Source organism: Python bivittatus, unplaced genomic scaffold, assembly GCF_059951505.1.
Source record: "Python bivittatus isolate LINGU-HERP-01145 unplaced genomic scaffold, Pbiv_v1 ctg000360_np1212, whole genome shotgun sequence".
NCBI lineage: Eukaryota > Metazoa > Chordata > Lepidosauria > Squamata > Pythonidae > Python > Python bivittatus.
Window position 1 is genome coordinate 216,274 of NW_028277069.1, and position 71,508 is coordinate 287,781.

At 37.7% G+C, this 71,508-nt stretch overlaps 6 protein-coding genes across 6 annotated transcripts in view; 2 read left to right on the forward strand and 4 right to left on the reverse strand.

Moving 5' to 3' along the window:
• Nucleotides 1-353: 353 nt before the first annotated feature.
• On the reverse strand, nt 354-7,552 carry LOC148215368 (vomeronasal type-2 receptor 26-like). Its single transcript, XM_088143631.1, has 6 exons — nt 7,356-7,552; nt 6,467-6,758; nt 4,771-5,622; nt 3,759-3,986; nt 2,731-2,857; nt 354-1,252 (listed from the first exon to the last, which is right to left on the reverse strand). Exons 1-6 carry the CDS (start codon nt 7,550-7,552, stop codon nt 354-356), a joined length of 2,595 nt encoding a protein of 864 aa, XP_087999757.1.
• Nucleotides 7,553-12,190: 4,638 nt separating this feature from the next.
• Nucleotides 12,191-18,810, forward strand: LOC103050250 (vomeronasal type-2 receptor 26-like). The gene is made up of 5 exons (XM_088143632.1): nt 12,191-12,390; nt 12,801-13,092; nt 13,504-14,367; nt 15,984-16,110; nt 17,912-18,810. Exons 1-5 carry the CDS (start codon nt 12,191-12,193, stop codon nt 18,808-18,810), a joined length of 2,382 nt encoding a protein of 793 aa, XP_087999758.1.
• An 8,632-nt stretch (nt 18,811-27,442) lies between these two features.
• Nucleotides 27,443-32,495, forward strand: LOC148215369 (vomeronasal type-2 receptor 26-like). The gene is made up of 5 exons (XM_088143633.1): nt 27,443-27,604; nt 27,953-28,816; nt 29,699-29,929; nt 30,409-30,535; nt 31,597-32,495. The coding sequence occupies exons 1-5, from the start codon at nt 27,443-27,445 to the stop codon at nt 32,493-32,495; spliced, it is 2,283 nt and encodes a 760-aa protein (XP_087999759.1).
• A 7,585-nt stretch (nt 32,496-40,080) lies between these two features.
• LOC148215370 (vomeronasal type-2 receptor 26-like) lies at nt 40,081-46,943 on the reverse strand. Its single transcript, XM_088143634.1, has 6 exons — nt 46,744-46,943; nt 45,846-46,137; nt 44,154-44,990; nt 43,299-43,526; nt 42,679-42,816; nt 40,081-40,968 (listed from the first exon to the last, which is right to left on the reverse strand). The coding sequence occupies exons 1-6, from the start codon at nt 46,941-46,943 to the stop codon at nt 40,081-40,083; spliced, it is 2,583 nt and encodes an 860-aa protein (XP_087999760.1).
• Nucleotides 46,944-58,889: 11,946 nt separating this feature from the next.
• Nucleotides 58,890-64,613, reverse strand: LOC148215371 (vomeronasal type-2 receptor 26-like). The gene is made up of 5 exons (XM_088143635.1): nt 64,329-64,613; nt 63,254-64,114; nt 62,315-62,542; nt 60,082-60,208; nt 58,890-59,791 (listed from the first exon to the last, which is right to left on the reverse strand). Exons 1-5 carry the CDS (start codon nt 64,491-64,493, stop codon nt 58,890-58,892), a joined length of 2,283 nt encoding a protein of 760 aa, XP_087999761.1. The 5' UTR covers nt 64,494-64,613.
• A 5,890-nt stretch (nt 64,614-70,503) lies between these two features.
• LOC148215372 (vomeronasal type-2 receptor 26-like) overlaps nt 70,504-71,508 on the reverse strand; it is a 4,408-nt gene continuing 3,403 nt past the window's right edge. Inside the window, exon 4 of the mRNA XM_088143636.1 lies at nt 70,504-71,385. Coding sequence (XP_087999762.1) covers nt 70,504-71,385 — 882 coding nt within the window. The remainder of the gene's footprint in view (nt 71,386-71,508) is intronic.

Sequence of the window (71,508 nt, forward strand, 5' to 3'; positions counted from 1 at the left end):
TCAAAATTATTAAAATCTGATAAGAAGTTACAGTGGAAATAGAATGATGGATAGAGATGAACCACCATGAAACCTTCTTTTAAATAGTTATATATACTGGTTTCAAAAAGTCTATACATTTTACATTTCAAAGAACCTAACCAATCCAAAACTGATACTCTATGATACTGTATGAAATACATGTTCATAAAATGTTAATTAAATATTAGAAAACTTAATAACATAATCATAATCCTCCATAAATCCTTCTTTGAGAAACATAACAACTTCTGTATGTTTCCTGTAGACAGCAAACAGTGTTTCTATTCTTTATTTTCAGCAATTTTGGATAGCATGAAAGATCAAATGATGTACTAATTCCTCTTTATGAGTTGCTCCCTGTGGTTGAGCTCAGGCCTGAAAACAATGATGAAGCATTTTGGCAAAAAGATGCACCCCACTAATGCAGCGCTGGAGGACAGGATGGAGAAGACCTCCACAGCTACCATGGCTTTTCCTCTCGTACTCAGATAGGCTGGAAAAAAGGAGACCCACACACTGCAGAAGGCCAACATGCTGAAGGTGATGAACTTGGCTTCATTAAAGCTGTCAGGCAATTTACGGGCAAGAAAAGCCACAATAAAGCTGGTGATGGCCAAGATCCCCATGTAGCCCAACACACAGTAGAAGAAGGAGGCTGACCCCTCACTGCACTGCAAAATAATTTCTCTCTCTTCTGAGTGCATGTCCAACTGAGGGAATGGGGGAGCTGTTGACAACCAAAGAGCACAAATACAGACTTGGACAAGAGAGCAGGAAAGGACAGTAGAAAAGGCCAATCTTTTCCCCACCCATTTCCTCATCAGAGATCCTGGTTTCATGGCCATGAAAGCAACCACCACAGTGATGGTTTTGGCCAGGACACTAGAAATGGCCACTGAGAAGGTGATGCCAAAAGTGGATTGTCGGAGAAGGCAGGTGACTTGGCCAGGTTGGCTGAGGAAGAAGAAAGAGGAGAGGAAACAGAGCAGAAGGGAGACAAGGAGGGTGTAGGTGAGGGCCCGGTTATTGGCTTTAACAATGGGAGTATCCCTGTGCTTAATAAATGTTCCAAGTACCCAAGATGTCACGAAGAAGAAAGAAAGAGCAGTGGAGGCCAAACCAATTCCTAATGTTTCTTCCAGAGTGAGAAAGACTACAGATCTTAGGATACATCCTTTCTTTTCTTTATTTGGATAATGATCTTTGGAACATTCAAAACAGTCATCCATATCTGGAAGAAAAGTAAAGGACTTTGTCATCTATGCATTCCATATGTTTGACAATTACTATCTGAGTTTGTGCCAGCTGCTATTCATTTTGAGTTCTTTCTACTGGTTACTAGTTTGATAATTTTAATATGAAAATGCAGTTTTTCCTCAATTGTATCATTTAGGATTGGCATAAGGAAGTACCATATGAAAGGCAATTATTTGTTGAAATTCAGCCATTTCTAAAATATTCATATGTGTTACAATGTAGACAATTTGGACTTTTCCCATTTTTCCAAAACTTTGTGAAGAAAACTGTGATGATGTATAGAAGACATTGGTAAGAGAAGCAGAAGTACTGATTCTGTGGTGCAATCCAATACAGTCCCTTTAAACTGTTTTAAGTTTCCTCCTTCCTAAAGAGTGAGTTAGCTAAGGAAAGTTCAGTCTTTTTATTTTGGGGGGGAAAAAAAGGTGGGGTCCAACAAGCAAAAATAATCACCTAATTTTACTGTCACAAATCTTCCTTTATCTGCTGAAACTTCTTTGCTTTTACTTACTTTCAGGTTGTCATGGAAGATAAGGCCGGGAATATGGCAGATCAAGTGGAAAAAATGTCTGCATTCATTCACAGCTAAACTGACCTGAACCAATCAAAAGGCTGTTTGTGGAGCATAACGCTATCATTTGTAGAAACTGTAGTTGCTAATTTAAAATTTAAATAGAAGTTTAACATTAACTCAATTCTCCTTAGTTCTTTGCCACCTGTAAAAGAGGAGATTACTGATCCTGAAATCATACTTTAATTTGGGCCCAAAAGAAAGAAAGAAAGAAAGAAAAAAAAAAACGGTAAAGAATTTTAAGTCAATGCCCAAAGATTCAGATGATAAGTTCATGTGGTTTTTTGGGTAAGAAAAAAGTACTTTGCCCTTGTCTTTTTCCAGCACGAATTTTCTTTAATTCCAAATCTACCCTAGACATTGTGATTACGTTTGTCATCTCCCATTCAAATTGATCTAATCAATATTTGTTTAGCTGGACTTATAGTGAGTATGTTGTCATCATAATTTATGAAGATGAGGTCTTAAGGTAGGAAAAAAAGAATTTACATTTTTTTAAAAAAATAGTGAATATATCCTGAGTTTAAAAGAATTCATGATTTTTTTAAATTTATTTTTTTACTGAGTGAACTATCTTAGGGAAAAGAACATCAAATGGAAATGAGGTTGAAAATGTGGCAAATAAATCAATAAATATAGATCATGTGATCTTATAAGATCTATGGCTCAATGCACATATATTTGGTGCCTGTATAGGAAATCCTACCTGCGGGAATCTTCTGGAAAACACTGAATCCTGAACAACAAATTTGATCCACAGATCGAGAAATGAATGTTCAGCCTGAAGAACTACTACAACTACTAATTATATGCACCTAAATTAGAGTATTACAGGTTGCTTAAGTATGAAGTATGAAAAAATGGTGGAATGTCTAACCTACCATTTTGATTTGAAATCTTCCCTTCTGGGCAGGGAACACAGTCATAGCAGCAGAACGGTCTCCCTTCGGACCTTCTCTTCCAGTACCCAAGGGAACAATGGTCATTACAAAGAGAAAGTGGAAGAACCTGGAGACATAGACATAGATATAGCTTTGAAAGAATCTGGTTTAGACAATGAAAATTATATAATCTGGATGCAGTAAGTGGCCATCAACACCATTAATATTTCTTTTGTTGTACAAACACCTGAAATCATAGGGACAATAACACCAAGGAAAAGAGTTTGCAAGTGTGAACAATAACAACTTCCACTAATATAAATTAAGGGTCATGTGGTGAAATAAAATCTCTCTCTCTCTCTCTCTCTCCCTCTCACTCCGTCTGTCTCCTATACTGGGCCTAATGGCTGCAGAATTCTTATAAATAATTTACTTTATGGACAACAGATTTTGATCAATGTGAATAGGCTAGGAATATTCTCTTTCAACAATTGGGAAACTAACAACGCTACATATAGTAATCCAGGAATTGCATTTCCTTAAGCCTATATAATGAAAGAAAAAGTGAAATTACCAATCTTCTTTGAAATCTTTGTAGGCATGGAACATAATGATAGCAGCAGAATTGTTTCCCTTGATCCCTTCTCTTCCAGCCTCCTGGGAAGCAGTGCTCAATATAGAGATAAACAGGAAGAACCATTCTGTCTCTCTTTGTCTGTCTGTCTGTCTGTCTGTCTGTCTGTCTGTCTGTCTATCTATCTATCTATCTATCTATCTATCTATCTATCTATCTATCTATCTAATCTGGATTAAATTTATCCAGTATTTAAATAAGGCATTGATAATATAATTATGGGCAGAATTCTTTCAGAATATGGATTTTCCCTCCACCATAACAGAAATACAGACTTGAATTAGGAATGAAAAAGATGATACAGGGACACATTTTGTTTCAGAATGTAATAAAATGTCATGAGGTCATTTTAGAGAGGGACTCTGGTCCTTGGTACACAAGCATGATTTCATACCTGGTTAAAACCAGGGTGCCAAAGGATTCCTTTCTCCTCAATGATGAGTTCTTTTCCTTTTGGAGCATTGGGGTCTAACTTTCCAACTTTTACTCTCTGAAAGGATCTGTTTGGAAAAGTGATCATATTGAGAATGTCAAAGCCACCAGGACCTTCTCTGTTGTCTTTGAAGAAGACTCTTTCTCCAGCTGAGTTGTTAAAAGAAATCCCTTGAAGAAACTTGTGGAGCTACTTGAAGAAGGTTAAGAAGGAAGGAATTAAAAAGAAAACAATGCATCCGGGGTCAAAGGATAAGTTTCCCTTCCTTGTGCTCCTACTTCCTGGGAAACCAAAGAGCATTTCCTGGCTTGATGTATGGAACAGGAAAATGTCAACCCACAAAGAACTATCAGTAATTGAGATACGCAACTCACTTTTATTTTATTAATTAATCATGACATGGACTTTAAAGCACCAAAGTCAGTAATTCTCCTGACCATGGTTCAGGTTGTTTACCATATGTACACAAACCAACATTACTTCATGAAAAAAAATATATACCTATACTATCCAAGAATAACTGACATTAATCTTAAATCCCCAATCTAACAAACCTGTCTTCACAAAATTGTGAAAAGCTAATAAGAAAGATGAAATGTCCACATTTCAGAAAAGTGTGTTGGGCACAAAGCAAAGAAAGATTGCCTTTAGACACATCACCATTGAATTCTTCTTGGAACCAGGCTTGGTGAAATTATAATATAGGCCAATTCTATGTGGAGATAAAATGGTTATTTAAGGAACCAAGGGTGATACAAAAACTCCAATGACTAGACTGAAATTTGCAAAGGTATAGTTCATTTTCATCCTCTTTTATTTTATAACATACATACATGACTTTCGATACTAATTTTGTTGCCTCAGTATTCATACTGAAATATGGCCATAGGCCAGGGCAAACAAACCCTATAAAGATGTGGATGAGAATGTCTATTCACTGAAACATAAGATAGGTACAGCATGGAGAGATTACCTGCCAAGGTTGCAGATCTGGAAATTCAAACACTGGAATTTCTCTCCGTTTGGATCTTGATTTCACTTTCTCCTGCAAAGAATGTGCCACTGCATAAACAGCATTGTAAATACTGTAGCTTTGGCCAGTCATCTGCAACTCAAAGAGAGGCCCAGGCAGATTCTCCAAATTCTCTTCTCCACTGCAAGTATCACTGCTCATTGAGGGTGATTCCGCATTTGGAAATGAACAGTCAAACAGTTGTTCCCAAACTTCTTGAAGAAATCCATGTTTGTGGGTTGAAGGTTTGATGACTTGAAGAAATTCTTTGAACCCATGAATGTCTCTTGAATGAACAGTAAAGGAAAGAGCCCCATGGAATAACTGGAGATCCCAACCCCTTTGAACACCTGTCAGTATGAAATCAATTGGGTTCATCAGGATCCAAACCTTTCTGAATGATGTACTCTCTTTATTTTCAGGATCATGTAGAAACACGACACTTCTGAGCCACACAATTGTGAATGATTCTCCATAGACAAGAAAAGCATTAGCTTTCTGATCTATCAACTTAATAGAAATAATTGAGAGTACATCAAAGAATTCTGACAAGTCTTCCAAGTGGGCTAGTTGTGGAATTTTTTGTGTGAAGGCTAAACAAATGCCATTCTGGAAAAGCAATGGCTGCAGTTTATGCAAGAAGCGTTCTCCCTTATTATTATCAAAAGCAAAGACTCCAATCCACGTCCATCCAAAACGGAGAAGAAGTTGTATTACTCCAATGTACTGATGGTCCTCATTTGGGACCATGCAGTAAAGCAAAGATAACTTAGTAGTCTGAAACTCTTCTTGGGAAAAAGAGCTATAGGTCAACTAAACAAACAAACAAACAAACAAGGTCATTATTCATGAGAATCAAGGGAAAAATATGGAAAAATTACTACTCAGTGGAAAATGAATGAAGGTGGGCTTACACTGAAAATTTCTGAAATTCCATGTAGATCATTAAGTTAAATTATTTTCTCACCTGTAGAATACAACAGGATTCCAAACCAAAATCACCTTCTTAATATGGAGTTCCAGAATGCTTATCACCATGAACACCTGGAAACCTGCTAACTCTCTGAGCATCTTAACTCTTCCCAGCCTAAAGAAAGAATTCTTGAGAGCTAGACGTATTGGATTACCTTCTGCTCTTCTCTATGGCAGATATAATAAAATACCTATCCATGAAAGTCTATCTCTAAGAGATTCTGGAGAAATAGCATTAGTCAAACTTGTCCTCCTTTACTGAAATTATTATAGAGATCTCCAAAGGGGCCATATAGCACCAATTCTCCAACAATTCCCTGGCAAAACTGTTGAGTTTTATATGAAACTATTATGATCAGACACCAACCAAGGTATAGCAAGACTTGCCACCTATTGCCAGTTGGCAATCAAAACACAGTGTCACCTGACTCCCACAAAAAATGTTTAATTTTGTTTTGTAATTTATGTTTTAAAGTTTAATTTTCTGATATATAATCATTAGAAAAGATTTTGATTTTTTGGCTTGGATTACCTTGAGCTAACTTAATGAGTTGTGGCAAAAATTGCAGAACGGAGAACAAAGTGAACTTAATGATGTCTTGCAGAGAGGCATGGCAAAAAACTAATCTCTACTATTAATAACAAAAGAAGTCAAAGTGTCTCTCTCATGCTCAAGCCCAACTACCTGTGGAATCTTGTAGCCATTTATGCTTTCTGCCATATAGGATGAAGTATCAGAGACAAGTGCTCCAATGATGGCCATGAGATTTTTCTGGCTGTCACATTTGTAGTTTGGGACAAATTCCTTGGATTTGAAAAGCAGGTCCAGAGTGGTGCGATAGGTCATCCTTGGATTGTGGTAACTGTCATAGATGTGGAACCCAAGAGTGATGTTAGGTAGGATCTGGGAGTCCTCATTGATCTCCTTCACAGCAAAGGCCAAGGCAAGGACGTGCTGATGGAATTTGGTTATTACCCTGCCAATTGGTTAAATACACCCATTGAAAAAGTAATTTTACAGTTCTTCTAATGTGACATCATTTCAATATGAATAAGAAACATTTCTGTCTATGATGGAAGTACAAAGATGATAGATTTTCTAAAATGCAAAATAATTTGTACAGATTTCAAATAGACTTTTTACACAGTATTTGTATGATTTGCTAAAAACATGTACTACTCCAAGTAAAATTAGTAACTTTTTTCAAGCTACTGCACTTATTTTCTATCAATTCAGGACCAAATAGAATACAAACAGATTCAGCAAGTATCACTCATTTATTGTGTGTTTGTTGTATGAGTGATAATGCAGAACTTTTTAAAAATTACCTGTAGCTCACTAAATGTTCTTCAAAAGATTTATTGCACCAAAGTTTCACACATTTCATGAGACAGACTTCAACACAGTGAAAAGAAAATTATTTCTTTTCCCACAACCAGATGAAACACAAAGAAGGCTCAGATTATGTACAAAAACCTGCATTTATGCTCAGAAAGCTTTATTCATATTACCAATTTTGGGGGATCTGGCTGGGATTAGGAAATGCATGGGAAGAAGAAAAAAAAATCCTTACAGTGGTAAGTGATAAGGTTTCACAGAAGGATGTTCCTGAAATTGAATTTCATAAAATTGGTAAATAATATGAGACACCATCCCACCAATGACGAGGTCACCAGGCTGGTACCACTGATGTGGAACGGGGAAGGTTTCACCTTCAGGACACTTCACTGTAACTACTTTGTGTACCGGGAACATCAGAAAAAACAACATTGTGACTCTATTGTTATGGTGAAAATATCTGTGTCTTCTATCCCAACTGTCGCGAACTTTGTATTAATCCAAAGGTTGATCCAATGATTAATCCAAGGTTTGTATCTGAGAATTCACCTAATGAGAAAATCCACCATTGTCTATTTTAAGATCCATGTGAGTGCAAATTCATATCTTGAATCTCACCAGGATCTGAAGAGATATTCTGGCAGATGAGACAGGAGGGAGGGAACCTGTAGGAAAGAATCTGACAGAGCCATGATTACCCCTTGTGCCAATCTCCCTCTGGTTCAAGGGTTGCTTTATAACCAAACTGATATTTGTCTCTTGGTTGTTGTTGAATCTGAATAGCCTTCTACACAGCCTTTGATCTTTTGGCCTAACTAAGAATATAGGGTGATTCCTGTAGGAGATAATTATTTTGTTTTTGATGATGAGATAGTAAGTGGTTGATGGTTAAACTCTTGTTTAAATGAGCAAATGGCAATTAAAGTAGTACAAGGGAGGTTGGCATTGCAAAATAGCCTTGACTGTTGAAATTCATGTTCACTTCTTGCAATGGAGCAGGGCTCCCATTTTCCATGTAAAATTAAAAGAGTAGTTTAATAGAGAAGCAGAAACAGAGCCACCCAGAGTCACCCATTGGGGGAGATGAGCAGCATACAAATTTAATAATAAACAAACAAACAAACAAACAAACAAATGTTTTTATATATTGAGGAATGACAAAGAAGCCAATAATCCCTTGGAGGAAGTCATCCATATTTTCAGCAGAGAGTGCTCATATGAATCAATAAGAATAATGATAGTTATATTTAGAAGTCTGCATTAGCCATGCCCTGGGGCCCAGTGATCTACCCCTCCAAATCTTTCACTCTCATATGTGTGAAGGCAGGAATATCATGATGGTGATTTCAGGAGCTTCCAGCTATTTTAGCCTGATATCCTGTGACACATTGTCCCCATCTGATATTTGGCCCATTTTTGAACCTGAAATTTCTTTTGTTGCCTACCCTCTCTCCAAATTTCATCATGATCTTTCATTTTTCAAAAGTATTATGCTCAGCAACAACGGCCCTCCCGCTTTATAAAATTTCCACACAAATCCTCCTGGGTTGGAAAGAAAAAAAATATCCATACTTTTTGCTTTGTGCTTTATGAATGCTTCTCTTTTTCTATTCCAGAAAATGCAGAATAGATCCCGCCCCCCTGCTTTCATATATACAGTCCACCTTCTTTTCCATAAGCATTCAGATGTATAGATGCTATATAATGTTATGCCCTCATTTTAACAGGTTTACAGGACTTCCACCCACACCACCTTAGAAAGGAGGGGATTTCTGTATTATTTACACAATATATACGCTGTGTGGTGTTTTTACTTAAACTGAAAATGAGAAGGCAGTACATGTCTTTATTCTATTTGGAATTGGTCTGGGGTATGATGCCAGAGGTCTTATTATGGTCTAGAATTCAACCTTTTGGGGTTCAATTCCAGGAGAGGGCTTAACTCCACAGCAAAATCTGTGACCCAAGTTCCAAAAACAACAAAACCATTCCCATCTCTCACTATCTCCCATCCCTCCCTCACTTGCTGTATGAGATCTATTCTTGCTTCTGGTTTCAATTACTTATTCACGTATAGTTGCCATGGTAGATCATAGTTTATTCAAGGTCAAGAGATAACAAAAGAACGCAGACCAGAACAGAACCTGGCAGTTCTACTCTGGCAGTAGATTTCAGCATTCTCTGAATGTAAATGTATATTGTAAAGCTACATTAACAGAATCTTGAAGTCTGAAAGTACAAATCTCCCGCCCTCCCTATTTACCACCTGCAATATTCAATATTGCCTTGGTATCTACTTTGGACCATATTAACCTTCTATTTTGACTCACCTCTGAGTTAATAGTAACCCACCTATCAGCCATGTTATACGATCTTAAATCTGAATGAGGTTAGGGTTAGAGTTAAGGTTAGGTTATGGTTACTTGTTGCACCTATTCATGTTTTTGTTGTCAACAGAAGGCTGAAGGCCCTTTCATTGAAGGTCATGCACCATGATGCGCCACAGAGTCAAAGAGTAGTTTCTGTGGGAAGAAAATGAGGGCAGGATTATTATACAGTATATGTGTGATTTATCATCTGTAATGCATGAGATAGCAACCTGGCAATTCCCATTAGAAATGCGGTTATGGTTAAATACAGTTGTTGTTTTTTTAAACAGATTAACATGTTGCACCCAGCCTTAGAATTGATAAAGAAGATACTAAAGTGGGGGGTAGATTTTGCCTTTGAGGGTCAACTATTGGTAGTGAAGGAACCAGCACTCAAGAAATGTGAGGCAGGCGATCATTTGGTAGGGTAGCAATAAAGTTTCAGAGAAGATATTCAATTGCCCTCATGTGACAATATACATGAAGACAAGGATCCACCAGAGGAACAGACACCAGATTGAAAGAGAGCCATGGATATTCTGATAGTCGCACTTAGTAACGTCACTATTTTGTTTCTTTGTGAATCTGTTCAATATTTCCTTTTCTGGTTTGTGACTTTGGGGTTCCCTACTCAGGAAACCTCTTCCAAATTCAGGGAGACTTTTGTTTTGGTTTCCGGTAATCCAAGAAATGTTTAGCCTATGATGATGATGATGATGATTTTAAACATGTAATTATACAGAGGTTTGTATTTAAAGCTGTTGATGCCCTGAATTGAGGTTGACAAGAAATAGTAATAAACTCTAAAGAAGTCTTCTAAGAATGGATATCTTGCAGTATTGACAGGTTTCTGTCATAGTCATTCTGTCCAATAGCTATAACTCTGAATTTAAATATATGTGTATCTGAATACTTATGAAAAGGAAGGTGGACTTCATATACCATTCTAAAGATGGGTGGTATCTGTTCTGTATTTTCGTTAATAAAAATCAGCCTTCTCTGATTTGAGGCTATTCAATATTGTCTTGGTATCTAATATGGTGTCTTGGACCATATTAACCTTTTATTTTGACTCACCTCTGAGTTAATAGTAACCCACCTATCAGCCACGGTTTATGATCGATGGGCTGAATGAAAGGTACTGTATGTGGATAGACATAATTATTATCCTTACCTCCCAAAATTTGAAGATTACATTTAAAGATCAGTGATACCAAGGCCAAAGCAGCAGTGTTACTTTTGTTATCTCTTGAGAATCACCATGGGTGATTGTCAAAAAATTCATTTGGAAGTCCACTGTATCGAGCAAAATCATGAAGAGATTGGCCTAGTTGGGCATGAAAATCGCCAAATAATATGATTATGGGCTGAGTATGCAAAGTAATTATTTCTTCCCATATTATTTCTAAACCCATCCAGTAATCAGAGTTATAAGAAGAAGATGTGTTTGGGGGAATATAAACGTTTACCAGAATGAGCTCAAAATCTTTATATCTGGATATCACGGCCAGTGTATAAGGGAGTTTATTCCCATTATATAATTTCTTGCCCTGCCCTTGCAATCCATCCTTAATAAGAATGCTTAAGCCCCCAGAGGCTCACCCTTTATTTTTTAATTTAAATTTAAAATCTGGAACTTCCTTCAATGCTGCCCATGGAACCCTAAAATTAAAGATAGATAGGCAGACACACAGAGAGACAGCCAGACATAGAGATACTGAGCTTTTTGGTGTCTTCTTCTTCTTCTTCTTCTTCTTCTTCTTCTTCTTCTTCTTCTTCTTCTTCTTCTTCTTCTTCTTCTTCTTCTTCTTCTTCAAAAAAACAACTTATAGGTCCTGCAGCAGCACAGATAGGAGACTCTGGGGGATTCCCCCCCCTTCTCTTATAAAAACCACATACAAGATAAATATAAAAGTTTTTTTAAAAACTTTTTCAAATATCCCTTCCTCCTCTTGTGCCCTTAGCAAGGGTTTTTCTCTTTTTCCCTTTGGGGTCAATGATTTTCTATTTCAGCTTTCTTGTTTAGCTGGTTTATGAAGGATTCCCAAGCCAAAACCTGCTAATCTGTATCAGAGAGTGGACATTTGATCATTTCTGCAGACCAGTGTTTTTCAAGGTTAGCAACTTTAAGATGTGTGGACTTCAACTCCTGCTGGCTGGGGATTTCTGGGAGTTGAAGTCTACATGTCTTAAAGCTGCTGAGGCTGAGAAAGTCTGTTCCAGATATTTTACAGGGAAATAGAGATATCTGATCCATTGATGAAATTAAACATTGGAACTGATTTCTATATTTAGGGCAATTTTGTCATCTCAACATTCCCAGTTCTATTTTTCCAGGTATTTTCAAAGCTGGTTAAGCATCAGGCACTTATTCTGTCACCCAAAGTAGAGAAAGATGTTGACTACTTACAAAAATGAACAAAAATTGCCAGATTGCCAATGGTTCAATGATAATTAGGTCCCTGATGAATGACTGAAATCACTCTATAATTCTAGTAGGTCAAACCTTCAAAAGTTCTGTGCAGAAGGGAATAGGATATCAAAAGCAATCAATATAAATATTTCTAGAGGCACAGAGAAGCAGGAAGGGGAAATGCTGACTCTGTGAGGTGCATTTCCACAAATTCTCTCTCTCCTGTCTTATCTGCCAGAACTTCTCTTTGAATGATAGACCCAGACCTTTCTCCATCAGCAGAGAGTCATGAAGTTGCTCCTCCTGGTGTTCCTGGTGAACAAAAGAGCTACTCTGAGCTGTCCTGCAAGTGATGCCTTCCCTGTCCCACACGAGTGGTACCAGCCTGGTGATTTTGTCATCGGTGGGATGGTTTCTCATACGCTTTACTATTTTTATGAAATTCCATTCAAACAACATCCTTTCCTAAATCTTTATGATTCACCAATGTAAGAATTTTCCCTTGAATCATCTGACCTTACATACATCCCTGAACGGAAAATTTTCAGAAGAATGTGTGGGGCTAGAGAGAATCTCACCCTAAAGTTGTAATTCTTTCAAATTCAGTAAAGTTCCTAGAAAGATAAATCAACAGAGAAAAGAACAAACAGAACACTTCCTGCCATCCCAGTCTAGTTTAGCTGAATACTGCAGTTAAAACTTTAGAAATTACCATAATATGTCCTGTGATGAGGAACCCATGATTTAATACTTTATCCAGTATTTAAAGTATTTAATCCATGATTTAATACTTTAATCAAAGATAAAAATTTCTGTTAGTTAGTTGCAAACAATGACCACACAGGAAGAATTTGCAAAATTATTTTTTTTTAAAAGTGTGTGCTTAATCTATTTGCAGTGTGATAACCAAGTTCTACCAGCATATCCTTGCCTTGGCCTTTGCTGTGAAGGAGATCAATGAGGACTCCCAGATCTTACCTAACATCACTCTTGGATTCCACATCTATGACAGTTACTACAATCCAAGGATGACCTACCGCACCACTCTGGATCTGCTCTCCAAATCCAAGAAATTTGTCCCTAATTACAAATGTGATATTCACAAAAATCTCATGGTCATCATTGGAGGATTAGGTTCTGATACATCATCATATATAGCTGAAATTCTAGGTTTCTACAAGATTCCACAAGTAAGTAGTCAAAGGTGTTGGAGAAAAAATTCTGTACTTACTGTTTTCTCATAATTAATGAGTATCTGATGTTAGGCATAGTTTTGTGTTAAGAACTTCTGCAGAGCATAAGGTAGAACTTCACACTCTTTTCTAAAACTACAATGCCAACCATAGAAGTGAATGTCCCAGAGTATCCATGGACATTTCATACCTGATGGAAGATTAGAATGTAGTATTCCCTGCTCCTATTAAAACAGTTTAACCATTATATGTTTGAAATAATTCCTAGAAATTCCATTCAATAGTAATATTTGGAAAGAATTCCAGAAAAAAAAACCCCTTTCTCGGATATATTTACATGAAAATTAGATCAGAAAAGATCAGATTTGATCTAACAACTCAACAGAATACTATTCCACTTTCTTTCAGCTGACATATGGCTCGTTAGACGAAGAGGCATTTCGGAAGAGGAAGCTATCTTCACTTTATTTCATGGCCCCAAAAGAGGACCATCAGTACATTGGGATTATCCAACTGCTTCGTCATTTCAGGTGGACATGGATTGGGATTTTTGCTGTTGATAACAATAACGGAGAATATTTCTTACAGAAAATGCAGCCATTACTTTCATGGAATGGAATCTGCTCATCATTCACACAAAGGCTTCCACAAATAGTCCACGTGGAAGATGTTTCAGAACTTTATGACACAGTCTCAAGTATTTCTACTAATTTGATGAATGCCAAAGCAAATGCATTTCTTGTCTATGGAGAATCGTTGACAATCATGGGGCTCAGAACTGTCACATTTGTAGCAGATCCTGAAAACAAGCAAACTGCATTACTTAGAAAGGTGTGGATCATGACTAGCCAAATTGATTTCACACTATCCGGCTTTCAAATTATGTGGGATCTCCAGATGTTCAATGGGGCTATTTCATTTACTGTTCATTCAAGAGTCGTTCTAGGGTTCAAGGAATTTCTTCAGAGCATAAACCCTTATTCAGGCTCCAGAGATGGGTTTCTGAAGGAAGTTTGGGAACAATTATTTGATTGTTCATTTCCAAAACCAGAGTTACAAGAAATGTCCAGTAGGCAGTGCACTGGGGAGAGAAAGCTGGCGGATCTTCCTGGGCCTTTGTTTGAAATGGAAATGACTGGCCAAAGCTACAGTGTCTACAATGCTGTTTATGCTGTGGCTCACGCTTTGCATGCTCTACTCATGTTTGGGTTCAATAAGAAAAAAAGGATGATGGGTAAAAAAACTGACTTTCCAGATCTGCAGGCTTGGCAGGTATTCCCTCTACATTGGACACTTCCTTTCTTTCAATGAGCAGTTTGTTTTAGGATTACCATTACCACCTATTGTAGAAATCCGTACTCTTTCCTGCTTATGGAATCAAGTTTAGTATGAACATCAAGAAGCTAATATATAAATTATAGTTTACGTGTCAGTATGTTTTATTTAGGAAATCATCATAGCTTTTAAAGTAAAAGTTGGTTAAAATGAAGGCGCACTTTACATGATCACTTACGTTACTTTCCATTGTCTTCTCCATCAATAACCAATGCCCCAAGATACTTCTGCTTGGCTCATGAATATTTCAGGGTTGAGAAGCTGAGTTTTCTGTCCCTATTGGAGTTCAAGAGGAATGGACTGAATTGTGGTCCTTTCAGCTGTGGCCTCCACACTTTAGAACAACCATATTTTTGAGAAAATATCTATCACCTCTCTCTCTATTCATCCATCTATCCATCTATCGAAGAATGCTTGAGTCTCAGATTCTAAAATCTGGCTAAGGGAAGTTTTTCAGGTCTCAGGCTCTCAAATAGCTTTGTACAAATGAAGGAGGAACAGTAGAGGATAAGATTATGTATGGTCTACATTGAAATAGTTGTTTAAATAGTGATCCTAAATCATAATTTCAGGTAGTTAAATAATTTCAATAGCCTGTTTTCATTTTGCTTTTGTCCACTGACAAATTGAACATTGTTTCTTATCTTCCCTGGAAATCATATCAAATTTGAAATAGAATTGACTGGTACATTTCCATCCAATATAGATGATCAATTTTCTAGGTGTCCTTCTTTGCTATTTGTTATAGGAATGGGAAGCATGAATGAACAAACCTTATACATACTGGTCCCTTCCTCCATTATTTTCCTGTCAACTTCCTCTCTCTTTCATTCTCTTTCAAGTAGCTCCATCCATTTCTTCAAGGCATTTCTTTTAACAATTCAGCTGGAGAGAGAGTCTTCCTGAATGAGAAGCGGGAAGCAACTGGTGGATTTGACATCACCAGCTTGATTACATTTCCAAACAGATCCTTTCAGAGGGTTAGAGTTGGACAGTTGGATCCCAGTGCTCCAAAAGGGAAAGAATTATTCATTGATGAAGGTTTGATTGTCTGGCACCCAGCTTTTAACCAGGTATGGACTCATTGAAGAAACTATATCTTGATATATTATTATCCAACGAAAAGTTGTTTATCTGTTAAACCATCTTGAAAATAGTCTCTTTGGAAATTTAATTTTGGTTTTGAAAGAAAAAAATGGCATATTCTGTACAAAGGTTGTCCATGATCAAGCATGTACCAAAGTGGGAAAATGACATTACAATTTAAAGTGAGATTTTCATATTTCGGTCGCAACTCCATTTGAAATCATGATAGTCACATTGTTTCCATAATATTGTCGTGCTTCACATTTATTTACTCACCCTGCCCTTCTTCAAGCAGGCCCTTCTGCACATCCTTGCAATTTCTACATCTTTTTAAGGTATAGTATAAATCCAACTAGATAAAATTCCTTACAATTTTGAAGTCAAGAATTCTTTCCCCCCAGAAAGGAGAAGAATTAAAAACTCTTTTAAAAATCTCCCTTTGCAAATCCTTTCATGTCCATCACCAGGTTCTTCCAATTTCTCAGTGTAATGACCATTGTCCCCCTGGATCCTGGAAGAAAGGGGTTGAAGGAAAACAATTCTGTTGCTATGACTGTGTTCCATGCCCAGAAGGGAAGTTTTCAAATCAAAATGGTGGGTTAGACATTCAACCAATTTTTCATTCTATAGATTTAAGCAAACTGTAAAACAGTACTTTAGGGTGAATATATTTAGTAGTTGTACTAATTCTTCAGGGTGAATGTTTATTTCTCTAACTGTGGATCACAATCCCTTGTTTTATTATTTATTTTATTTATTATTAAATTTGAATGTTGCCCATCTCCCCCAGGAGTCTTGTTCAGGAGTCAAAGTTTGCCCACAAGTTTCCTGCAGGTAGTGTTTCCTATAGAGGACCAAAATGTATATGCATTGAGCAATAGGTCTTCTACGATCACATGATCTATGTTTATTTATTTATTTTTCACATCTTCAACCTCTTTTGCATTTGGTGTTGTTTTCCCTGAGATTGCTCATTCAGTAAACAAAATATCATGGATTTTTGCAAACTCAGGACATATTCAGCATTTTTTTTCCTTAAAAAATGTATATTGGTGTTCCCTACCTTATGATGTCATCTTCATAACTTATGATGACAAGATAGTTACTAGCAATCCTGCTAAACAATGTGTGACCTAATGAATAATTGAATGGAAGATGATTATTTTAGAATAGACTGGGAATTAAAGAAAATTTGTGCAGGAAAAAGACAAGGGCAAAATACTTTCTTCTTGTCCAAACAAACACATGAACATATCATTTGAGTCTATGGGCATTCTCTTAATTCAAAAACATTTTTATCTTTTCTTCTTTTTCCTTTTGGCCCTGGTTAAACTATGAGTTGAGGGCCTCTAATCTTCTGTTTAAAGATGACATAGAAATAAGGAGAATCAAGTGACAGTTAAACTACTTTTTAAAGTTTAAATAAACATACAACATAGGGTGGGTGTTTGTAGAACTGACTAATGTTCTCCACATAGAACACAGAATCATAATAAAGCTGTAACGAGCTGCCACCTGTTGATCCCAAATCCAGTAACTTTCCTTGCAACCAATATTGATTCAAAAGAAAGTTCATTTATTGAGAATAAGCATTGCTAAGACTAAGCAAAAGCGCACCAAAAACTGTTTTTCTTACTTTCCACCACCCCTTCACCCCCCTTAGTTCTTGGTCTTCTGATTCCCTCGCTGGTATGACCTTGTACCTTCCATTGCCTGTGATAAGGAGCCATCTGCTTTTAACGGTTTCTCATTCCTGCTCCCCCCCCCCTTTTTCAATGGCAGAACCGCAGCATGTAAAAAGCAATTCCAAAGCTAGCCATATAACAATCTATTATAAAATCTTGTGAGGATTCTGACCTAAGCGCAGCATAAAATACAGGGATCAAACTAATGGACCTTTTTTATCTTGACAGGAAATTAGGTGATAATTTTTGCTTGTTGGATCCCAGCTGATTTTTCTAAATAAAAAGGCTGACCTTTCCTTAGTTTACTCACTCACTCTTTAGGAAGGAGGAAATCCAAAATTGTTTAGAGGGACTATATTGGTTTACACCTCAGAGTCAGTATTCCTGCTTCTCTTCCTAAAGTCTTCTATCCATCATCACAGTTTCTCTCTTCATGTTTGAAAGATGGGAAAAGTCCGAATTGTCTATATTGTAATACATCTGAACATTTTAGAAAGGGCTGCATTTCAAAGAATAATTGGCCTTCACATATTTCTTTTATGCCAATCCCAAATGATACCATTGAGGAAAAACTGCATTTTCATATAAAAATTATCAACCTGGTAACCAGTGGAAAGAACTCAAAATGAATAGCAGCTGGCAGAAACTCAGAAACTAATTTTCAAACATATGGAATGCATAGATGACAAATTCCTTGACTTTTCTTCCAGATATGGATGACTGTTTTGAATGTTCTGAAGACAAATATCCAAATAAAGAAAAGAAAGAATGTATCATGAAACTGGTGGTCTTTCTAACTTTGGAAGAAACACTAGGAATTAGTTTAGCCTCCACTGCTCTTTGTTTCTTCTTCTTGACATCTTGGGTTCTTGGAACTTTTATTAAGCACAGGAACACTCCCATTGTTAAAGCCAACAACCACGCCCTCACCTACACCCTCCTTGTCTCTCTTCTGCTCTGTTTTCTCTCCTCTTTCTTCTTTCTCAGCCAACCTGGACAAGTCACCTGCCTTCTCCGACAATCCATTTTTGGCATCACCTTCTCAGTGGCCATTTCTAGCGTCCTGGCCAAAACCATCACTGTGGTGGTTGCTTTTATGGCCACGAAACCAGGTTCTCCGATGAGGAAATGGGTGGGGAAAAGATTGGCCTTTTCTATTGTCCTTTCCTGCTCTCTCTTCCAAGGCTGTATTTGTGCTCTTTGGTTGTTAACATCTCCCCCATTCCCTGAATTGGACATGCACTCAGAAGCCAAAGAAATGATTTTACAATGCAATGAGGGGTCAGCCTCCTTCTTCTACTGTGTCTTGGGCTACATGGGGATCTTGGCCCTCGCCAGCTTTCTTGTGGCTTTTCTTGCCCGTAAATTACCAGACAGCTTTAATGAAGCCAAGTTCATCACCTTCAGCATGTTGGCCTTCTGCAGTGTGTGGGTCTCCTTTTTTCCAGCCTATCTGAGTACGAGAGGAAAAGCCATGGTAACTGTGGAGATCTTCTCCATCCTGTCCTCCAGCGCTGCATTAGTGGGATGCATCTTTTTGCCAAAATGCTTCATCATTGTTTTCAGGCCTGAGCTCAACCACAGGGAGCAACTCATAAAGAGGAATTAGTACATCATTTGATCTTTCATCCTATCCAAAATTGCTGAAAATAAAGAATAGAAAGACTGTTTGCTGTCTACAGGAAACATACAGAAGGTGTTGTGTTTCTCAAAGAAGGAATTGTGGAGGATTATGATTATGTTATTAAATTTTCTAATATTTAACATTTTATGAACATGTATTTTGTACAGTATGATAGGTTATCAGTTTTGGATTGGTTAGGTTCTTTGAAACGTAAAATTTACAGAGTTTTTGAAACCAGTACGTATAACTGTATCTGAAAGAGGGTTTCATGCTGGTTCATCTCTATCCACCATTCTAATTCCACTGTAACCTATTCTCAGATTTTAATAATTTTGAAATTTTAGTGAAATGAAATGAAAATGTGTGGGAAAATCTCTATGTAATGCTCAGTATTTTTTTTTTTTGGCCAAGAAACAAAGGATCAGGGAAGCTTTGTTTATATTAATGGTCGCTTCCAGGGTGTTTCTTTAATTGGAGAGGTCCTTGGGGTTTATTATTATTATCATTAGCCCCCAAAAATCAAGTGAAAGATGAAGGTCCTTTCATTGAATGTTATGCACCATAATGTTCCACCGTATGGTACATTATGGTCTAGTGTAAGAAATTGATAGATTTGATGTATTTTTGCTTGTTTCTTTGTTTCTTTGTTTCTTTGTTTCTTTGTTTCTTTGTTTCTTTGTTTCTTTGTTTCTTTGTTTCTTTGTTTCTTTGTTTCTTTGTTTCTTTGTTTCTTTGTTTCTTTGTTTCCTTGTTTCTTTGTTTCTTTGTTTCTTTGTTTTTGTTTTTGACGTCATCTTTCTTGACTTTTACCTTTGGAAGGTCACTAACTCATAGAGTCAAAGAGTAGTTTCTGCTGGAAGATAATGATGGCAGGATTATCATGTATGTGTGGTTTATCATCTGTAAATTGCCAGATAGCAACCTGGCAATTTCATACAGAATCATAGGGTATCAGTTTCAGATTGGTTAGGGTTCTCTGAAGTGTAAAATATATACCGTTTCTGAAACCAGTACATATAACTGTATTTCAAATAAGGTATCATGCTGGGTCATAGCCACTCACTCTCTATCCATTATTCTATTTCCACTCTAACTTTTATCAGATTTTAATAATTTTGAAATTTTAGTGAAATGAAATGAAATATATTCTTCCTTCTGCCTCTTCCTTTATGAGAAGTGCATGTTGGCCAATAGCAAAGACAGATTTCATTTGGTTTGATGTTAGAAGTATGGCATTTGTGATGAAAAGTCATGCTGAAATTTGGCCCAAATCCTAATAAAAATATATATACCCCTCTCTTATACAAGGAAGGACCATCAAGATGTAAATACCTGGGGGAAAATTGTGAGTGTTCCTTACACTTAAATTTGTTTTCTACTGATGGGAGTGGGGACAGATTTTTTTCCATGGAATAGTGGAAAAACATGATCTAAGCAGGTACAGGGTTCTGTCTGTTGCTCTTCATTAGAACAAACCTGAAAGCTCAAAAGAATGGAAGGAGCTCCAGGTTGCTGTGATGGGGAAGTGATGAAAGTTTGAGACAGAAAATGGGCTGCCATCCCTATGCCAGCCAGTGAGCATGTGACCCCAGAGATACAAGATGAGGGGAAAGGAGAAACTCACACAATGCAACATTTTAATTCCTTGAAGAGAAGAAGATGCAGACTCTTCTTGTGGACACTGCTGGTAAAGACACCATTATGTCATACCAGTGCAAGGCCAGCTCTGTGTCTGAAATCATTTGTACAACACTGTGTAAGGCTTCAAGAATCAGAATGACATGATCAAAATAGTAGATACTGCCATGGATAAATCTTTCTTTTTTTCTTTTTTTATGTTGAGCTTTTCTTCCTTTAAGTTCTCCTTTCTCTGTAATCATTGTGATAGGCAAAAGTGGATTTATTTTTATGGAAATGCTTATGTGTCTTTGGATTAGTGAGAGCTTTTAAGGAGCATATAACAAATCATCAAACCTGAACAGAATCTAATTAAAATCCAGGTGATTGGATTCAGGTCCTCCTATATTACAACTAGTATTACACTATTATAAGCAGAATACAACCACAGAGGAGGGGAAAAAAAGTTACTTGTTTTACTTGGGAGTCCTCATTGATCTCCTTCACAGCAAAGGCCAAGGCAAGGAAGTCCTGATAGAATTTGGTTATTATGCTGCCAATAGGTTAAATACACCCACTGAAAAAGTAATTTTATAATTCTTGTAATGTGGCACCATTTCTATATGAATAAGAAACATTTCTGTCTGTGATGGAGGTATGAAGCTGATAGTTTTTCTAAAATGCAAAATAATTTGTATAGATTTCAAATATACTTTTTACAAAGGGTTTGTATGATTTGCAAAAAAACAGGTAAAACCTGTTTTACACCAAGTAAAATGAGAACCTTTTTTTCAAGCTACTGCAGTTATTTTCTATGAATTTCGGACCAAGTAGAAAACAAACAGATTCAGCAAGTATCACTCATTTATTGTGTGTTTGTTGTATGAGTGATAATGCAGAACTTTTTAAAAATTACCTGTAGCTCACTAAATGTTCTTCAAAAGATTTATTGCACCAAAGTTTCACACATTTCATGAGACAGACTTCAACACAGTGAAAAGAAAATTATTTCTTTTCCCACAACCAGATGAAACACAAAGAAGGCTCAGATTATGTACAAAAACCTGCATTTATGCTCAGAAAGCTTTATTCATATTACCAATTTTGGGGGATCTGGCTGGGATTAGGAAATGCATGGGAAGAAGAAAAAAAAATCCTTACAGTGGTAAGTGATAAGGTTTCACAGAAGGATGTTCCTGAAATTGAATTTCATAAAATTGGTAAATAATATGAGACACCATCCCACCAATGATGAGGTCACCAGGCTGGTACCACTGATGTGGAACGGGGAAGGTTTCACCTTCAGGACACTTCACTGTAACTACTTTGTGTACCGGGAACATCAGAAAAAACAACATTGTGACTCTATTGTTATGGTGAAAATATCTGTGTCTTCTATCCCAACTGTCGCGAACTTTGTATTAATCCAAAGGTTGATCCAATGATTAATCCAAGGTTTGTATCTGAGAATTCACCTAATGAGAAAATCCACCATTGTCTATTTTAAGATCCATGTGAGTGCAAATTCATATCTTGAATCTCACCAGGATCTGAAGAGATATTCTGGCAGATGAGACAGGAGGGAGGGAACCTGTAGGAAAGAATCTGACAGAGCCATGATTACCCCTTGTGCCAATCTCCCTCTGGTTCAAGGGTTGCTTTATAACCAAACTGATATTTGTCTCTTGGTTGTTGTTGAATCTGAATAGCCTTCTACACAGCCTTTGATCTTTTGGCCTAACTAAGAATATAGGGTGATTCCTGTAGGAGATAATTATTTTGTTTTTGATGATGAGATAGTAAGTGGTTGATGGTTAAACTCTTGTTTAAATGAGCAAATGGCAATTAAAGTAGTACAAGGGAGGTTGGCATTGCAAAATAGCCTTGACTGTTGAAATTCATGTTCACTTCTTGCAATGGAGCAGGGCTCCCATTTTCCATGTAAAATTAAAAGAGTAGTTTAATAGAGAAGCAGAAACAGAGCCACCCAGAGTCACCCATTGGGGGAGATGAGCAGCATACAAATTTAATAATAAACAAACAAACAAACAAACAAACAAACAAACAAATGTTTTTATATATTGAGGAATGACAAAGAAGCCAATAATCCCTTGGAGGAAGTCATCCATATTTTCAGCAGAGAGTGCTCATATGAATCAATAAGAATAATGATAGTTATATTTAGAAGTCTGCATTAGCCATGCCCTGGGGCCCAGTGATCTACCCCTCCAAATCTTTCACTCTCATATGTGTGAAGGCAGGAATATCATGATGGTGATTTCAGGAGCTTCCAGCTATTTTAGCCTGATATCCTGTGACACATTGTCCCCATCTGATATTTGGCCCATTTTTGAACCTGAAATTTCTTTTGTTGCCTACCCTCTCTCCAAATTTCATCATGATCTTTCATTTTTCAAAAGTATTATGCTCAGCAACAACGGCCCTCCCGCTTTATAAAATTTCCACACAAATCCTCCTGGGTTGGAAAGAAAAAAAATATCCATACTTTTTGCTTTGTGCTTTATGAATGCTTCTCTTTTTCTATTCCAGAAAATGCAGAATAGATCCCGCCCCCCTGCTTTCATATATACAGTCCACCTTCTTTTCCATAAGCATTCAGATGTATAGATGCTATATAATGTTATGCCCTCATTTTAACAGGTTTACAGGACTTCCACCCACACCACCTTAGAAAGGAGGGGATTTCTGTATTATTTACACAATATATACGCTGTGTGGTGTTTTTACTTAAACTGAAAATGAGAAGGCAGTACATGTCTTTATTCTATTTGGAATTGGTCTGGGGTATGATGCCAGAGGTCTTATTATGGTCTAGAATTCAACCTTTTGGGGTTCAATTCCAGGAGAGGGCTTAACTCCACAGCAAAATCTGTGACCCAAGTTCCAAAAACAACAAAACCATTCCCATCTCTCACTATCTCCCATCCCTCCCTCACTTGCTGTATGAGATCTATTCTTGCTTCTGGTTTCAATTACTTATTCACGTATAGTTGCCATGGTAGATCATAGTTTAGATCATATGTGTGAAGGCAGGAATATCATGATGGTGATTTCAGGAGCTTCCAGCTATTTTAGCCTGCTATCCTGTGACACATTGTCCCGATCTGATATTTGGCCCATTTTTGAACCTGAAAGTTCTTTGGTTCCCCACCCTCTCTCCAAATTTTATCATGATCTTTCATTTATCAAAAGTGTTATGCTCAGAAAAAATGTCCCTCCCACTTTATAAAATTTTCACACAAATCCTCTTGGGCTGGAAAAAAAAAAAAAAGTTCCATGCTTTTTGTTCTCTGCTTTACAAACATTTCTCTTTTTCTATTACAGAAAGTACAGAACAAATACCACCCTCACCTCCACCTTCTTTTCCTTAAGCATTCAGATGTATAGATGTTATATAACGTCATGCCCTCATTTCAACAGGTGTTACATGACTTCCACCCACATCACCTTAGAAGTGAGGGGATTTCTCCATTATTTACACAGTGTGTATGCTGTGTGGTGTTTTCACTTACCCTGAACATGAGAAGGCAGTACATGTCTTTGTTCTATTTGGAATTGGTCTGGGGTATGACTCCAGAGGTCTTACCATGATCTTTAAACCTTTTGGGGTTCAATTCCAGGAGAGGGCTTAACTCCACAGCAAAATCTGTGACCCAAGTTCCAAAAACAACAAAATCGTTCCCATCTCTATCTCCCATTTCTCCCTCACTTGCTGTATGAGATCTATTCTTGCTTCTAGTTTCAATTACTTACTCACACATAGTTGCCATGGTAGATCACAGTTTATTCAAGGTCAAGAGATAACAAAAGAACGCAGACCAGAACAGAACCTGGCAGTTCTACTCTGGCAGTAGCTGCCTGAAAGATTTCCTTTTAATGGGAGTGCACAGAAGAATATTCCAGATTCAGGCCAAAGTTCTAAGAGATGGGTCAGGGTTGCCAGCCAGTTCAGAGGTCAAAATTTCACGGGCAGAATCCACACACAAGCATCATGGAAGAGGCAGGAATCAGTTGGTTGTTTCCAGTGAAGGAAGATGGGTCAGAGCAGCCCTTTAAATCAGTCTGCAGGCAGCCGTCAATGATCAAGAGCTTTACTCCCATGCTTGGCAAGAAGCCTCATAGAAGGCCTCTGCTTTGGTCTCCTCTCTATTCACTGGGTGCGGGGGCTGGGCAGCCTGTTCAACCTCCTGTGATTCTTGGCTTGGTGTTTCCTGAGGCTGATATTACACAGGTTCAACTGGAGCAGCTTCTTCAGGTTCAGGTTCAGATTCAGAGTCTGAGTCCAGAGCCTGAGCCATGACACTATTCCACTCCCCAGAGCCCCCTCCACCCTCATTTGGAGGTTCAGGCTTCTGGGGTATCATCAGTGGAATTGTGGTGGGCAGTGAGTGTGACCTGGGAAGACAAGGGGGAAGAGATGCCACCTAGGGAACTATCAGAGAAAAGAGAAAGGAGTCCACAACAGAGTAATGGCCAGGGAAATAAATTTAGGAAGGACCCACCCTAACTACTCAGGTGGTAAATAGGGAGGGCGGGAGGTTTGTACGTTCAGACTTCAAGATTCTGTTACTATAGCTTTACAATAAAGTAAGGCCCAACTGACAGCATTCTCTGAATGTAAATGTATATTGTAAAGCTACATTAACAGAATCTTGAAGTCTGAAAGTACAAATCTCCCGCCCTCCCTATTTACCATCTGCAATATTCAATATTGCCTTGGTATCTACTTTGGACCATATTAACCTTCTATTTTGACTCACCTCTGAGTCAAGAGTTAACAAAAGAACGCAGAGCAGAACAGAATCTCTGGCAGTACCTGCCTGAAAGATTTGCTTTTAATGGGAGTGTGCAGAAGAATAGTCCAGATTCAGTCCAAGGTTCCAAGAGATGGGTCAGGGTTGCAGCCAGTTCAGAGGTCAAAGTTTCATGGGCAGAATGCACACACAAGCATCATGCAAGAGGCAGAAATCAGACGGTTGTTTCCAGTTAAAGAACATGGGTCAGAGCAGCCCCTTGAATCAGTCTGCAGGCTGCTGTCAATGATCAAGAGATTTACTCCCATGCTTGGCAAGAAGCCTCATAGAAGGCCTCTGCTTTGCTCTCCTCTCTATTTACCTGGTGTGGGGGCTGGTAGCCTGTTCAACCTCCTGTGATTCTTGGCTTGGTGTTTCCTGAGGCTGATATTACACAGGTTCAACTGGAGCAGCTTCTTCAGGTTCAGATTCAGAATCTGAGTCCAGAGCCTGAGCCATGACACTATTCCACTCCCCAGAGCCCCCTCCACCCTCAATTGGAGGTTTAGACTTCTGGGGTATCATCAGTGGAATTGTGGTGGGCAGTGAGTGTGACCTGGGAAGACAAGGGGGAAGAGATGCCACCTAGGGAACTATCAGAGAAAAGAGAAAGGAGTCCTCAACAGAGTAATGGCCAGGGAAATAAATTTAGGAAGGACCCACCTTAACTACTCAGGTGGTAAATAGGGAGGGTGGGAGATCTGTTCTTTCAGACTTCAAGATTCTGTTACTGTAGCTTTACAATACAGTAGAATTAGCTCATCTGGTCATGTTTCCTATCTGGTTTCCTGGTAGGCCTGACATCAGTCTTGCAAATCTGAAAGTCCAACCAAGGAGATCTACATATAGGGAAAGTTTTGGATGAGGATTTAGTTATTAGGTGCTTCTTCAACATATGGCATCAAATTGGTAAATGCATTGGAGACTGACTGCTAGTCAGTCATGGGTGACTGCATTATTAAGGCACAACTGACAGCATTCTCTGATTTGAGAATTTAACATTGGAACCAATTTCTATATTTAGGGCAATTTTGTCATCTCAACCTTCCCAGTTCTATTTTTCCAGGTATTTTCAAAGCTGGTTAAGCATCAGGCACTTATTCTGTCACCCAAAGTAGAGAAAGATGTTGACTACTTACATGAAGAAAAATTGCCAGGTTGCCGATGGTTCAATGATAATTAGGTCCCTGATGAATGACTGAAATCACTCTATAATTCTAGTAGGTCAAACCTTCAAAGGTTCTGTGCAGAAGGGAATAGGATATCAAAAGCAATCAATATAAATATTTCTAGAGCCACAGAGAGGCAGGAAGGGGGAATGCTGACTCTGTAAGGTTCATTTCCACAAATTCTCCCTCCTGTCTTATCTGCCAGAAATGCTCTTTGAATGATAGACCAGACCTTTTCTCCATCAGCAGAGAGTCATGAAGTTGCTCCTCCTGGTGTTCCTGGTGAACAAAAGAGCTACTCTGAGCTGTCCTGCAAGTGATGCCTTCCCTGTCCCACACGAGTGGTACCAGCCTGGTGATTTTGTCATCGGTGGGATGGTTTCTCATATGCTTTACCATTTTTATGTAATTCCATTCAAACAACATCCTTTTCTAAATCTTTATGATGCACCAATGTAAGAATTTTCCCTTGAATCATCTGACCTTACATACTTCCCTGAACGGAAAAGATTCAGAAGAAATAAATGTATGGGGCTACAGAGAATCTCACCCGAAATCTGTAATTCTTTCTAATTTAGTAAAGTTCCTAGAAAGCTAAATCAACAGAGAAAAGAACAAACAGGACACTTCCTGCCATCCCAGTCTAGTTTAAGCTGAATGCTGCAGTTAAAACTTTAGAAATTACCATAATATGTCCTGTGATGAGTAACTTTCTAAAAAATGTAAAGGAAAATACTGTGTGCAAAGTGTAATTGGATCTTTTACAAAATTATTTAATACTTTAATCAAAGATAAAAATTTATGTTAGTTAGTTGCAAACAATGACCAATCAGGAAGAATTTGCAAAATTATGTTTTTTTAAAAGTGTGTGCTTAATCTATTTGCAGCATAATAACCAAATTCTACCAGCACATCCTTGCCTTGGCCTTTGCTGGGAAGGAGATCAATGAGGACTCCCAGATCTTACCTAACATCACTCTCGGGTTCCACATCTATGACAGTTACTACAATCCAAGGATGACCTACCGCACCACTCTGGATCTGCTCTCCAAATCCAAGAAATTTGTCCCTAATTACAAATGTGATATTCACAAAAATCTCATGGCCATCACTGGAGGATTAGGTTCTGATACATCATCACATATATCTGAAATTGTAGGTTTCTACAAGATTCCACAAGTAAGTATTCAGGGGTGGAGGAGAAAAAATTCTGTTCCTGATGTTTTCTCATAATTAATGAGTATCTGATATTAGGCTTAGTTTTGTATTAAGACTTTTTTCTAAAACTACAAGAGGTGAATGTCGCAGACTATCCACAGACATTTCATACCCCATGGAAGGTTAGAATGTACTGTTTCCTGCTCCTATTAAAACAATTTAACTATTATATGTTTGAAATAATTCCTAGAAAGAATTCTGGCAAAAAAAAAAAAGATCCTCTCTTGGATATATTTACATGAAAGCTAGATCAGAAAAGATCAGTTTTGATCGAACAACTCAACAGAATACTACTCCATTTCTTTTTAGCTGACATATGGCTCATTAGATCGAGAGGAATTTCAGAAGAGGAAGCTATCTTCACTTTATTTCATGGCCCCAAAAGACGACGATCAGCACATTGGGATTATCAAATTGCTTCGTCATTTCAGGTGGACATGGATTGGGACTTTTGTAGTTGATAACAGCAATGGAGAACATTTCTTACAGAAATTGCAGCCCTTACTTTCACGGAATGGAATCTGCTCATCGTTTACACAAAGGCTTCCACAACTAGTCCACGTGGAGGACCTCATAGAACTTTCTTACACATTCTCAAGTATTTCTACTAATTTGATGAATGCCAAAGCAAGTACATTTATTGTCTATGGGGAATCATTGACAATCATGGGGCTCAGAGCTATCACATTTGTAGCAGATCCTGAAAACAAGCAAACTGCATTATTTAGAAAGGTGTGGATCATGACTAGCCAAATTGATTTCACACTATCAGGCTTTCAAATCACATGGGATCTCCAGATGTTCCATGGGGCTATTTCCTTTACTGTTCATTCCAGAGCTGTTGCAGGGTTCAAGGAATTTCTTCAGACCATAAACCCTTATTCAGTCTCCAGAGATGGGTTTCTGCAGGATGTTTGGGGACAATTATTTGATTGTTCATTTCTAAAACCAGAGTTACAACAAATGCCCAGTAGGCTATGTGTTGGGGAGAGAAAGCTGGAGGATCTTCCTGGGCCTGTGTTTGAAATGGAAATGACTGGCCAAAGCTACAGTATCTACAATGCTGTTTATGCTGTGGCTCACGCTTTGAATGCTCTACTCATGTTGGGGTTCAATAAGAAAAAAAGGATGATGGGTAAAAAAACTGACTTTCCAGATCTGCAGGCTTGGCAGGTATTCAGTCTGCATTGGACACTTCCTTTATTTCAATGAGCAGTTTGTTTTAGGATTACCATTACCATCCATTGTGGAAATCCTTACTCTTTTATGCCTCTGGAATCAAGTTCAGTATGAACATCGAGAAACTATTATATATATCATGGTTTAGGTATCACTATGATTTATGTAGGAAATCATCATAGCTTGCACAAGAAGAGATGGTTAAAATGAAGTATCACTTTACATGATCGCTTATATTACTTTCCATTGTCCTCTCAATAAATGACTATTTCTCCAAGATACTTCTGCTTGGATCATGAATATTTCAGGGTTGAGAAGCAGAGAGTTCTCTTCCTATCAGAGTTCAAGGGGAATGAACTGAAAGGAGGTCCTTTTCAGCTATGGCCTCCCTCCTTTGGAACAACTCTATGTTTGAAAGAATATCACCTCTCTCTTCTCTTTCTCCATCTATCTATCAAAGAATGCTTGAGTCTCAGAATCTAAAATCTGGCTAGAGGAAATTGATCATATCTCATTCTCTCAAATAACTTGGTATGAAGGAAGAAGAAAGATAAAATTACGTATGGTCTAGGTTTAATTAGTTGTTTAAATTGTGAACCTAGATCATATTTGAAGGAGGTTATATAATTTTAATAGCCTGTTTTGATTTTGCTTTTTTTGATTAACATTGTTTCTCATCTTTCCTGGACATTCTATGAAATTCATAATAGAATTGACCTGTACATTTCCATGCAATATAGACAATCTATTTTTAAACTGTCCTTATTCGATATTTGTTATTAGAATGGGAAGAATGAATGAATGAAACATAAATATACTGGTCCCTTCCCCTATTGCTTTCCTTTCAACTTCCTTTCTCTTTCATTCTCTTTCAAGCAGCTCCATCCATTTCTTGAAGGCATTTCTTTTAACAATTCAGCTGGAGAGAGAGTCTTCCTGAATGAGAAGCGGGAAGCAACAGGTGGATTTGACCTCATCAACTTGATCACTTTTCTAAACAGATCCTTTCAGAGAGTTAGAGTTGGAAAGTTAGATCCCAGTGCTCCAAAAGGGAAAGAATTATTCATTAATGACAGCTTGATTGTCTGGCATCCAGCTTTTAACCAGGTATGGACTCATTGAAGAAACTATATCTTGATATATCATTATCCCATGAAGAGTTCTTTGTCAGTTAAACCATCTGAAAATAGTCTCTTTGGAAATTTAATTTCTGTTTTTGAAAGAAAAAAAAATGGCATATTCTGTACAAAGGTTGTCCATGATCAAGCATTTACCAAATTAGCAAAATGGCATTACAATTTAAACGGAGATTTTCATATTTAGGTCACAACTCCATTTGAAATCATGATAGTCACATTTTTTCCATAATATTGTCATGCTTCACATTTATTTACTCATCCTGCCCTTCTTCAAGCAGGCCGTTTTGCACATCCTTGCAATTTCTACATCTTTTTAAGGTATAGTATAAATCCAACTAGATAAAATTCCTTACAATTTTGAAGTCAAGAATTCTTTCCCCCCAGAAAGGAGAATTAGAAACAGTTTTTAAAATCTTCCTTTGCAAATTCTTTCTTGTTCATGACCAGGTTCTTCCAATTTCTCGGTGTAATGACTATTGTTCCCCTGGATCATGGAAGAAAGGGGCTGAAGGAAAACAATTCTGTTGCTATGACTGTGTTCCATGTCCAGAAGGGAAGATCTCAGATCAAAATGGTAGGTTAGACATTCCACCAATTTTTCATTCTATAGATTTAAGTGAACTGTAATACACTACTTTAGGGTGAATATAATTAGTAGTTGTACTAGTTCTTCAGGGTGAATGTTTATTTCTCTAACTGTGGATCACAATCCCTTGTTTTATTATTTGTTTTATTTATTATTAAATTTAAATGCTGCCCATCTCCCCTAGGAGTCTTGTTCAAGAGTCAAAGTTTGCCCACACGTTTCCTGCAGATAGTGTTTCCTATAGAGGACCAAAATATATATTCATTGAGCAATAGGTCTTCTACGATCACATGATCTATGTTTATTTATTTATTTTTCACATCTTCAACCTCTTTTGCATTTGGTGTTATTTTCCCTAAGATTGCTCACTCAGTAAACACAATATTACGGATTTTTGTAAACTCAGGATATACTAAGCACTTTTTTTTGGTTAAAAAATGTGTATTGGTGTCTCTTACCTTATGATGTCATGTTCATAACTTATGATGACAAGATAGTCATTCTATCTAACTTCTAGTTAAAGTTTAAACCTTTATGTACCTTTCTTACATTGACAGGAAATTAGGTGGTAATTTTTTCTTGTTGGACCCCAGCTGTTTTTGAGGTGAAAAGTCTTTGAAAAGACTGGCCTTTCCTTAGTTTACTCATTCTTTAGGAAGGAGGAAATTTAAAAGTGTTTAAAGGAAGTATATTGGTTTGCACCTCAGAGTCAGTACTTATGCTTCTTTTACTAAAATCTTCTATCCATCATCACAGTTTCTTTCTCCATGTTTGAAAAATTAGAAAAGTCCAAATTGTCTATATTGTAATACATCTGAACATTTTAGAAAGGGCTGCATTTCAAAGAATAATTGCCCTTCACAATTTACTTTGTTTTATGCCAATCCCAAATGATACCATTGAGGAAAAACTGCATTTTCATATCAACATGATGAAACTAGTAACCAGTGGAAAGAACTCAAAATGAATAACAGGTGGAACCCACTGAGAAAGTAATTTTTAGAAAATATGGAAGGTATAGATGACAAATTCTTTGACTTTTCTTTTAGACATGCATGACTGTTTTGAATGTTCAGAAGATCATTATCCAAATAAAGAAAAGAAAGGATGTATCCTGAAACCGGTGGTCTTTCTAACTTTGGAAGAAACTTTAGGAATTGGTTTAGCCTCCACTGCTCTTTCTTTCTTCTTGTTGACATCTTGGGTACTTGGAACTTTTATTAAGCACAGGGATACTCCCATTGTTAAAGCCAACAACCGCGCCCTCACCTACACCCTCCTTGTCTCTCTTCTGCTCTGTTTCCTCTCCTCTTTCTTCTTCCTCAGCCAACCTGGCCAAGTCACCTGCCTTCTCCAACAATCCACTTTTGGCATCACCTTCTCAGTGGCCATTTCTAGTGTCCTGGCCAAAACCATCACTGTGGTGGTGGCTTTCATGGCCACGAAACCAGGATCTCATATGAGGAAATGGGTGGGGAAAAGATTGGCCTTGACTACTGTCCTTTCCTGCTCTCTTGTCCAAGTATGTATTTATGCTCTTTGGTTGTCAACATCTCCCCCATTCCCTGAGTTGGACATGCACTCAGAAGCCAAAGAAATGATTTTGCAATGCAATGAGGGGTCAGCCACCTTCTTCTATTGCGTCCTGGGCTACATGGGGATCTTGGCCCTCGCCAGCTTTATTGTGGCTTTTCTTGCCCGTAAATTGCCTGACAGCTTTAATGAAGCCAAGTTCATCACCTTCAGCATGTTGGCCTTCTGCAGTGTGTGGGTCTCCTTTTTTCCAGCCTATCTGAGCATGAGAGGAAAAGCCATGGTAGCCGTGGAGGTCTTCTCCATCCTGTCCTCCAGCGCTGCATTAGTAGGATGCATATTTTTTCCAAAATGCTACATCATTGTTTTCAGGCCTCAGCTAAACCAGAAGGAGCAACTAATAAAGAAGAATTAGTACATCAGGTGATCTTTCTCCCTATGAAAAATTTCTGGCAAAAGAGAATAAAAAGACTGTTTGCTGTGTACAGGAAACTTAAGGAGTTGTTATTTCTGTCAAAGGAGGATTTATGGACGATTATTAGTATATTATTACAAGTTATGATAGTTAATATTTTATGAACATGTATTTTGTAAAGAATCATAGGATATTAGTTTTGGGTTGGGTTGGGTTCACAGAAATGTAAAATTTACACAGTTTCTGAAACCTGTAGATATACATGTATTTAAAAGAAATTTTCATGCTGGGACATAACCACTCACTCTCTATCTGTCATTCTATTTCCAATGTAACCTATTATCAGTTTTTAATAATATTGAAAATTTAGTGAAATGAAATGAAATGTATTCTTTCTTTTGCTTCTTCCTTTATTAGAAGTGTTTGTTGGCCAATGACCATTTTAAAGATTGGTTTCATTTGGTTTGATGTTAGAAGTGTGGCATTTGGGATGAAAAGCCATGATGAAATTTGACCCAAATCCTTATAAAAAAATATATACCCCTCTCTTATACAGAGTAGGGAAATAAATGTGAGTGCTCCGCTGGGTGTATGTATGCATGTGTGTTTGTATGTATGTGTGTGTGTGTGTGTGTGTGTGTGTGTGTGTGTATATATATATATATATATATATATATATATATATATATAGTAGGTTTATCTTGATTAGAGTTAGCACAAAACTTTTCTGTGGAATAGTGGAAAAACATGATCTAAACAGGTAAAGGGTTCGGTCTGTTGCTCTTCAGAAGAACAACCCAGAAAGCTCAGAAGAACTGAAAGAGCTCAAGGTTGCTGTGATGGGGAAGTGATTAAAGATTGACTAGGAAAACGGGCTGCCATCCCTATGCCAGCCAGTGAGCATGTGCCGCCAGAGATGCAAGATGAGGAGAAAGGAGAAACTCACACAGATGCAATATTTTGCTTCCTTGAAGAGAGGAAGATGCAGACTCTTCTTGTGGACACTGCTGGTAAAGAGACCATTATGTCATACCAGCGCAAGGCCAGCTCCATGCCTGAACTCATTTGTACAGTGCTATGTTAGGCTTCAAGAATCAGAATGACATGATCAAAACAGTAGATACTGCCATGGGTAAATCCTTCCTTCCTTCCTTCCTTCCTTCCTTCCTTCCTTCCTTCCTTCCTTCCTTCCTTCCTTCCTTCCTTCCTTCCTTCCTTCCTTTCTTTCTTCATTGAGCTTTTCTTCCTTCAAGTTCTCTCTCTGTAATCATTGCGATAGGCAAAAGTGGATTTATTTTTATGGAAATGCTTATGTGTCTTTGGATTAGTGAGACCTTTTAAGGAGCATATAACAAATCATCAAACCTGAACAGAATCTAATTAAAATCCAAGTGATTGGATTCAGGTCCTCCTATATTACGAGTATTACACTATTATAAGCAGAATACAACCACAGAGGAGGGGAAAAAAAGTTACTTGTTTCACCTATTCATTTTTTAGTTCTCATTGAGAAGTGTAAGGTTTAAAATAGAGTTATCTATCATGCTCAACCTGTAGGGGGAAAATCTCCATGTAAGTCTCAGTAATGTTTTTTTTTAGCCAACAAATGATGGATCAAGGATCCATTGTGTTGCATAGAGCCTCACCTTCAGAGTGAGGGCAATCATCCACTTCCCAGTCCAAAGAGGAGTAAGAATTGTCAGTAGAGGTTTCAAGGGGAGAAGGAGAAGGAAGAAGAGACTGACACGCTGTGTCCTGCAGCTGAAGCAGGTCCTGTATCTTTGGTCACATAAAAGGCATTGCAGCCTTCTCTTGTTTGGGGTTTCCTCTTGGCTGAACCTCCGGTTTGTGCCTCCTCTTAATCTTCCTTTTCAAATTCTTTTTTCTTCTTGAAGTTCTATACAGCACTCTAGGATTCCAATCTGATTACTAAAACATCTTGAATAACTCGAAATAAAAGCACTAAAATGAGTAAAACTTCAAAAGCTATTGACAGAGCTGTCACTCCATCACCATCCTGGATCCTTCCACCAAGCTAACAAGGCTTGGAGAATCTAGCTTTCTTGGTTACTATCAGGAGATTTGATACATTGACTCAAAGGCTGTCCAATGGTTGCAGCTGCCACTTCCATGGTTTTTGTACTTTCAATCCATAAACCACTGCATAAATATACTAAAAAGCTAATTCGCATTTTATGAACATATATTTAACGCAGTATCATAGGGTATCGGCTTTGGATTGGTTAGGGTCTCATAAACTAAGAGACTTGCACAAAGGCACCTCTCTCTACATATACAACTAAAGATGCTGTCTCTAAAAAGCGAACATAAGAACCTCATTAAATCACAGGAAAAGAGCTATGCAGCCTCAATTAGGTCAGGACTTGACTCTGAGCAAAAAGTCATAATTGGGCTACATTTTGGTATTCTGCAGCCAGAATGCTGAAAGAACAGAGATTCACCTTTGATATACCAATCTCTGCTGAGGAATGGGAAAACTACTATCAAGACCTGTTTGTTCTTTCAGAACCTGTTGAGAAACAGTTTCTAAGTAGTGATTTATCCCTTACTGAAGCCTCACCCATTTGGCCACCAGTATTAGAAAATGAGATCAAATCTGTCATAAAAGGCTTGAAGAGCAATAAAGCCCCCACGGAGGACTTTCTACCAGCTGAGCTATTAAAAAAGTATCCTGATCAGTGGGGCCTTCTATTGGCAGGTTTATTTACCCACATAAATAATAGCTGCCATATCCCAGCTGGATGGAAGCTGGCCATAGTAGTTCCTATATACAAAAAAAAGGGAATAAAAAGGACCCTATCAATTACAGGCCTGTTAGTCTCATAGATATTGTGGCTAAAATATATGCTAGGTTCTTCTTGAGTTGAGTTGAGAATAGGGTAGACAAAAAGTGTATTGTCATGGAAGAACAAGCCAGCTTTAGACAGAATTGCTCTACTACTGATAATTGCTTTGTCTTGAACCATCTAGTTACAGAATACATCAGTAAGGGGAAACAACTGTTTGCTGCCTTTATAGATCTTAGTGCAGCTTTTGACACAGTAAAAAGAGAAATATTATGGAGGAAATTGACTGTCCTCAAAATGGAACCCAGACTGCTGATGTTGATCAAAGCCCTTTATACAAACCCTAGTTTGAGAGTGTGGTTTGGGATTAATGGAGCCATGACAAGCACTGATATTTATAAAGGGGAAAGACAAGGGTGCATACTTGCAGCTTTGATATTTAGCCTATATGTTAATGACTTACCAGGACTAATGAAGGATCCTGAAGTACATATGCCCAAGGCATGTATTGTACACTACACATAGTGTACAATATACGTATTGTTACCCCTTGCTATATGCTGATGATATGATTTTACTATCATATTTGCAAGTTGGGGTGCATATGCTGTTAAGAAGACTTGGATCCTACTTTCATAATAATTCTCTAATCATTAATCAATCAAAGTCAAAAATTATGGTCTTTGGAAAATAACATCATAACCATAGATGGCTATGACAATAGAGCAAGTTAATACCTTCCCTTACCTAGGGGTAGTCTTCTCTGAGACTGGATCTTGGCTTCCTCATCATCAAAGGAGCTCACTTAAAGCAAGGGCACGTATGAGCTTACTGGTCAGATTAATAAATCATAGCTATCCAGGCTCCTTAGCCCCAATTATCACAGTATGCAAGACCAAGGTTACTCCCATGCTCTTATATGGTGCCGAAGTTTAAAACACATATCAGTATCAGAACAAATGCAATCGGAGCATCTGAGAAGTAACCTGGGTGTGGATAAAAGAACTTCACCTGCTGGAGTTAGAGCCGAATTGGGAATCCATACAATCTGTTCTTTGTCTAAAACAAGGGCTTATAATTATTGGTGCAAAATCAATGCTATGGAAACAGACAGACTCCCAAAATTGTGTCTGTTAGAACAGACAAACTCTCAATTACAGACTTCTTGGATAGCCCAATTGGCAAATTACATTAGGAGCTGTGGTCTCCCTGTCCCATATCCCATTGTTTCCAGAGAACTAGCGAAAAAGATTACCGCACAAAGAATCTTGGATATGGAAGCACAGAAAGATATAGCCACCCTTAGTAAGGATGGCTCACTGAAATGGCTCAGCTGTTATATACCCACCTTCCAAATTGCCAAATATTTAAATACAGAAATGTCCAAATATCTTAGGGTGGCATGTACTTGAGTGAGAGTTGAACAGTTGGACACAATAGTTAAATATGGAAGATTTAACCAAGTCCCTTATAAGGAACACACTTTTATTTGCGGAACTCCAGAGATAGAAGACGTAACACATATATTATTTGAATATCAACTGTATAAAAAAGAGAGGGATCAGTATTTTAGACTGCACATTAGACGAATGACCTATTGGGATCCTAATATTAAAACAGCATATTTCATGTGCGATCAGAATTCAAAAATTACATGTAATACACCCCTTTTTTTCAAAAAAAGAATACAGTAAATCTGCATATGTCGATCTGATCAGGATATATTGTAGGGGTGATACATAAATATGATTTGCATCTTTTTGTCTTTCTTTTTTAATTTTAATTTGTTTCTCTTATCCTATGTTAAATACGGTATATGTTTTTATTAATGCTTTATGTTTTATATTCCATATCCTGATAAGGCATAATGGCTAATCAATAATAAACTGTACGTGCTGTGTGTGCTGAAAGGAAGAAAGAGTTTACTCAGATTGGACCATAAAGAAGGTTGAGCGCTGAAGGATTGATGCTTTTGAACTGTGGTGCTGGAGAAGACTCTTAAGAGTCCCCTGGACTGCTAGGAGGTCAAACCAGTCAATCTTAAAGGAAATCAACCCTGATTGCTCATTGGAAGGATCGATAATGAAGCTCAAGCTCAGATACTTTGGTCACCTAATGCAAAGAGAGATGTCTTTGGAGAAGACCCTGATCCTGGGAAAGATTGAAGGCAAAAGGAGAAGAGGACGGCAGAGGATGAGATGGTTAGATAGCATCACTGAAGCAATGAGCATGAAACTGAGCCAACTCAGGGAGGCAGTGAAGGACAGGAAGGCCTGGCGCAATATGGTTCATGGGGTCACGAAGAGTCGGACACGACTTAACAACTAAGCAGCAACAACAACAACAACTCTTATTCTAAGTTTAAAAAACAACTTCCATTATTTCTATTAATCCATATTATTTCTAATCATCAAATACATACAACAGAACTTCATTTTTTTCAGTAACTCACAAAAGTCCAAAAAAGGTTTCCAGATAGTATTAAAATTACACAATGTCTTATCACGAATCAATGCCGTCAATTTCGTCATCTCTGTTGACTCCATCACTTTCACCATCCATTCTTCCACCATAGATAATATCTTGTCTTTCCATCTGTGTGCATGTAAAAGCCTTGCTGCTGTTATTATATATAAAAATAAAGTTCCGTGAATTTTTTCCAACTGTCTGCCCATCAAACCTAAAAGGAAGGTCTCTGGTTTTGACTATATATTGATCTTCAAAATCTTCTGTATACAGATATGAATCTCAGTCCAAATTTTTTAGCATTTTTACAAGTCCACCAAAGATATAAAATGTTCCTTCATGTTGTTCACATTTCCAACATACATTTGACGTACCTTTATACATTTTAGTTTTTCTGGTGAGAAATACCAGCGATACATCATTGTGTAAAAAAATTATTTAAATTATAACAGTATAAATTTTAGTCCTTTCTGCTACATATTTTCCCATTGTTCCAATTGTATATTATAACCAAAATGTTTAGCCCATTTTACCATATACTCTTTAACTTGTTCATCTTCTGTTACAAATGTCAATAGAAATTAATACATCTTTGCAATTACATGTTTGTCATTAGTCCGTAATTCTATTTCAAATTGAGTCTTGGTATCTTCAAAACTATAAACCTTTTTATCTATTTTAAACCTTTCTTGTACTTCAAGATAAGAAAACCATTGACATGAATATCCCTCTGCTAACAAATCCTCTCTTGTTTTCAATTTAAAATTCCTTTGAGAAAATTCCAGTACATCACCATAAGTTAACTATTTATGTTTCATTGTGATTTCTCTTCTATCAAAAGCTTCTTGTGGAGACAGCCACAAAGGAACTTTTAGGGACAACCTAAATTTATATCTGTTCCATACTGTCAGGATGGCACATTTAATAAAATGGTTTCTAAAATCTACATTAATTTTAACTTTATCATACCATAAATAGCCATGCCACCCAAATCTTAAATCATGTTCCTCTTGTTCCAGTAACCTTCTGTTTCTCAGACTCATCCATTCTTTCATCCAAGCCAAACAACAAGCTGCAAAATAGACTTTTAAATTCAGAGGGCCTAAACCTGCTCTCTCTTTTGCATCTTGTAATAGTTTAAGCTTAATTCTTCATTTTTTTACCCTGCCACACAAATCTAGAGGTATCATTATACCACTGCCTAAATGGGAGATCAGTTGTCATCACAGGTATCCTTTGGAACAAAAATAATATCCTAGGCAATACATTAATTTTGATTACTGAAATCCTGCCCAACAGTGAAATCCTGTTCTGATTTTTGAAGCCTAACAAAGTGTGGTACACATGGTTTAAGTCACAGAGCTGGCCTGACATTGGTGTCTGTATTTTCCTGTCTTCAGGGAAGTAAAATATTGCATCTGTGTGAGTTTCTCCTTTCCTCTCATCTGGTATCTCTGGGTGCACATACTCACTGGCTGGCATAGGGATGGCAGACCATTTTCCTACACAATCACAGCAACCTTGAGCTCATTATGGTTTTGGGGAAGAGGGCTTTCAGGGTTGTTCTTCCAAAAAGCAACAGAACCCAATACCTGCTTAGATCATGTTTTTCCACTATTCCATGGAAAAATTCTGTGCCCACTCTCATCAAGAGAAACCTAAACTTCAGTCAGGGTATGTGTGTGTATGTGTGTATGTACATGCACACATGCAGACACACACACACTCACACAAACATAAATAATGAAATGACATGATGAAAACAATTCATATACAGATACAAAGATACAAACGCTCATAATTTTTCCCTAGGTAATTTCATCTTGGTGGTAGTATTTTGGGTCAAATTTTACCTTGGCTTTTCATGCCAAATGTCACATACACTTCATATAAAGAAGGAGGGAGAAGGAAGAATACATTTCATTTCATTTCATTTCACTAACGTTTCAGTATTATTAAAAACTGACAATAGGTTACAGTGAAAGTAGAATGATGGATAGAAAGTGAGTGATTAAGACCCAGCATGAAACTTTCTTTTAAATAAAGTTATATGTACTAGTTTCAGAAACTCTCTAAATTTTACATTTCAAAGAACCCTAAACAATCCAAAACTGATACCTTAAGATACTGTGTGAATACATCTTCATAAAATGTTAATTAAATATTACAAATCTTAATAATATAATCATAATCCTCCATAAACCCTCCTTTGACAGAAAAAACAACTTCTGTATGTTTCCCGTAGACAGCAAACAGTCTTTCTCTTCTGTTTTGTCAGCAATTTCTCAGAGTGAGAAAGATCAAATGATGTACTAATTCCTCTTTATTAGTTGCTCCCTGTGGTTTAGCTCTGGCCTGAAAACAATGATGAAGCATTTTGGCAAAAAGATGCATCCTACTAATGCAGTGCTGGAGGACAGGATGGAGAAGACCTCCACGGCTACCATGGCTTTTCCTCTTGTGCTCAGATAGGCTGGAAAAAAGGAGACCCACACACTGCAGAAGGCCAACATGCTGAAGGTGATGAACTTGGCTTCATTAAAGCTGTCAGGCAATTTACGGGAAAGAAAGGCCACAATAAAGCTGGTGAGGGCCAAGATACCCATGTAGCCCAGGACGCAGTAGAAGAAGGAGGATGACCCCTCATTGCATTGTAAAATCATTTCTTTGGCTTCTGAGTAAATGTCTAACTCGGGGAATGGGGGAGATGTTGACAACCAAAGAGCACAAATACATACTTGGACGAGAGAGCAGGAAAGGACAGTAGTCAAGGCCAATCTTTTCCCCACCCATTTCCTCATATGAGATCCTGGTTTCGTGGCCATGAAAGCAACCACCACAGTGATGGTTTTGGCCAGGACACTCGAAATGGCCACTGAGAAGGTGATGCCAAAAGTGGATTGTCGGAGAAGGCAGGTGACTTGTCCAGGTTGGCTGAGGAAGAAGAAAGAGGAGAGGAAACAGAGCAGAAGAGAGACAAGGAGGGTGTAGGTGAGGGCCCGGTTGTTGGCTTTAACAATGGGAGTATCCCTGTGTTTAATAAAAGTTCCAAGTATCCAAGATGTCACAAAGAAGAAACAAAGAGCAGTGAAGGCTAAACCAATTCCTAAAGTTTCTTCCAAAGTTAGAAAGACCACCGGTTTCAGGATACATCCTTTCTTTTCTTTATTTGGATAATGATCTTCTGAACATTCCAAACAGTCATCCATATCTGGAAGAAAAGTCAAGGAATTTGTCATCCATCCATTCCATATGTTTGAAAATTACTTTATGAGTGGCTGGCAACTGTTTTTAATTTTGAGTTCTTTTGACTGATTGCCAGTTTGATAGTTTTATAATAATAAACTGTTTACCAGTTTGATCATGTTTATATGAAAATGCAGTTTTTCCTCAATGGTATCATTCAGGAATGGCATGAAATAAAGTAAAATGTAAAGGGCAATTATTCTTTGAAATACAGCCCTTTTTAAATTTTCCAATTTTTTGAAATTTATTACAATATAGACAATTTGGACTTTTTCCATTTTTCCAAAACACAGAGAGGAAAAATGTGATGATGGACATAAGACTTTAGTAAGAGAAGCAGAAGTACTGACTCTGTGGTGCAATCCAATATAGTCCCTTTAAACTGTTTTAAGTTTCCTCCTTCCTAAAGAGTGAGTTAGCTAAGGAAAGATCAGTCTTTTTATCTGGAAAAAACAGAGGAAAAATGAAGCAAAAGCAAAAATAATCACCTAATTTTCCTGTCAAGATAAGAAAGGTGTAGTAGTCTGATATGTGTATTTTATCCTGAGTTTTATGATCTTTCTGTGTTCTATGTGTAGAATACTAGTTGGTTCTACAAACACCCATGCTATGTCCCCTTGATGATAGAACATCTGATCCATTTATAAATCTTCCTTTGTCTGCTGAAGCTTATTTGTTTTATAGTTATTTTCAGGATTTCATTAAAGGTAAGGCACAGAAAATGGCAGATCAAGTGGAAAAAAAGTCAGCACTTATTCACAGGTAAACTGATTTGAGCCAATCAAAAGGTTGTTTGTTGAACTGTACAGTATCATTATTGATTTAAACTTAAAGGAGAAGTTTAACCTGATTCTCCTAATTTCTATCCCACCTTGAAAAAAGGAGATTAATGGTCCTCAAATCATACTGTAATGTGGGCCGGAAAGGAAAGGAAAGGAAAGGAAAGGAAAGGAAAGGAAAGGAAAGGAAAGGAAAGGAAAGGAAAGGAAAGGAAAGGAAAGGAAAGGAAAGGAAAGGAAAGGAAAGATAAAGATGTTTTTGATGCCCATAGACTAAAATAATATGTTCATATGCTTTTTTGGGGAAAGAAGAAGGTACTTTGACCTTGTCTTTTTCCAGCACAGTTTTTCTTTAATTCCTAGTCTACCCCACAGATTAAATTGTATTTAGCTGGTCATCTCCCATTCAAATATTTGTTAGGTCAGACATTGCTTAGCCGGACTTCCAATGAATACGTTGTTATCACAAATTATGGAGAAGACATCATAGGGAGAAGAAAGTACTATCCATTTTTTTAAAAAAATGCTTAATATATTGCGAATTTTAAAAAAATCACTACATTTGGTTACTGAGTGAACTATCTTAGGAAAAAGAACACCAAATGCAAATGAATTTGAAAATGTGAAAAATAAATAAAAAGATGTAGATCAGGTGATCATATAAGATCTATGGCTCAATGCATATGTATTTTGTGCCTCTATAGGAAACACTACCTGCAGAAATTTTATGGGTAAACTCTGACTCCTGAACAACAAATTTTGATCCACAGGTAGGGAAATGAATATTCACCCAGAAGAACTAGTAAAACTACTAGTTACATGCATCCTAAGGTAGTGTATTACAGTTTGCTTAAGTCTATAGAATGAAAAATTCTATGGTGGAATGTCTAACCTACCATTTTGATTTGAAATCTTCCCTTCTGGGCATGGAACACAGTCATAGCAACAGAATTGTTTTCCTTCAATACTTCTCTTCCAGTATCCAAGGGAACAATGGTCATTACACAGAGAAAGTGGAAGAACCTGGTCATAAACATGAAAGATTTTGCAAAGGGAGATATTTAAAAGAGTTCCTAATTTTCCTCCTTTCTGAGAGGAAAGAGTTCTTGAGTTCCAAAATGGCTAATGAATTTTATCTAGTTGGATTTATAGTAGATTTTAAAAAGATGTTGACATTAGAAGGATGTGCAAAAGGGCCTGGTTGAAGAAGGGCAGGGTGAGTAAATAAATGTGCATTATGACAATGTTATGAAACTGTGCAACTGAGATGATTTCAAATGGAATTGCAACCCAATATGAAAATCTCACTTTTACATTGTAATGTAATTTTGTCAATTTGGTAAAAGCTTAATCATGGACAACATTTGTACATCATATGCCCTTTTTTTGTCTCAAAAACAGAAATTAGATTTGTGAAAACACCATGTTCAGTATGGTTTAACAGAAAAATACATCTTCATGGGATCATAATGGATCAATGTGTAGCCCGTTCAATGAGTCCATACCTGGTTAAAAGCTGGGTGCCAGACAATCAAGTCTTCATCTATGAAAAATTCTTTCCCTTTTGGAGCACTGGGATCTAACTTTCCAATTTTAACTCTCTGAAAGGATCTGTTTGGAAAAGTGATTATGTTGAGGATGTCAAAGCCACCTGGACCTTCTCTGTTGTCTTTAAAGAAGACTCTTTCTCCAACTGAGTTGTTAAAAGAAATCCCTTGAAGAAACTTGTGGAGCTATTTGAAGGACGATAAGAAACAGGGAGTCAAAAAAACCACAACGCAACCAGGATCAAAGTATTAACATTTCCCTTTCTTTTAATCCTGCTTTGTGGGAGACCAAAGAACATTTCCTGGCTTGAAATATTGAGGAACAAAATGTCAACCCACAAAGAACTATCAAGAATTTAGATATGCAACTCACTTTTATTTTATTAATTAATGATTACAAATAGTTTAAAGCATCAAGCTCAGTAATTCTCCTGGAAGTTTACCATAAGTATAAAAATCCCCCAATCTCAGGGAAGCATGTTGGGCAAAAAGCAAAGAAATATTGCCTTCTGACACATCATCACTGAATTCTTCTTGGAACCAGGCTGAAGGAACTTACAAGATAGGCCAATTCTATGTGGAGATGAAATGGTTCTTTATGGAATCAAGGGTGATATATCAATCCCATTGACCAGACTCAAATTTGCAAAGACATAGTTATTTTCCATCCTTTTTTATTCTATACCATAAAATGACATCCTACACTGTTACTTTGTTGCCTCAGTATCTATATTGATATTTGGCCATAGTCCAGGGCAAACAAACCATATTAAGATGTGTATCAGAATGACTATTCAGTGAAAAAGAGGTTACCTGCCAAGGATGCAGATTGGGAAATTCAAACCTTTCAAGATTCTGTTTGGATTGTGATCTCACTGTCTTCTGCAAAGAATGTGCCAATGCATGAACAGCATTGTAAATACTGTAACTTTCGCCAGTCATCTGCAACTCAAATAGAGGCCCAGGAAGATTCTCCAAATTCTCTTCTCCACTGCAGGTTTCACTCATCATTGAGGGTGATTCTGCATTTGACAATGAACAGTCAAACCCTTGTCCCCAAAATTCTTGAAGAAATCCGTCTTTGTGGGTTGAAGGTTTGATGACTTGAAGAAATTCTTTGAATCCATGAATGTCTCTTGAATGAACAGTAAAGGACAGAGCCCCACTGAACATCTGGAGATCCCAACCCCTTTGAAGTCCTGTCAGTATGAAATCAATTGGGTTCATCAGGATCCAAACCTTTCCAAATGATGCACTCTCTTTATTTTCAGGATTATGTAGAAACATAACAGTTCTGAGCCACACAATAGTAAATGATTCACCATAAACAGGAAAAGCATTTGCTCTCTGATCTATCAATTTATTAAAAATAATTGGGATTACATCAAGAAATTCTACCAAGTTTTCTAAATCAACATGTTGTGGAAATTTTTGTGTGAAAGCTAAGCAGATGCCATTCTGGGAAAGCAATGGCTGTAGTTTCTGCAAGAAATGTTCTGCCTTATTACTATCCAAAGTAAAGACTCCAATCCATGTCCATCCAAAATGGAGAAGAAGTCGTATAACTCCAATGTACTGATGGTTCTCATTTGGGACCATGCAGTAAAATGAAGTTAACTTAATAGTCTGGGCAGAGGAGCCATAGGTCAACTGAAAAAAGAAGAAAAAGGAGGGTCATTGTTCCAGAGGATCAAGGCAAAAAATATGGAAAAATGATTGCTGGATGGAACCTGAATTAAGGTGTCCCTACACTGAAATTACATGTATATCATGGCAGTTCTGATGAAAATATAGAAGCAATTGAAACCCCAAGGTGAAATAGTTCTCAACTTTGGAATATAGCCGGATTATAAACCAAACTTTGCTTCTTAATATAGAGTTCCAGAATGCTCATCACCATGAACACCTGGAAACCTACTGTCTGAGCATGTGAACTCTTCCCAGGCTAAGGAAAGAATTCTCCAGAGCTAGACATATTGGATTACCTTCTGCTCTTCTCTATGGCAAATATAATAAAATACCTATCCATGAAAGACTGTCTCCATAAGATTCTGGAGAAATAGAAACAGTCAAGCATGTCCTTTACTGCAATGATAATAGACATCTCCAAAAGGACCATACAAGACCAATCCTCCAACTATTCCAAGGCAAAACAATTGAGTTTTATACTAACTATTATGATCAGAAGCCAAACAAGACATAGGAAGGAGACTTGCCACCTATTGCCGGCAGCTGGCTGTCAGTAAAAACACGATGTCAGTTGACCCTCTCAAATAAATTTAATTTTCTTGTTCTTCAATTTATCTTTTTAATTTTAATTTTCTGATCTATAATTGTAAAGAAAGATTGTGATTTTTTAGCTTGGATTACTTTGAGCCAACTTATTGAGCTGTGGGAAAAAATTGCAGAAGGGAGAGCAAGTTGGACTCAGTTGAACTTGCATGACAAAAAACTAATTTCTAATATTAAATACAAAAGAAGTCAAAATTTCTCTGCCCAAACTACCTGTGGAATCTTGTAGACATTTATACTTTCTGCCATATAGGATGAAGTATCAGACGTAAGTCCTCCAACGATGGCCATGAGATTTTTATGGCGATCACATTTGTAGTTCAGGACAAATTCCTTGGATTTGAAAAGCAGGTCCAAAGTGGTGCGATAGGTCATCCTTGGATTGTAGTAACTGTCATAGATGTGGAACCCAAGAGTGGTGTTAGGTAAGATCTGGGAATCCTCATTGATCTCCTTCACAGCAAAGGCCAAGGCAAGGACGTGCTGGTAGAATTTTGGGACCACACTGCCAATAGGTTAAATACACCCATTGAAAAAGTAATTTTACAATTCTTGTAAAAAAATCATTTCTATATGAATAACAGACATTTCTGGCTCTTATGGAAATAGGAAGATGATAGCTTTTCTAAAATATTAAATAATTTCTACAGAATTCAAATGTACTTTTTATAAGTTATTTCTATGATTTGCAAGAAAATATGTACTACTACAAATAAAACTATGGATATTTTTTCAAGGTACCACATTTATTTTCTATCAATTTAGCACAAAATAGATTGCAAACAGATTCAGCAAGTATTGCTTATGTAATGTTTTTGTGTTTTGTCAAGAGTGATAATGCAGAACTTCTTTTTAATTACCTTAAGCTCACTAAATGTTTTTCAAAAGATTTCTTGCACCAAAGTTCCATGTATTTCATGAGAGACTTTAACACAATGGAAAGAAAATTATTTCTTCTCCCACAACCAGATAGTTTTGAAATACAAAGAAGGCTTAGAATATCTACCAACACCTCCATTTATGCTCAAACAGTTATTTACTCATATAAGCAATATTTTGAGACCTAGCTAAGATGAGAAAATTCATGGGAAGAAAAAACAAAAACCCTTACTTTGGTAACTGGTAAGGTTTTAGAGAAGAATGTTCCTTAAATTGAATTTCGTTAAAGTTGTAAAAAATATGAGATACCATCCCACCAATGATGAAGTCACCAGGCTGGTACCACTCATGTGGAACAGGGAAGGCATCACTTGCAGGACAGCTCAGAGTTGCTCTTTTGTTCACCAGGAACACCAGGAGGAGCAACCTCATGACTCTCTGATTATGCAGAAAATGTCTGGGTCTATCATTCAAAGATAAGTTCTGGCAGATAAGACAGGAGGGAGAACTTGTGGAAATGAACCTGACAGAGTCAGCATTCCCCCTTCCTGCCTCTCTGTGGCTCTAGAAATATTTATATAGATTGCTTTTGATTTCCTATTCCCTTCTGCACAGACCTTTTGCTGTTTTGGCCTACTAGAATAATAGAGTGATTTCAGTAATACATGAGGGACATAATTATCATTGAACCATTAGAAACCTGGCAATTTTTCTTCATGTAAGTAGTCAACTTCTTTCTCTACTTTGGGTGACATAATAAGTGACTGATGCTTAACCAGTTTTGAAAATACCTGGAAGAATAGAATTGGGAAGTCTGAGATGACAAAATTGCCCTAATTCTAGAAATCAGGACCATTGTTAAATTTTACCAATGGATCAGAAAACTCTATTTCCTTGTAAAATGACTTGGGAAATGGTGAAAGTTCCACTGTGTGGTACAGATTAGCATGTCTTGGTTTGAGAATCCTTTAGAAACTAGCTATAACAGAATGCTGAAATAGAAAATTATTGACCCCAAATGGAAAAAGAAGAAACCCCTATTAAGAGCACAGGAGGAGACAGGGATGTTTGTAAAAGTAAAGTAAAGCATGTTTTATGTTTATCTTATATGTGGGTTTTATAATAAGGGGAGAATTGTTTTTCACCAGGAACTCATAACTATGATGCTATAGGATCTATAAGTAGTTCTTCCTTCCTTCCTTCCTTCCTTCCTTCCTTCCTTCCTTCCTTCCTTCCTTCCTTCCTTCCTTCCTTCCTGCCTGCCTGCCTGCCTGCCTTCCTCCCTTCCTCCCTTCCTCCCTTCCTCCCTTCCTCCCTTCCTCCCTTCCTCCCTTCCTGCCTTCCTGCCTTCCTGCCTTCCTGCCTTTCTTCTTCCCTTCTTCCCTTCTTCCTTCTTCTTCCTTTCTTAATTTTAGGGTTCCATGTGGAACATTTAAGGTACTTCCAGATATCCTCCAGTGATAGGCACAACAAGGAGGTTTTCTTGACTGGTTCATTGAAATGAATTTAAGTGGATAGCTTCTGCCTTTGAGGATCAACCCTCAACACTAAAGGAAGAAACAGTCAAGAAATAAACCACAGATTAGCACTTGGTAGAACAGCCATGAAGGCCTTGGAAAAGATATTCAAATGCTGTAATATGTCTATATGTACAAAGATCAGAATCAGGCAAGCCATGGTATTCCCTGCGACACTCTATGGAAGTGAAAGTTGGACTTTCAAAAAGCAGGATAGGAAGAGTATTGATGCTTTGAACTTTGGTGTTGGGAATACTCCTGAGAATACCATGGACAGCCAAGAAAACAAACCGATAGATCATCAGACAATTCAACCCAGATTTCTTATGTGAAGCACAAATGGCCCAGCTGGGAATGATACAAATAGATGGGTTTTTATATAAATTCTGAATTATGTATACAGCTTGTTAAGAATCTATTTCTTTGGATAATTGCAGAGAGAAATATAATAATGCTAATGGATTCTCAGGAAGACTATTTGGAGTAAAATAAGCACTGGTGGCTGTTTTTCTACCCCAATGGTTGCTTTATGAAGCTACTACCCGAGACAGGTTTTTGATAATGAGAATATGCCAATACCATATGAGAATAAACCAATGAACCAATGAGAATAAGCCAATTTGCTAAGCACTTTTAGATTAACTGAGGGATCCTTCTGGAAAGAAGTTTGAAGTTATCATGAAGATGAAAAAGCTCTGGATAATAATAAAATTCCCTCTTTCTAACCTCAGTTACCTCCTGGACAATTATCATGGATAGGTTCAAGTGACCAGAATAAACTAATAAGAAGGGGAGTGAGGTTCAGAAGTTGCTGACCTAAAATTCTCAGAATTCCTAACCATTGGTTATGCTTGATTGCTAGGAATTGGCTTTATTAAGACCCATGACCAGTGTTCAAATCAAGAGTTACTTCCTTTTTAAAATGTGAAACCTGAATTGAATAGACTGCAAGGGGGCGGGGAGCTTAAACCCAAAGGTCACTAAATTGAAAATCACAACATTTATGTCAATTTACACATGATATAATTTTACTTGCATCAGCCAAACTACTATACTTCTGGAGAGTTGTCAGACTTGCGATATGGCAACATTGTACTACAGGTAGTCCTTGTTTAGTGACCATTCACAGTTACGATGGTGATGAAAAAGACCCTTTACGACCAGTCCTCACATTACAACCTTTGCAGGTCTGTAAATAAAGGAAGCTGAAGTAAGATCTTAAGCACAGTCACAGTTTCACTTAGCAACCACTTTGCTTAACAACCAAGTTGCTGGCCCCAATTGTAGTTGCTAAACAAAACTACATGTATAGTGATTCCACTCCTACTTGGATGGCAATTTCTAGAAGGTGATGGTGGGGGATTACTCTTCTGCCTCATGGTGATTGGGTTATGGAGTCCCTCAGGGCTTTTTCTGGCCTAAAGGTTGTAATAAAGGTTTTAATTTGATTTGAGTCCCTCAGGGCTCCATTTGGTCTCCTGTACTCCTTAAGATCTACATGAAGCTGCTGGGATAGGTTATCCAAGGATGTAGGATAAGGAGCCATCAATATTTGAATGGCACCCAGCTATACCTTTCCTTCTTATCTAGCACAGGTGAGGCTGTTGACATTCTGAAACAGCACTTAGGTAGGATAATAGTTTGCTTCCGGGTCCAATTCAAGGTGTTGGTTATCACTTTTAAAGCCCTACATGGCATGGGACCAGGTTATCTAAGGGACTGCCTCTGCCCCATGATTTCAACCCATCCCACCTGATCACACAGAGCGGGCATGCTTTGGACCCCCTCAGTAAAAGAACTCTGATTAGCAGGGTCCAGAAGGTGGGCCTTCTCTGCAGTAGCCCCCGCTTTTTGGAACATTCTGCCCCCAGAGGTGCGATTGGGCCCCTCACTCCTGGCCTTCTGAAGGGCTTTGAAGACCTGGTTCTGTCACTTGGCCTGGGGTGGGGAGGGAATGCTTCAAGCGTGGGGATGGCTAGCCCCATAGAGGCCTGCTGTCTTCAGCCCCAGATTCTTCATCTTCTTGGACTCTCCTTTTCCTTTTTTTTAGTATTTTTTAAAAATTTTTGATGTTTTATGTATTTATATATATTTATGGTTTTAATGTTTCGTGTGAGTTGCCCAGAGTCCCCCACTGGGGGGAGATGGGCGGGGGAGAAATTTAATAAATAAATAAATAAAATAAATAAATAAAAATAAATAAATAATGGGCTAGATGAGATTGGTTTTGATCTTAAAGCCCTAAAGAGCATAGGACCTTCTTCCATATGTACCTACCTGGACTTTAAGATCATCTATGAGGCCTCCTCCAGGTCTCCTGACCAAAGGAATGACATGGGCTCTACAAGGAGGAAAGCTTTGTCTGTGGTGGTACTCTATTGATGGAATCCCCTCCCAAGATAGGCTCAACTGGCCCTCCCATTAGAATTGTTTTGGCACTGGGTGATGACTTTTCTATTTTCCCAGGCTTTAAATTGCTTTTAAATTATATTTTAATTGCTTTAGATTTTAAATGACTACCTTGCTGCATAGATTACATGACACTGTTGCTGTTCTTTATTTTATCGTATGTGTTTTTATCCAGATTATATTTTTTAGTATGTTTTATTGTAAACTTCCCAGAGAGTTTTGCCAGTTGGATGGTTTAACATTTTAATAAATAAATAAATAAATAAATAAATAAATAAATAAATAAATAACTTAGGATACAATAGAATTTGTCCATTATTTTGAGATCAGGACACATTTTCTTTTCTGTTGTATCCAAAGTCTACTAACAGAAATCTATTAAATCACAAATTTACTGTAGAGTCCTTTCCATAGCATCTCTCCCATCTACTTCGCTAAATTTATAGGCTGGCTTTTTGTATTAGCATAATTTCAATAACAGGCAAATTAACTCCTGGAGGTTTCTTTTTCTAATGTTTTTCCCAATATGTGCACAAGCAACTTCTTCTCTTCAGGTGGTTTAGAAATGATTCCTGGTATTTATTTTAACTTCTTCATATTTTCTTTCCCTGTTTCAGTTGCTTCTTCCCAGACCACGGCCCTGACGAGAGGGGTCCAAAAACAGAAATAATTAAAATAAAATAAAATAAAATAAAATAAAATAAAATAAAACAAAACAAAACTGGAGAAATGCTATGTTTGACCTGCACCATGTCCAGATTTTCTCTATGAGAGAACCAGCACATCCATTCTCAACGTCACCCCTTGGGGAAAGGATGGAATGGATGGGAATTATTTCAAGCAGTGGAAATAGTCAGTATAACGTTGCTTTGCAAACTCAGGTCAGCATTACGAGAGATGTCTTGAAACATCAGGTGTTTCTGCACCTAACCAAACTCCAAGTAGATGATGATCTATATTATTGCTCGAGAGAGAAAAATGCACACTAAGAAACCTCTCCCAGCTGCAGCACAAAAACTGTTCTTCCAGTGAAATAAACATTGCAGCTTTGTCATTCTGCACCTGCTAGAAACAGGATGTATTTTAACCCTCTGCTAAAGTGTGAACCCTTGCCACAGTCACAGGATTATGTTTTTTTTAAACTGACTGACCTTCCCTTCCCTTCCCTTCCCTTCCCTTCCCTTCCCTTCCCTTCCCTTCCCTTCCCTTCCCTTCCCTTCCCTTCCCTTCCCTTCCCTTCCCTTCCCTTCCCTTTTTCCTAGGGCTGAGAGGGAGGGACAGGCCCTAAGGTGGGACTAGAACTCATGACAGACCATTTGGTATAATGGTGAAGGTGCCTAGAAACCAGGAAACTGTGAGAGACTTTGGGCCAGTCCCTCTCTCTCAGCCCAGCCCACCTCACAGGGTTTTTGTTGTGGGAAAATAGGAGGAGGCAGGAGTATTAAGTATGTTCACCCCCTTGAGTTGAGCAAATTGAAAAAAAATGGGATAAAAATATGATGATGATGATGATGATGATGATGATGATGATGATGATGATGCCTATAACCACTACAGCAAACTTATTTTTTTAATTGGGCTTTTATGCTGTCAAAATGCTTTGCATATATAAGTCCACAATTGGCTTGATAAAAAAAACCATAAGGAAAGTCTGCAGTGAGTTTGAAGAGATGGATCTAGTCATCTGTCAAAACCACCTGCCAGTCACAGCCGTGTTATTTATTCTTCTGGGGGGGGGGGTTGTGACATAAATTAATTTTTCATGAATTACTGGAGAGTTGCAGTATTGCAAAATTTGAGAATCATTAGTAACTTTTTTAGCATCTTCTAGAGTCATCCAAGCATTGCTGTTCCAATGATGTCCACATGGCTGGGTGACACTAGAAGATGTTTTGAATCACTAGTGAGGAAAACCTTTTTTTTTGGTGCATCACTTCTTTTCCAATTCCATTTCCTCCTCTTTCTCAGGCCTTTAATGGTAGAACAAAACTATTTGCATTATTTCCTGTCAACCTGCAGCATTTAAATGCACTTCACGTGTCATGCAAGACTGATTGGTTACATAATGCATCATGAAGAAATTCATCTACATATGGAAGTCAGTGAAATTTTTGGGGTGAAAATACTGATTCTTCTTTTAGATGACAGAAGATTCCAGAATTGTGCCATATGGAACTATTGGAGCTGTAGAAGACAGTAACATGTAGGAATCCAGGGGCCAAACTATTTCACCTAACTAGGCCTGGAGGCCTTCAGAAGAGCTTCCCTCAGTATCTTAAAGGCATGAGCACAAGAAACAGTGAGAATTGCGTGACTGCAGGAAACATATTATTGAAATTCATTGAACTGAATTTTATGATGTGGGTTAATAGCAAAGCTCCATGCATACTGGAAATACTGGAAATCTTGCTGCCATGTTGTGAATCTGTGTCCTTACTGAACCAGTGTTCTTCTCATGTATCTCATGATTTCAGTCTGCACATGAAACTAACTTTTTCTCTATATCCTTTGCAATCTAATTTCTGATTTTTTAAAATTTATTCATTTGTACCTTCAAAGTTGTATTCGCTCTTGGCAACTGCCTAGATATGTCCCTGCAGTTGTATTTATTTTTTTATTGATGGCTTTATCACAATTGGTCTGAGGCTCATAGAGGACCCACGTGGCATTCTCAGACATAAAGATAATGTTAAATGCTAGGCCCTTGCATCTTATCTTTTATCTTATCTTATCTTTTCTTGTCTTATCTTTTTATTTTTCATTCCATTTCAGTTTTTATTATATTTTATTTTATTTAAATAAAGTATGTGCTGACATATCTTTGCCTAATATGGAGTGGAAGGGAGCTCTATGAATTTGTCAATCTAAGGTCCACATGCTATCATTAAATGATCCAGGAATATGTGAGAAGAATAAAATCCCAAATTGTTTTGGTTTGAATTAATCTAGTGTGTATCTATTGTTTGAATCTCATTCATGGTTTGTATTTTGAAGTGTCTATTTTTCATCTTGGGATATGCACCTCAAAAAATACAGGGCTGAAATTCAAACTCAAGCAATGTAGTCACAGAGAGGATTTTTTTTTTTAAAGCAGAAACAGAAGGGGGAGATGAGAAGTCCCAAAAGGGCATCCTGGCCTTTCTTCTTCAGCCACACCTCTGGGAATGCTAATCACACTATCATTATGTCACATTATGGTGTGTAATTGCAACACAGAAAGCCTCTCTGGCTGGCACCAAGCCTGCTTTGGTCGATAGGCCTAAAAATATGAATCTTCATGTCTGCTGGCCAGAAGGACGCCACAGGAGCATAACCAATGCGCAATTCTTCAGACATCTTACTCTGCTCTTGGGTCTTTTTCAGGATAACAACCCTGTAATTTGGCTGTAGATGTTTCCTCAGCCTCAGCTTTGAAAACAAGAGCACTTCCAGGCCTTTGACAGTTGGACTCCCCAAGAGACCTTCTCACAGAGTTCTCCTTTCACAGCTGAGAGCGCTTGAACTTCCCCCTGCATTTCCTGACATGTAAACAGAATGGCTTTGAGGACATTAGAGTGGCGTATAGAATTCACCAGACGTACTCATTTAATTTATATGTCTAGAATCACAATTTATTTTTTCCTGCTGCTGAAAATGTGCATCTGTAGCCATAGTTGGCACTCTCAGCAATGCATAATAAAAAGCAGGATAAAATGATGATGATGATGATGATGATGATGATGATGATGATGATGATGATGCATTGAAGCTAGTACACTATGAAGGTTTACTGAACACTGAAGAGACCAAACTGGCCTACAAGAAAGACCAAATGAAGAACAAAAAAGAGAGACAAGGCAAAATATTACATGGCCAGTACACCCACCCACCCACACACAAACTAGCAGGTAAAGCAGATAACAGGACCTAGCAATGGCTAAAAGCAGGAAAGTTGAAAAGGCAGAGGGACTAATTCTGGCTGCACAAGATCAAGCCTTAAGGACAAATGCCTACAAAGCCAGACTTGAGAAGACAGCAACAGACAGCAAATGCCGCCTCTGCAAAGGAGCTGATGAAACAGTGGACCACCTAGTCAGCTGCTGCAAGAAGATTGCACAGAATGACTACAAACAATGGCATGACAAATTCACAACAATGGTTCATTGGAATATCTGCAAGAAATACCATTGGCCTGCAAGCAAGAACTGGTGGGACCACAAAACAGAGAGAGTCATAGAAAAGGAAGAAGTTAAAGTGCTCTGGGACTTCAGAATTCAAATCAAATCAAATCAGATCAAATCAACGTTTATTGATTAGCCTAAGGCCTTATCAAAATAACAGTCAAACACTAAATATTCACAACACTGTTTACAAAAGTAACATAACAGATTAAATAAAATGTGAATAAAAATAGAGTAAATAAGTATAAGGAGGTATGCATATAATTGAAAATACAAATCATATTTTCATGTCACCCCAGCAGTTCACTCCAGTCGACCCCACATATGTAGATCTCAAGCGTACTGATTTGCTTAAAAACAAAGCTGTGTTATATGTTATTTTGGGGTTTTGACCACACATAAAAGATGTTGTTCTAATATGTGGATCCCAGTGGGTCATTCGTTTAACATATGGGCCAAGATACAAGTCTCTCACTGTCTTATACAAGTTACAATTGAATAGCATGTGTGCTATATCCTCAGTTTCGGGTGGTCCACATATACAAATGGGTTCATTATAAGGGATCTTGTTAAATCTCCCATATCTGACCATAGTATCAAGTTGATCAAATCTAGCTCGGGTGAATGCCTCCCTAAGTTGTTTTGGCATTTGTATTTTTAAATAATTATCAGTTTGAAATGTGTGTTTATAATGACTTCAGAATTCAAACAGACAAGCACCTGCCACATAACACCCCAGATTTAACAATTGTTGATAAGAAAGACAAAAAAGTCTAGATAGTGGACATTGCAATACCTGGAGACAGCACTGCAAATAGAAGTTGGACGACTATGGCAAAAGAAAGAAAAGATAATAACAATAGTTATAGGCACTTTAGGTGCAATCCCAAAACATCTGGAGCCCCACCTGATGACCATCGGCACTGACAAAATCACCCTCAGTCAATTGCAAAAGGCAGCTTCACGTGGAACAGCTGATATCCTACGACGATACCTTTAACACCGTCAAACAACCAAATCTGCCTATCCCAGGCCCTTGGGAAGAACTCAATATGTGGATAAAAATGCCAAATCCAGTCTAAATATCTGGCTGATTGTGTGATGAACCCTAATAATAATAACAACAACATTAATACCACCCCCATTGAGGCACTACCTTGATGTGGTTGTGGGGCTTGCATGCTCCAAGTAGGATGAGAGCTAAACTAGAGGTTCAGCCATGCTGGATAGGTCTCATCCAAGGAGCCAGTGTCTCTCCCATAAACAATATGGTGAGATGAAATTTACAGAAACCTATACCGAATTGGTCATTGCCTGGGTCAACAAGGACTGTGCTTGGTGTTCTATGCCTGGACATCTGGACTCAGGAGTGTTGGCTGAGCAAGCAGGGCCAGCAGCTGCAGGGAAGAAAAGCTGTTTACCCATTGTAAATATACGAAGCTGAAAACAAAGAAATAATGATCTGCTACTTCAAATCAAGTCCAACGAGAAGAGAAAGAATGAAAGAATGTACCACTTCTGGAAAGAACAACATCCAGAATCAGAAACAACAGAACAGAGGCTACCAGTTCAAGGTTGATTCATAACACACAATAAAATATTCACAGAAGTAGAATTGGAAGAATTGCAAAGGTCTACCCAGGGCAAAGAAATTGAAATCTTGCCAGAAGTAGCTCAGACTGTAGAGCAGTGTTGTGCAAACTTGGCCACTTTAAGATGAGTGGACTTCAGCTATGCTGGCTGGGGAATTCTGGGAGTTGAAGTCCACTCATCTTAAAGTGGCCAAGTTTGGACAACACTGCTATAGAGGCAAACCAAGGGGAGTTGGCAGTAGAGGAAGCCAGAATAGCTATTGAATTGTTTTCATTCCCAAACCAGGCACCCTCTCCTCTGCCTTCTCCTCAGAAAGAACAATTTGTAACCTTTCTGGGGAAGCTGGCAGGGAAGGTTGCAAATGGCAATCATGTGATCCCAGGGCACTGCAACCAATCATAAGTGCAAACTGGTTCCAAGTGCCCAGATCACGATCATGTGATTGTGGGGCTGCTGGGACAGCTGGAACTCTGAGGACCAGTCATAACCACCATTCATTCAGTGCTGTCACAGCTTTGAACAGTCACTAAATGGATAGTCATTGGTTGAGGACTACCTGTACCAGTTTTTGAAGCAGATCTCTTCTGCCCCGCTTCCATTCCATAGAGTTTTGTGTAAGGAGTGAGAGTATTTCCTCATTGAGATAGTTGATTCATAAAAAGGTAGCTTAGGACCATACATTTAATTTCTCTTACATGGCAAGCTATTCCAAATATCCATGAGTCAAAATGGAGAACGTGAACTAAATAGAATTCCGAAGAGAGCATGTTTGTTTGTTTGTTTATTTATTTATTTATCTTGTCCCCACCCATCTCCCCCCAATGGGGGACTCTGGGAGGCTTACAACATATTAAAACAATAAATAAATATACAGTTAAAATTTATAAGAGGACACATTTACAAAGAATAAAAGGAAAAGGAAAAATCCAAGAGGCTGATGGAAGCAACACCAGGCCTCTAGGGGGCTAGCTAACCCTATATCTGATGACCTCCCTCCCCACCCCATTATGTGGAAGAATGCCTTCTGACACAAGGCAGAAAGAAAGGTCTCCACTTAAATAACCATGTATTAGAAACTAGGAACTTCCACTCGTCATATAATTTTAGCATGATGCAGAAGCTGACACTCATGTTATGAAAAAGGAAAATAAAATTTAGCTTAATGTCAGGCAGGAACTCTGTTTATATACAGTGGCATGCCCGGCCAGTGTTGGTGGGGGTGTGGGTTTTGTTTTGTTTTTTTCCCCTCAATCAAGCAATAAACAATACCCTAATCAAGGAACTACCAGGCGGGGAAAATAAAACAAAACAAAACCCCCACCCAACACTGGCAGGGCATGCCACTGTATATAAACAGAGAGCAAACCCCATTCCCTTCTAGCACTGAAGATGTTACCTAGTCGGGTAATGAAACGTCTGTAAGCAAACAACCAAGCTCAGAGAACCCCAAGGTCTCCACAGTTCAGCCCTGAACTACACTTATTCTCTTCTATTGAAACTTCTTTTCCTTGGGTGTGTTCAAACTGAGACTACATAGGCATCTTTAGGAGATGGATCTGCCCATCTGGTAAGATCTGGGAGATATGACCTGCTGAGGGTCCCATCCCTAAGGAGATCCATAGTAGAGCCTTTTCAGTGGTGGCACCCTTGCCATATAATAAAATAATTTGCCCTTATAGATATCGACTACTACAACTCCAGTGAGATTCTGCACAGTTTGTGGAGAGAACATTGGGGGAATGACTTTTTTTTAATCTGATCTGGTTGGATTGTTCATGTTTGTTCTGTTAGTTTAAATCTTTATTTTTGCTGTTTGCTGCCCACATGTGACTTGTGACGATGATGATGATGATGATAGATGATAGATAGATAGATGATGACAATAGATGATAGATAGATAGATAGATAGATAGATAGATAGATAGATAGATAGATAGAGGCTTTTTTCTGAATTATTTCATTTAACTTCCACATTTGTGTTTATCCTTTCACCTCATTTTGATGACTTAATGATTTGTTTTTAATCCCCAACAAAGTTAACACAGAACACTTAATTACATTTTCCCTCATTATGTCCTCGTACCTAGTAGGCATTTTTGGTGAGTTATATTTGTTGTAACCACAAGCCAATACTTGGACAAGTTTATTGAATAAAGAATCATAAACCATTTAGAATAAATAGAATCTTAACTGCTTGACTGACATAGAAGATTTCAGACCTGTTCCACAGCTTTAGAGAGCTGTATCTGAAAACATTCACAGGAGAGGTGTGAAAAGAAAAAAAATAATAATGGTGAAAATCCAAATCAATTGGATTTCAATCTTCCTTTATTATCTCAGTGCTTATATTTCCATTTGGTATTTTCTGGAATATAATTGTACCATCTTAAAACTTCCATGGAGACAATTACAAATTTATAACTGATCCAATTTAAAATAGCTTCCCTCATATCTTCCTAAAAATAAGTTGTCTTCCCACACTGATCTCTATGAGATTTCCTTAGATGTTGTTGGGAAAAAGCTTCAGTTTCATAGAATTTTGCATGAAAATATGTCTTTGAAATATAAATCCATTTTCAGAGCTATAAGTAAATCAGAATGGTAAACACCCACCCCCTTCACAAGAATCACTTAAAAATACTTTCTAATATTGCTTCTTAACAAAAAGGCATACTGTAAATAAAAAAAGAAAAAGGTATTTAAACATGTCTTCTTATCAGGTGTTCCTTGTTGTTTAAATCAGGCCTCAGCACAATAATGTAACACTTGGGGAAAAAGATACATCCTAGGAGTCCGGCACTAGAGCACAAGATGGAGAAGATCTCCACAGCCACCATGGCTTTTCCCTTGGTGCTCAGGTATGTTGGAACAAAGGAGATCCACACACTGCAGAAAGCCAACATGCTGAAGGTGATAAACTTGGCCTCATTGAAACTGTCAGGCAGTTTACGAGCCTGGAAAGCCACAATGAAGCTGGCAAAGGCAAGGAGCGCCATATAGCTCAGGACACAATAAAACATAAAGACTGACCCTTCATTGCATTGCAGAATCATTTCTTCAGTGATTGAGTGCATGTCTAACTCTGGGAATGGGGGAGAGGTTGACAACCACACCATGCAGATACTTGCTTGGAGGAGAGAGCAGAAAAGGACAATAGAAATGGCCAGTCTTTTCCCCACCCATGTCCTCATCCGAGATCCTGGCTTGGTGGCCATGAAGGCGAGAGAAACAAGGATGGTTTTGGCCAACACACAAGAAATGGAGACTGAGAAGATGAGACCAAAGGCAGACTGTCTGAGGAGACAGGTGACTCTCCCAGGTTGTCCAAGAAAGAGAAAAGGGCAGAGGAAGCAGAAGAGAAGGGAGATGAGGAGAGTGTAGGTGAGGTCCCGGTTGTTTGCTTTGACGATGGGACTGTTTTTGTGCTTAATAAATGTTCCAAGCACCCATGTTGTTGTGAGGAAAAATAAAGTAGCAACAGTGGCTAAACTGAGTCCTAAAGGCTCTTTATAAGAGAAGAAGCTAATCTTTTTCATAATGCATCCATCTTTGTCATGGTTTGCATATTGATCATCAGGACATTGAAAGCAAGCAACAGTGTCTAAAAAGAAAACAAAACCCTTATGTCAATGCAGATTCATGAGAAAGAGAATTAGTTCCATGCTTAGAAACATACAATTTTTAATGAACGAATGAATTTGAGTTCTTCATTGCCCAGTCTCTAAATAAAATCTCATGAATACCCAACCTGAAAAAAATGATTAGCTGAAAGTGTTCAGTAGAACATGCCCACAAAGACACCAGTATGATGGATTTGTTTGAAATGGAAGTTTGGTTGAAATTTCAAGTTCATCACAATATCAACAAAATCAGAGGAGTTTGTTAACTTACCCATCTTACTGGAGATTTTCCCTTCTGGGCATGGAACACAGTCATAGCAACAGAATTTTTCCCCTTCATTCTTCCTCTTCTGATAACCAGGGTGACAATATTCATTGCACAGAGAAATGGGAATGACCTAGAAATGTTGGGAGATGAGTATTTATTGTTTTGAAAAAAAATCACTTGTTGCAATGACAATGAAATGTGCACCACTGTTACAATAAAAAGAAAAGTCCTATGAAAAGGCTATACAAAATGGTCATGAAATAAGTTGGGTTTGAGAATGTATTTCAAAACACAATTAGGTACAATTTTGATTTGCACTGTAATTTGAATTTTTGGGCATAGCTGATCTGGATTTCCAGTTTTTTCAATTATACTCATATGAAGATTTGAACATGTAATATTTCATTAATTCAATTCATACAATTGACCAGAAGGATTGAGACAATCAAATTTGCTTTACATCACAGCTTTGATGAAGCTTAACTCAAATAAGGTAATATAGTTGCTTAAACGCATGTGTTTTTCTTTCACATTTTCATTTCAGTATTTGAAGGAAGTATAATTAATATTATGCACAATATTAGTTATGTTAGCTTTTAACAATTAAAGTGGAAATAATGTCATTTCTTAATCTAGTTAATCATTTTTTTAAAAAATATTTTATTAAAAGTTTTATCTATAATAATAAAAGATAATACAAACTAAAAAGAAGAAAAATAGAGAGGATAAAAGTGGAAGGAAGCAAAAAGAAAGAAAGCTAAAAGAGAAAGAGAAAAGAAAAAAGAATAAAAGAAAAAGAAAGTGATTTCCTACCCTCATCACGACCAGTATAAACAATTTCACTATTTCTTCACCTCCTCTTAGTTAACAATTAACAGTTATAAATCTTTTCATTCCATAACTGAGCTCTTAACTACAGGCAAATCCAATAAACAATGTCTTTTCAATTCCGGTGACAGCAGAAAAGTCCAAACAGAACCCTAAAATAATCACATTAGTTAACAAATACAAAACTCATCATTCCGTTTCTCAGCTCTTAAATGTAAGCAAATCCAATACACAATGTGTTTTCCAGTCCAGATGTCAACAAGTCCAGAAAGAACCCCACAAAGTAACAACATATCCCATTTTAACCCTGATCAAATAAGCCAACTATATTCCTTCCTTTTACATAAAACAAACTTGATGTTTAATCCATTCAGATGATGACTATCCTGTGTCTCGAATTTCTTCAAAACTTTAACAAGCCTTTTTTGTGAGTCCAGCAGGAAAAAATTATTCCAACTACTCTCTTGAATATGCATTTTTATTTTCTTCTTAATTTTTAGAGTCTCCTCTGTTCATGCTGTTCTCCATAATTAATTCTTTTGTAATAGCTTCTTCTGGTGTAACAGCTTCTTCTGGGAACAGGATGTTCATAAAAACACTCAAAAAATAAAAACATAAAAACATTCATAAAAACATTCAAAGTCCTGTTGCCATTCCTCAACAATATCTCTGAATGCCATTACACGTTGCTTATCTTTTTATGTCTCCAATGTCAAAAATAATTTTTCCCATGAAAATACATTTATTATTTAAAATTAATTTCAAAGTCTTAATATTCCAAATCAAATATTCCAATGTTTTCTGAGTCCTTCATCCGTTTAAACCTTTCTATAGCCCCAACCTTTTCTTGCTTTTTGCTGTGTATTTTAAATTCTTAAAACTTATAAAGATGCAGTTTCACTTTCTTATATTAAGGGTTGAAGGCACTCACCCAGTGTTTCCAGCCTTGTCATTTTAAAGGTGTCTAATTTCTTTAAAGCAGTTAATAGGCAATTTCTGAAGGTGATTAGCAAAGGAAGTGTGCACTTAGTATCCTTTGAAAGGCTCTGAGTGCGGCTGGAGCAAATATGGCAAATTCCCTCATCTCCCAGTTCTCCCACCTCCTGGAGACTGCTGCCTTGCAGTCTGCTAATAATGAGCAACAGTATGGAGCAGAACCTGGGTGATCTCATGTCCTGTCTTTCTCCAGAGAGGGTCAAAGGAGCCAATCTACCTTTCAGCTTCTTGTTCTTAACTGCAATCATTGACTCCGCTTCTTGCAGAGCAATCTTCAGTCCATCATTCTTTCCCAGAATGTCATTTCTTAATCTGATTAATTTTCATGGGTTGCCTGGAAGGAGAAAAGTAAATTTCCCAACCTAATGAACCCATCTGAGAATAGTCATATAAGCTTTCCTTGAAACCATACCTGATTAAATGATCTGTGCCAAGCTATCATGTCCTCATTAATGACTAATTCATTTCCTTTCAGAGCATCAGGATCTACTTTCCCAACTTTTAGTCTCTGGAAGGAAGAATTGGGAAAAGTGACAATGTTCGTAATATCAAATCCACCTTCCATCTTTGTTTGATCATAAAAAGTCAATGTTTCTCCAAGAGAATTATTTAATTTCATGCCTTTAAGGAATTGATGGAGCTATATAATTGGAAATAATAAAAAAAAGAACAAGAAAAATTAAGAATAGAAAGGTATCAATAATTTTGTCTTAGCTGTACTGCACTTTTGAGGGACAAAGTCTGAAAAAATGGAAAATCCATTTTTCAACCCTCTTGAGACCCTCTGCATGGGTGGGTAGGTGCAAGGTAGGTAGGTAAGAAGAAGGATCAGATATTTCTCTTTGAGTAATAGTCAAATGAAAGATAAAGTGGATTCTACTCTTCCACATCTTCATGTTTCCAGTCCCACATTGCCTAGAAAGTGGCATGTGAAACACTGGAGAAAAAAATTCCAGATTTGCTCCTAACTTCCCACCCATTTTTCATTTCATGTAATTCTCACAGATAGAATGCTGCTATGGATATGGTAAGGACTGAAGGATAGCTGGCTAGGCTAAGTAGGACTCCTCTATTTGCCTAAATAATAAGTGAAATGCCTAAAAAGCCACAGAGTTTGAAAACCAGGACCTAGATCTTAGTTCACTTAAGCCATCCTTGTATCCTGAAGATGCTCAGGGCATAAAATGGAAAAAATATTTCAATGAAGGAAATAAAGGTATACCCTAAATTTTATCAATGGACAAGATATTCAACTCCATTTTAATAGTTGCTTCTTCCCTGTTGGAATCATACATCCTAACTTTGTACTTTACCATTATCTACTACAAAGTTCTTGTAGCACACAAATTACCTGCCATGGTTGTGCACCTTCATCTTTTGATAATTTATGCTTCACCAAATGTCTGTGATCAGATCGAACTGAGGAGAGAACATGTAAAGCTTGAGCCAACACATAGGCAGCATTATAGATACTATAGCTGTGCCCGGTCAACTGCATCTCAAAAAGAGCCCCAGGAATGTCCTTCAGCTTCTCCTCTCCAGTACAAGTGTCATTGTCCAGCAGGGTCATGGGGGGAGATGGCAATGAACAATCAAACACTTGTTCCCAGAAAAGGGGAAAAAATCCATCTTCTTGAATCCAAGGAGGTTTTATCAACTTCAGGAATTCCTTGAACCCTGGGATTTCTTTTGAGGGAATTGTAAAACAAATGGCTCCATCAAAGAACTGCCGATCCCAACTTCTTTGCATTCCTGTTATTAAATAATCAATCTCAGCAGTCATGATCCACACCTTTCCCAAGGAACTCTGCTCAACTCCAGGATCAAGCATGAATATAATAGTAGTCACCCATGTAATTGTCAGAGATTCTCCACAGATGATAAAGGTCTTAATCTTCTCATCAGTTACATGGTTATAAATAATTTTCCCTTTCTGCAACATGTCCAATAATTTATCCCAGTGGGTTAAATATGGAATTCTTTCTGTACAAGCAGAGCAGATTCCATGCTGGGAAAGAAGGGGTTCCATGGTCTGCAGAAAATGTTCTCCATGCCGATTATCATTAGCAAAGAGCCCAACCCACCTCCACCCAAAATGTTGAAGCAGTTGGATAATCCCAATGTACTGTGACAATTCATTTGGGACCATGGAGTAATAGGAAGAAACCTTAGCACTATCAATATCTTGATGGGCAAATGAGCCATATGTGAGCTAAAAGAAAATAAACACATATTAGAGAAATATATCAGCATCAGTTACTATTTGCTTTTTTCCTATTTGAGACAGTAATATTTGCTGACAAATTTGGTCAGATTGTTGAGCTATGTGGCCATCTTTCAGAGTATGATCAATTTTTGATAGCTACAGTTTTGGAAGAGGAAAAAGAAGAGGGTAGTTTTCATGCCTCTATCCCCAAAGATCCTACCTGTGGAATCTTGTAAAATTTTATGAGGTCTGCAATATAGGAGGAAGTTTCAGAGCTAAGTCCTCCAATGATAGAAATTAGCTTTTTCCTGGTGTGACATTTGTAGTTGGGGACAAATCTCTGTGATCTGAAGAGCAGGTCCAGGGTGGTCCGATAAGTCATCATTGCATTGAAGTAGCTATCATGGATATGGAACCCAAGAGTGACATTGGGCAAGATTTGTGGATTCTCATTGATCTCCTTCACAGCAAAGGCCAAAGAAAGGACATGCTGGTAGAATTTTGTGATCAGACTGCATAATAAAGAAAGTCTTTCAGAAAACAATTCTACCATATGTGGAATAGTATTGAGAAAAATAAAGATTTCTGCCTGGGATTAAAATTGTACATGTATGAATGTTTCTAATCTATTGAACACTTTTGCTTTCAGTTCATATAGTATTTATGAAGGAGCACTTTATTACACATTTCATTCACAGAAAATTACTCACAATAAGATATACTAATAACAACTTTTAGGTTTTTAAGGTAATGTTGAATGGCAAGATACTGAAGTTTCTCTGTAGGTAAATCCTAAACTTATTCCACTTCTTCCTCCCTTCAAACTTTAAAAAAATATATTTTAAAGAGAATTTTGGTCACAGCAAAGACCAAGCAAAGGACATACTGGTAGAATTTGGTTAGCACTCTAAAAACAGGATAATGTATATGTCTCATTAACTATTTCTAGATTACTTTCCTGGAACCTCACAGAGGTGCTTGGGGAATTAGGGAACGGCTGATCCACCTCTACTGACAACTCTAATACAGTGAAGTAGTTCTGGTGATTTCCATTGTTGCAGAAATCACAAATTGTTGTAGCCGATTTCACTCACACATAAAGTTCTCCTAATGAGAAATAGGGTAGCATCTGATCACATTTCACTCAAAGTTCTGATGTAGACTTTTAAGGAAACATGAGAATGTATCATTTCCTTGGCAAGTTCCAGTAGATTCTTGTTCATTTTTCAAATGTTTATGACAATCAGAAAAGCTGGACTTCTAATTGTACATTATATTTGGAGAGGGAGAAAAAAGCTTGTTATCTCTCACTTGTTTTGAGTACTGCTGATGTTCTCAGTGCATCAAACAAAACTAAAAAAGCCAACTTATGCTATAGCCTTGAGTAAATGAGACCTAAAGCACTAGCAAACCATTGATCCCATAAAGAAGGCAATGAAGGCTTATTGTTCTTCCTCAAGGAAAGCCAGTCTAGGATTCAGCAATCTGGGTTAATGGGTGCAAAATGAAAGGAAACTATAGTGGATGAGAAAAAAAAGTGGGGGACGAGGAGGCATCTGAAAGGGAAGGAAAGAGAAAGATGTTCTGCAAGAGAAGAGATTCAGCAACTTGATGACAATCACAGCAGGCTCTTATGACAAAAGAGCAACTTTCACACTTCTGGTAGGTTTAGTGTTATGCAGATTGCAGATGTCAATATACATTTTTCCCCAAGTATTCTGCTTCTTACACAAGCTAGGCTTCCTGATCTAATGTTTTACATTTTCCAGTACAGAATTTTGTTTCATAAAAGCAAGCAATAACTTTATAAAATTCCATATTCTATTATGCAGTACCTTTCATTAGAAAGTGTTCTCATTATGAAAGAAAACAATCTAATTTTCTCTCCAATCATTGCAATTCTGCTAACTAGAGATGCCACAAAGGTGAAGGATAAGAATTCCTTACTCTGGATGTGCAAAGTACTCCTGAGAGGGATGCTGCTGAAATGAAACTTCATTAAAATGGTAATTAACCATAGATACCATCCCACCAATGATGAGGTCCCCTTGCTGGTACCATTGATTTGGAACCATTATTGGATCACCTGGACAACATGACAGAGACTTCACTCTGAAGAGTGGAAATAAGAGAAGAAAGAACATTCTGGGCAGCAAATGCTCTCTAAATAGAGAAGCTCCACCAAGATACCATTATACCATTAGTATATATTCACCTGCCTCAAAACTCCTTTTAAGGGTGAAGCTTCAGTGTAACATTTAACACTGATTCTGCTTGCATATAGTGCTAATACACAAAAAGATCTGAATTGTACTGTAGAGTTCCAAACAGTACAACTTTTGGAAGAAAGCAATACAACTTAGTTTGGGACAGTTAAAATGACAGGACTTGCCTGTCCTTTTCTTCTACACCCAAGTCTCCATGGGACAGACATTTAAAGAAAAAAAGAAAGAAAAAAATATTTTTTTCATATCCCTAATGTCTTCTTAACTTGTTTACAGCTTTGACCAAGGGAACATATTATTATTGTTGGAATAATTCTGGTGGGGAGATAATTATTCCTTCAGTATTTTCTCTCCCAATGTTGGCCATAACTGATTAAAAAAAAAAATGGAAGTTGAATTTAGTATGTCTAATTTCTTTTCTGTCTATGGCATAATAACTGGAAAAGTTCAGATCTGATCTTCAATTCATCTCAAAGCTACTATTTGACTAATAGAATTGTGTCATTTTCCATTTTTCAACCAGAATATTTACCCCGTTAATGCAAGTTTCACAATGTGAAGTGCTTCACTGGAAGCACTTACACAAAGGTTATTTCAGTAGCATAATGAATGAGTCACAAGTATTACTTCCCAGCATTTTGTTGGAAGAAAACATTATTCTATTTGGATGTTGTAGGCCTTATTTTATTGTCAAAAGAATAACACAAAAAATGAATCAGTTTAGTCTGCAGAACCTGATCCACATCCACCTAGAAGGGAACTGTAGTCAGTGCAGGCCAATGGATTTAAGTAGATGTGACACAAGGGGCATGCTTTTAAGAACACATCCGTTCCATCTGTCATCTTGTGTCCGTGGGAGAGCTGCTGAACTTCCACGCGCTTGCAAAACATCAAGCTGAATGTGGTCCTGATTTCCATTCTCATGTGTGACTTCTCCATGACTCGGGATGAATAGGCCTATCAAGATGTTCCTCTTCCATCCCATACGGCTCAGGAAAATATATTGCAATAAACTGAGAATTAAGTTTAATATGTTATAGCAGGAAAAGCAAATGGAAAATGATCCAAAAACTCAGCTGGATGGGGACACACAGGCAGAATGCAACATGTTTATTTCAAGGGGAATACCAAAATAAAAGAAAACAAAACTGAGTAGAAATTAGTTGTTTTCAGTTCCCTTGGAAGTGATCCAGAGAAAAGAACTATTCTAACCCCAACCTAATCTGCTTCTATCATCATAAAGGGCATCAATGAAAAATGGTCTTATGTTCCATGATCACAGCTTCTAGTTTAATATCAAGACCAACTTGCTAATAGTCAGAATGTCTCAGTCCTTACCTCAGTTCTAATGGAGATTAATCCCCTTTCCCTGGGTGATTTCCACCCAAGTCTGGGCTCCCATTTCAAGGAAATAGTTTGGTTTATTTTTGGGATACATTAACTCCACTGATATCAACATTTAGTGTCATGATGGGGTGGAAAAGATATCAATAACTTTGGGAAAATGTAATGAATGTAAGAAGGTATGAAATATGTCTTTAGGAAGATGTGGTTGTCTATTAAAGAGGTGGGATTTGGTCTTGGAAATCTTGAATTATATCAAGTTCCACGTCTATTGGCTAGTCATAAAATCTGGATGTGTCCTCCTGGTGGAAATTCCCCTTTTTAGCTGCCCTGAGAATATTCATACATTACACTTTTCTCTTGTTAGACTTCCTTGAAAACCAAATGTAATACATTTCAAAGAGTTCCTAATACTATTACATTGACTCAAACACTGTGGTATGTTATGTGTACAAAATTGTATTTGTTCTTTTTTCATATGGCAAGTTAATGCTTTCAGTATTCCAGATCACAGAAGTAATTATATGGGGGGGAGGGGGGGAGGAACCTAATAAAAGGAAAATTTGTGGAAAAGCCAGCATCTACACTTTGCAACAGTTAGTAGCTGAAAATGGTTTTCTCCTTTGAAGAATAAATAATATCTGCCTCGGGCGGCCTATGACAGTATTTCCGATTGTAACATCTATCGACAGCCCAATTTTTACATGCGTTCTCCTGTGAAACAAGTTTTCATATTCTCAAATATTAAATTCACATGCCTATCTGAATGAATACCATGAAAGGAACTGCATGATAATTCTGATAAGCATAAGAAAATTGTATTTTCCATTTTTGAGGAGCTAAAAAGCTTATATTTGGCAAATGGACACAATTCTCAATGGACTGCAGCATATTTATGTAAAGCCGTTACAAATATATTATTGTTGGTTCATCTAAGGCATGAATGTATTTCTTTCTTTTTTCAGTTTTATTTTGCTTCATTTATCTCTTATTGTTTGTTTTTCCCACTTGTTTTATGTATTTGATTCAAAAAATGGGAAAAAAACATCTCTTCTATGATCCCCACCCAAGCTAGCAGAGAAAATTCAATAGCTTTCCCCCTTAATTTGGTTACCTAAAATAGTGTGAATCTGGAGAGTGTATTAGTTTTACAGCCCCAATATTTAGATTGCTGTCAAAATCACAAGTCATTATCAACATATAAAAACAAACCCTTTGGATGGAATAGAATCTGAATGAATTCAAAACTGCAGCCTCTTCCAGGTTTCTAGATGTCAAGTTCGGTCTTCATTTCGGGGAGAGGTAGAATTCCAGAAATGATAGGGAAACACCTTTAATTGCTGTAGGGTGCAAACTGCTACGCTGTAGATTATTGTGACATAATGTGGTTGTGATCCCATCTCAGAGATAAGGGGGACTCTGATTTTCTCCTATTTGCTAGGTGTTGAAGATTCCTGTTCTGTATATTTTCTCTATGATAAGTGCAAGTAATGGTTCCACTCCACAGTGCGTATGAAGTCCTGGACGACTGGACTTGAGGAATTGTAATTCAATTGTATTTTGGAAGAGGCTACTGAGAAGTGCAAAGAAAAGGGAGCGATGGAGGAGATGGAGTCCTATGGACAGGAAGGGGAGGAAATAAAGGGAACTCACTCATGAGGAAAGGCCTGATTTCTTAATAGATCCATATATTTGTCTTAATTTCATATCTCATATTGACTCACATCTCAAATTGCTTAGTTAGATGTGGTAACATCCTTTCTATAATTATTCACAATAATAAATATTTTGTTTTACTATTGAAATATGTGTTTGCATATAATAACTAATATGTGTGACATAATCAATAAACAGGGGACACGGTGGCGCAGCGGCTTAATGATGCTGAAAGCTGCTGGCCAGAAGTGGTCGACACTTCAGTGGTTCGAGCCCAGCTCTGCGTGGCAGAGTGTTCTCCTGTCTCCTCCCCAGCTTCTGCCAACCCAGTAGCTCGAAAAATTCCATGAATAGATAAATGGGTACTCTCACCCCAGTGTTAGGAAAAATGCTGGCAGCGCCTTGCACGGGAGACAGGACCAGTTGCTGGTAACGGGGAAGCTGCGTACGCCAGAAAAAGGCGCGAAACAACAGAAACCCCACCTCCTGTGCTTCCCAGGTGAGCTCCACTCTAGGAGGGAGGCAATGGCAAACCACTTCCAAAACACCTTGCCTTGAAAACTGCAGGGACTTTTCCAGGCAGTCGCCACAGAATCGGTAACAACTGAGTGGGAATTTAAAAAAAAAAAAATCAGTAAACAAAACAAAACAAACTGAGAGCAAGAAAGGGAAAAATATCTACCTATCCATCTTCCTTGGTTATAAAACAAATGTTTTTATTGATCTTACATTACATTATCTCTTGGACAATATAGAGAATGTCAAATCTCCTAGGTTTTCACTTTTAAAAAACAAGCCTTCTTATGGAGAACAGGGGTTCAGCTTGACATTCTAAACTTCATCTTTGTGCTAATATTTACATTTGGCAGTTCATGAGCATTTATGGGAATAGTTAGAAAATTATCCTTGGTTCACTTTCGAATGGGTCTCTCTAGTTCGCATAAAAGTAACTTGTTTTGCCACACTAATCTCCATGAGATTTCCTTCGATATTGTTGGGAAAAAGCATAAATTTGATAGAATTGCCCATCAATTCAGATTTCACAGCTACAGATAAATTAGAAAGGTAAACACTCCCTTCACAAGAATAACTTAACAATGAATTTCTCATTTTGATCTCTCTTTCTCCTACCAGCTTAAAAACTTAATAAAAGAAAAAGAAAAATGGCATTTAAACATGTCTTCTTATCAGTTGTTGCTTGTTGTTTAAATCAGGCCTCAGCACAATAATGTAACACTTGGGGAAAAAGATACATCCTAGGAGTCCGGCACTAGAGCACAAGATGGAGAAGATCTCCACAGCCACCATGGCTTTTCCCTTGGTGCTCAGGTATGTTGGAACAAAGGAGATCCACACACTGCAGAAAGCCAACATGCTGAAGGTGATAAACTTGGCTTCATTGAAACTGTCAGGCAGTTTACGAGCCTGGAAAGCCACAATGAAGCTGGCAAAGGCTAGTAGGGCTAGATAGCTCAGGACACAATAAAACATAAAGGCTGACCCTTCATTGCATTGCAGAATCATTTCTTCAGTGCTTGAGTGCATGTCTAACTCTGGGAATGGGGGAGAGGTTGACAACCACACCATGCAGATACTTGCTTGGAGGAGAGAGCAGAAAAGGACAATAGAAATGGCCAGTCTTTTCCCCACCCATGTCCTCATCCGAGATCCTGGCTTGGTGGCCATGAAGGCGAGAGAAACAAGGATGGTTTTGGCCAACACACAGGAAATGGAGACTGAGAAGATGAGACCAAATGCAGATTGCCGGAGGAGACAGGTGACTCTTCCAGGTCGTCCAAGAAAGAGCAAAGGACAGAGGAAGCAGAAGAGAAGGGAGATGAGGAGAGTGCAGGTGAGGTCTCGGTTGTTGGCTTTAACGATGGGACTGTGTTTGTGCTTAATAAATGTTCCAAGCACCCATATTGTCATGAAGAAAAATAAAGTAGCCCCAGTGGCTAAACTGAGTCCTAAAGGGTCTTCATAAGACAAGAAGCTGATTCTTTTGATGATGCATCCATCTTTGTCATGGTTTGCGTATTGATCTTCAGGGCACTGAAAGCAAGCAACAGTGTCTAAACAGAAAAGAAAAAAAAAATCCGTATGTCAATGCAGATTAATGAGACAGAGAATTAATTCCATGTTTAGAATCATATAATTTTTAATGAACTAATTTAC

Coding starts and splice junctions, on each gene's coding strand:
- LOC148215368 (XM_088143631.1), bottom strand. CDS start 7,552: ATGTTGTTTTTTCTGATGTTCCCGGTACACAAAGTAGTTACAGTGAAG. Junction 6,759..7,355: donor AAACCTTATCACTTACCACT/GTAAGGATTTTT, acceptor ACCAATTGGCAG/GGTAATAACCAAATTCCATC. Junction 1,253..2,730: donor GAAGATTTCAAATCAAAATG/GTAGGTTAGACA, acceptor CTTTTCTTCCAG/ATATGGATGACTGTTTTGAA.
- LOC103050250 (XM_088143632.1), top strand. CDS start 12,191: ATGAAGTTGCTCCTCCTGGTGTTCCTGGTGAACAAAAGAGCTACTCTG. Junction 12,391..12,800: donor AATCTTTATGATTCACCAAT/GTAAGAATTTTC, acceptor ATCTATTTGCAG/TGTGATAACCAAGTTCTACC. Junction 16,111..17,911: donor GAAGTTTTCAAATCAAAATG/GTGGGTTAGACA, acceptor CTTTTCTTCCAG/ATATGGATGACTGTTTTGAA.
- LOC148215369 (XM_088143633.1), top strand. CDS start 27,443: ATGACCTACCGCACCACTCTGGATCTGCTCTCCAAATCCAAGAAATTT. Junction 28,817..29,698: donor CAGATCTGCAGGCTTGGCAG/GTATTCAGTCTG, acceptor TTCTCTTTCAAG/CAGCTCCATCCATTTCTTGA. Junction 30,536..31,596: donor GAAGATCTCAGATCAAAATG/GTAGGTTAGACA, acceptor CTTTTCTTTTAG/ACATGCATGACTGTTTTGAA.
- LOC148215370 (XM_088143634.1), bottom strand. CDS start 46,943: ATGAGGTTGCTCCTCCTGGTGTTCCTGGTGAACAAAAGAGCAACTCTG. Junction 43,527..44,153: donor CCAATCTGCATCCTTGGCAG/GTAACCTCTTTT, acceptor TCCTTCAAATAG/CTCCACAAGTTTCTTCAAGG. Junction 42,817..43,298: donor GGCACCCAGCTTTTAACCAG/GTATGGACTCAT, acceptor GTTTATGACCAG/GTTCTTCCACTTTCTCTGTG.
- LOC148215371 (XM_088143635.1), bottom strand. CDS start 64,493: ATGATGACTTATCGGACCACCCTGGACCTGCTCTTCAGATCACAGAGA. Junction 62,543..63,253: donor AAGGTGCACAACCATGGCAG/GTAATTTGTGTG, acceptor CCAATTATATAG/CTCCATCAATTCCTTAAAGG. Junction 60,209..62,314: donor GGCACAGATCATTTAATCAG/GTATGGTTTCAA, acceptor CAACATTTCTAG/GTCATTCCCATTTCTCTGTG.